This window comes from Ornithorhynchus anatinus, chromosome X5, assembly GCF_004115215.2.
Source record: "Ornithorhynchus anatinus isolate Pmale09 chromosome X5, mOrnAna1.pri.v4, whole genome shotgun sequence".
NCBI lineage: Eukaryota > Metazoa > Chordata > Mammalia > Monotremata > Ornithorhynchidae > Ornithorhynchus > Ornithorhynchus anatinus.
In genome coordinates, this window is record NC_041753.1 from 1,144,515 (window position 1) to 1,204,069 (window position 59,555).

At 64.2% G+C, this 59,555-nt stretch overlaps 5 protein-coding genes and 1 long non-coding RNA gene across 10 annotated transcripts; 4 read left to right on the forward strand and 2 right to left on the reverse strand.

The window, feature by feature from the left end:
- The first annotated feature begins 1,449 nt into the window (after nt 1–1,449).
- On the forward strand, nt 1,450–27,045 carry NUP210L (nucleoporin 210 like). Of its 2 annotated transcripts, none has more exons than XM_029054801.2 (40): nt 1,450–1,707; nt 3,035–3,171; nt 4,611–4,742; nt 6,617–6,710; nt 6,833–6,983; nt 7,070–7,202; nt 7,551–7,709; nt 7,952–8,020; nt 8,216–8,322; nt 8,612–8,752; nt 9,827–9,964; nt 10,111–10,266; nt 11,432–11,630; nt 12,381–12,526; nt 13,461–13,682; nt 14,092–14,265; nt 14,748–14,940; nt 15,927–16,015; nt 16,203–16,307; nt 16,391–16,489; nt 16,638–16,766; nt 17,239–17,366; nt 17,504–17,636; nt 18,040–18,102; nt 18,190–18,369; nt 18,570–18,650; nt 18,746–18,877; nt 19,634–19,819; nt 20,468–20,559; nt 20,789–20,963; nt 21,301–21,476; nt 21,598–21,815; nt 22,001–22,137; nt 22,734–22,860; nt 24,237–24,386; nt 24,567–24,817; nt 25,134–25,338; nt 25,484–25,588; nt 26,420–26,494; nt 26,855–27,045. In XM_029054801.2, exons 1-40 carry the CDS (start codon nt 1,502–1,504, stop codon nt 26,947–26,949), a joined length of 5,688 nt encoding a protein of 1,895 aa, XP_028910634.1. In that variant the 5' UTR covers nt 1,450–1,501; the 3' UTR covers nt 26,950–27,045. The 2 variants fall into 2 exon arrangements, with proteins under 2 accessions (XP_028910634.1, XP_039766734.1); XM_039910800.1 differs by having other exon boundaries at nt 25,293–25,338.
- Nucleotides 27,046–27,047: 2 nt separating this feature from the next.
- RPS27 (ribosomal protein S27) lies at nt 27,048–28,992 on the reverse strand. The gene is made up of 4 exons (XM_029054821.2): nt 28,912–28,992; nt 28,539–28,647; nt 27,331–27,441; nt 27,048–27,220 (listed from the first exon to the last, which is right to left on the reverse strand). The coding sequence occupies exons 1-4, from the start codon at nt 28,915–28,917 to the stop codon at nt 27,192–27,194; spliced, it is 255 nt and encodes an 84-aa protein (XP_028910654.1). The 5' UTR covers nt 28,918–28,992; the 3' UTR covers nt 27,048–27,191.
- Nucleotides 28,993–33,916: 4,924 nt separating this feature from the next.
- Nucleotides 33,917–37,388, forward strand: RAB13 (RAB13, member RAS oncogene family). The gene is made up of 8 exons (XM_029054819.2): nt 33,917–34,138; nt 34,411–34,471; nt 34,654–34,714; nt 34,906–34,983; nt 35,070–35,159; nt 36,647–36,712; nt 36,980–37,030; nt 37,132–37,388. Exons 1-8 carry the CDS (start codon nt 34,015–34,017, stop codon nt 37,207–37,209), a joined length of 609 nt encoding a protein of 202 aa, XP_028910652.1. The 5' UTR covers nt 33,917–34,014; the 3' UTR covers nt 37,210–37,388.
- Nucleotides 37,389–40,032: 2,644 nt separating this feature from the next.
- Nucleotides 40,033–44,313, forward strand: JTB (jumping translocation breakpoint). The gene is made up of 6 exons (XM_029054820.2): nt 40,033–40,135; nt 40,226–40,366; nt 42,090–42,130; nt 42,893–42,972; nt 43,385–43,464; nt 44,049–44,313. Exons 2-6 carry the CDS (start codon nt 40,257–40,259, stop codon nt 44,203–44,205), a joined length of 468 nt encoding a protein of 155 aa, XP_028910653.1. The 5' UTR covers nt 40,033–40,135; nt 40,226–40,256; the 3' UTR covers nt 44,206–44,313.
- A 1,062-nt stretch (nt 44,314–45,375) lies between these two features.
- On the reverse strand, nt 45,376–48,306 carry LOC114807930. 3 transcript variants are annotated; one of them, XR_003755930.1, is made up of 4 exons: nt 47,527–47,733; nt 46,265–46,365; nt 45,659–45,894; nt 45,376–45,414 (listed from the first exon to the last, which is right to left on the reverse strand). It is a non-coding gene; the product is annotated as an uncharacterized LOC114807930 (long non-coding RNA). The 3 variants fall into 3 exon arrangements; XR_003755929.1 differs by lacking the exon at nt 45,376–45,414 and adding an exon at nt 48,069–48,306 and having other exon boundaries at nt 45,477–45,894; nt 47,527–47,608; XR_003755928.1 differs by lacking the exon at nt 45,376–45,414 and having other exon boundaries at nt 45,477–45,894.
- Nucleotides 48,307–52,483: 4,177 nt separating this feature from the next.
- On the forward strand, nt 52,484–58,840 carry SLC39A1 (solute carrier family 39 member 1). Of its 2 annotated transcripts, none has more exons than XM_029054809.2 (4): nt 52,484–52,561; nt 55,363–55,614; nt 56,104–56,234; nt 57,482–58,840. In XM_029054809.2, exons 1-4 carry the CDS (start codon nt 52,486–52,488, stop codon nt 58,106–58,108), a joined length of 1,086 nt encoding a protein of 361 aa, XP_028910642.1. In that variant the 5' UTR covers nt 52,484–52,485; the 3' UTR covers nt 58,109–58,840. The 2 variants fall into 2 exon arrangements, with proteins under 2 accessions (XP_028910642.1, XP_028910643.1); XM_029054810.2 differs by lacking the exon at nt 52,484–52,561 and adding an exon at nt 54,290–54,345.
- The last annotated feature ends 715 nt before the right edge of the window (nt 58,841–59,555 follow it).

Consider the following 59,555-nt stretch of genomic DNA (forward strand, 5'->3'; position numbering starts at 1 on the left):
TTGCCCCATCTGTAAAATGGGGATTAAGACTGAGCCTCACGTGGGACAACCTGGTAACTACCCCAGCGCTTAGAACAGTGCTCCGCACATAGTAAGCGCTTAGCAAGCACCGACATTATTATTATTATTCTTCCCCAGGGAGGTTGGGGTGTTTCCCCAGGCAGGATTGATTAATTGTGGTATTTGTTATGTGCTAAGCACTGTTCTAAGCGCTGGGGTAGTTACAAGGTAATCAGATTGTCCCACGTGGGGCTGACGGCCTTCATCCCCATTTTATAGATGAGGTAATTGAGGCCCAGGGAAGGGATGTGACTTGCCCAAGGTCACACAGCAGGCAAGCGGCGGAGGTGGGATTAGAACCCGTGACTTTCGCTCTAGCCACCTGGCCATGTTGCTTCATTCATATTTATTGAGCACTTATGGTGGGCGGAACAGTGTACTAAGCACTTGGGAGAGGTCAGTGGAACAATAAGCAGCCATGTTCCCTGTCCAGTAGGAGATTTCAGTGGCAAGAGCCCGGGCTTGGGAGTCAGAGGTCATGGGTTCGAATCCCAGCTCTGCCCCTTGTCAGCTGGGTGACTGTGGGCGAGTCACTTCACTTCTCTGGGCCTCAGTGACCTCATCTGTAAAAGGGGATGAAGACTGTGAGCCTCATGTGGGACGATCTGATTTGCAGGGATCTCCCCCAACGCTTAGAACAGTGCTCTGCACATAGTAAGCGCTTAACAGATACCAACATTATTACAGGGTGGAGGCTGGGGGAGCCTCGGGGGGACGGGCCTCGCCTTAGGGGAGCTGCCTCACAATGGGAGGGGGGGCAACAAAAGGCGCGAATCGGCGCCTCACCGGTCCTCTTTCGGGCTCGGCCGCCCGCCCAATCAGCGCGCGGGGCCTCGGCCCCTCAGACGGCCTCCCTCCCGCTGATTGGCTGTCTGCCCGCGCGGGATCCCTCTCACGACGGCCTCCCTCCCTCTGATTGGCTGTCCGCCCGGGCTTGTGCGCGCGGGACCCCGCTTACGACGGCCTCCCTCGCTCTGATTGGCTGTCCGTCCGGGCTGGGCCCGCGGAGCCCTCTTCGGACGGCGTCCCTCGCTGTGATTGGCTGTCCTCCCGGGCCGTGCGCGCGGAACCCCCATCCCCACCGCCACCCCCGCTTCGGACGGCCTCCCTCCCGCTGATTGGCTGTCCGTCCGGGCCGTGCGCGCGGGACTCCCATCCCCCCACCCCCCTTCGGACGGCCTCCCTCCCTCTGATTGGCTGTCCGCCCGAGCTTGTGCGCGCGGGACCCCTCTTTCGACGGCGTCCCTCGCTCTGATTGGCTGTCCGTCCGGGCTGGGCACGCGGACCCCTCTTGGGACGGCGTCCCTCGCTGTGATTGGCCGTCCGCCCGGGCTGGTGCGCGCGGGGCCTCAGGCGGCCTCCTTGGCTCTGATTGGCCGCCCCCTCGGGCTGCGCGCGGGAGCCGGGTCTCGGGTGAAGACGACCGGTGCCAACGGGCGCCATGATGGCGGGCGAGGCGCGTCGGGGCCCGAGGCGGCCCGGCTCCCCCCGGGGCGACCCCCGCCCGCCGGCGGTGCTGCTGTTGGTCCTGCTGGGGCTGGGGGTCAAAGGGCACAAGCTGAACGTGCCCCAGGTGCTGCTGCCCTTCGGCCGGGAGCCCGGCAGGGTCCCCTTCGTCCTGGAGGCCGAGAGGGGCTGCTACACCTGGTGGGTCCGGGGATGGGGGTCGTCCCCCGCCACCCCGCGCCCGGGCCCCACGCTCCTCCCGGCCTCTCCCCCCTCGACGACCACCCCCCGAAATGCCCCTTCTAATACTAACGTTGGTATTTGTGAAGCGCTTACTCTGTGCCGAGCGCTGTTCTAAGCGCTGGGGGAGATTCAGGGTCATCAGGTCGTCCCACGTGAGGCTCACGGTTAGCAGTGTTGGTATTTGTCGAGCGCTGACGATGTGCCGAGCGCCGTTCTAAGCGCTGGGGGAGATTCAGGGGCATCAGGTGGTCCCACGTGGGGCTCCCCGTCTTCATCCCCATTTTACAGATGAGGTCACTGAGGCCCAGAGAAGTGAAGTGGCTCGCCCACAGTCCCACAGCTGACAAGGGGCAGAGCCAGGATTCGAACCCATGACCTCTGACTCCAAAGCCCGTGCTCTTTCCACTGAGCCACGCTGCTTCAGGTTGTCCCACAGTCCTCATCCCCATTTGACAGATGAGGTAACTGAGGCCCAGAGAAGTGAAGGGACTTGCTCACGGTCACCCAGCTGACAGGTGGCAGAGCCGGGATTCGAACCCACGACCCCTGACTCCCAATCCCAGGCTCTTCCCACTGACCCACGCTGCTTCTCTATTCTTCTGCCCCCCCCCATCACCCCCCAGAGGGTCTGGGGTCGGTCGGAGGTCATGGGTTCGAATCCCGGCTCTGCCACCTGTCAGCTGTGTGACGGTGGGCAAGTCACTTCACTTCTCTGGGCGTCGGTGACCTCGTCTGGAAAATGGGGCTTAACTGTGAGCCTCACGTGGGACGACGTGATGACCCTGTATCTCCCCCAGCGCTTAGAACAGTGCTCTGCACATAGTAAGCGCTTCACAAATACCAACATTATTATTATTATGCCCCCTCCGCCCGGCCCCTCCATGACATCCCCCTCTCAGCGCGTCCTGGACTCCCCCAGTGAGGGAGAAGGGGTTTTCCAAAGGTCACGGTCCCGGTTGGGAGCGGACACGGAGGCCGCCCCCCCGGCCCGGGCGTGGACTTCCTCCGGGCCTCCAGGTTTCCGTGCGTCGAGGCCGGACCTGCTGCCCACCCCCGACCTCCCGGGGGGCCGTCGCGGGAGGAGTCGCCTACGTTCATGCCTTCGGTCGTACTTATCGAGCGCCTACCGGGCGCCCGGCGCTGTACTAAGCGCTTGGGAGAGGACGGAAGCGGGGCATCCCCACCCCTGGGCCCCCCTCACCGCCCCAACGCCGTCCCTCCGCCCCTCCACCCGACCCCGCCGGGCGTCCGGCCCTCACCCCGGGCGATGCGTGTCCCCCCCCAGGCGGTCCACCCACCACGACGTGGTCACCGTCCGGCCCCTGTACTCCAACGGGACCGTCTGCTCGCAGCGGGCCGTGCTCGTCGCCGAGTCCACCCAGCCCACGCGCCTCAGCGGCCTCATCCTCGCCCGTGACGTCGGTAGGGCGGGAGGCCGGGAGGCCCGGCGAGGGGAGAGGCGAGCGGGCCCCGGGTCTGGAATGGGAAGGCTCCGTCCCCGGCCTGCCGTGCGACCTGGGCCGTGACGGTAATAATAGTAGCTAAGTGCTTCGTCTGTGCCAGGCCCTGTACTGAGCTGGTGCGGAGACGAGCGCATCGGGTTAGACGCAGTCCCTGTCCCACCCGGGGCTCACCCCATTTGACAGACGAGGGAACCGAGGCCCAGGGAAGCGAAGTGACTGGGCCAGGCTCACACAGCAGACAGGGGGCAGGGTCAGGATTAGAACCCGGACCCTTCTGAGTCCCGTGCCCTCCGCCGTGCTGCTTCCCCCTCCTGTCAGGAACCTCTCCGGGCCTCACGTGTAAATAATAGTGATAATGTTGGTATTTGTTAAGCGCTTACTATGTGCAGAGCGCCGTTCTAAGCGCTGGAGGGAGATACAGGGTCATCGGGTTGTCCCACGTGAGGCTCACAGTTAATCCCCATTTTCCAGATGAGGTCACTGTGGCACAGAGAAGCGTAGTGCCTTGCCCGCAGTCACACAGCTGCCGAGTGGCCGAGCCGGGATTCGAACCCATGACCTCTGACTCCCGAGCCCGGGCTCTTGCCACTGAGCCACGCTGCAGGGAGGAGCTCAGACTGGGTTCCCGTGGGAGCCGGGGGCTGGGACCCATCTCTTTCTGGGTTTACCACAGTGCTCAGCACAGTGTCCGGCAGGCGGTCGGTGCTGAATGAATGCTGGCACCGTCATTATCTGGGGGCTTTTCTAAGAGGCCGGGTGCCCGGTGCCCCCAGGAAGAGTGGTGCCCCCGGCCAGGCGAGGGGGCGGTTTAGCCGGATCCTCCAAATGTCCAGAAAAAGTCCCGATACTTTTGGGGGACAGAAGGTCCGATAATAACGGTGATAATAATAATAACTGTGGCATTTGTTAAGCGCTTAGTATGTGTCGGGCCGTATACCGAGTGCTGGGGTAGCTACCAGGTAATCAGGTCAGACACAGTCCCTGTCCCACACGGGGCTCAACACCCTACATCCCCATTTTACGGATGAGGCCACCGAGGCCCAAAGAAGTGATTTGCCCGAGGTCACACGGCAGACAAGGGGCGGAATTGGGAGTAGAACCGGGTCTCTGGCTCCCGGGCCTGGGCTCTTTCCGCTAGATCACGAGGCGACTAGAAGCTCCTAGGCGGCCTTGACGGCAAAGAGGGGGGAGGGGGGGAAGAAGGGAGGGAGGAGAGGAGCGGGCTGATGGGTCAGTGGCGTCCTCGGGGAAATCCCTCGATTCCCGCACCCGGTCCCCCCCGCCCGGCTCCGGGGAGCCGCCCTGATCCGGCGGGCGGCACGGAGCGCGTCGCCTCGGCCCCTCCGTCCCCGCTCCCTCCCCACGGGCCCCTGACCGGGCGTCCGGCCCCCCTCCCAGTGACGGACCACGAACTGCGCTGCGACGTCAAGGTGGACGTGATCGCCGGCATCGAGATCGTGTCCCGCACCCGGGAGCTGTACGTCGACGACGCGCCGCTGGAGCTGGCCGTCCGAGCGCTGGATGCCCAAGGTCCGTTCACCGTCCCCTCCCAAGCGCTTAGTACAGTGCCCTTGCGCACGGTAAGCGCCCGATAAGTACGATCGAGTGCAGTGAATGAATGGATGAAGGTCAGCGCCCGGTGGGGCCCCAGGCGGAGGGGCCACGGCAGAGCTCCAGAGGTAATAATGACAACAATAACGATAACGGTATTTTTTAGGTGCTTACCGTGTGCCAGGCACCGTACTGAACCCTGGGGTGGACACAAGCAAATCGGGTTGCACACAGTCCCCGTCCCGCATGGGGCTCACCGTCTTCACCCCCGTGAGGGAACTGAGGCACAGAGAGATGAAGTGACTTGCCCAAGGCCACACAGCAGACAGGTGGCAGGGCCGGGATTAGATGACGATGATGGTATTCGTTAAGCGCTTACTATGTGCCAGGCACTGTTCTAAGCGCCGGGGCGGGGGAGTAAGTAAGGTAATCAGGTTGTCCCTCGTGGGGCGCACGGTCTTAATCCTCATTTTAATAATAATAATCTTGGTATTTGTTGAGCGCTTACTATGTGCAGAGCACTGTTCTAAGCGCTGGGGGATATAAGGTGATCAGGTCGTCCCACATGGGGCTCACAATCAATCCCCATTTTACCGAGGAGGGAACTGAGACCCAGAGAAGCCAAGTGTCTTGCCCAAAGTCACGCAGCTGACAAGCGGCGGGGCCGGGATTAGAACCCGTGACCTTCTGTCTCTTGTGCCCGGGCTCCAGCCACTACGCCACGCTGCTTCCTCCGGCCCGTATTGCTCCCTCCCCGCCCAATCCCTGCCCATGCCACACGCCTCAGGCGGCGGGAGGAAGATGCGTGGACTTTTCCCCTAGGGGGGACGGGGCCCGCAGGCACCCGTGTAATAATAATAATAATAATAATAATGTTGGTATCTGTTAAGCGCTTCCTATGTGCAGAGCACTGTTCTAAGCGCTGGGGGAGATACGGGGTCATCAGGTCGTCCCACGTGAGGGTCACGGTTAATCTCCGTTTTCCAGATGAGGTCACTGAGGGACAGAGAAGTGAAGTGACTCGCCCACAGTCACACAGCTGACAAGGGGCAGAGCCGGGAGTCGAACCCATGACCTCTGACTCCGAAGCCCAGGCCCTTTCCACCGAGCCACGCTGCTTCTCTGTACTCACGGACGCATACGTACACGGATGCACACAGATGCTTTGGGCGAGGCAGGCCGGAAGCCCCGCACGGGGGGGCAGCCCCGGGCCTGGGAGAGGAGGTCCAGTGATAATAATAATAACGATAATAATCGTACTATTTCTTAAGCGCTCACTATGTGCCAGGCACCGTAATAATAATAGAGATGGTATTTGTTCACTGCTACGTGCCAAGCACTGTTCTAGGCACTAGGGTCGATACAGGGTTATCAGGTTGGACCCAGTCCCCGTCCCACCTGGCGCTCCCAGTCTTAATCCCCATTTTACAGATGAGGGAACTGAGGCCCAGAGAAGGGAAGGGACTTCCCCGGGGTCACACAGCAGATGAGTGGCAGAGCCGGGATTCATTCAGTCGTTCGTTCATTCGGTCGTATCGACCGAGCGCTTACCGTGTGCAGAGCACCGTCCTAAGCGCTTGGAAAGTACAATTCGGCAACAGAGAGAGACCATCCCTACCCAACGACGGGCGCACAGTCTAGAAGGGATCAGAACTCAGGTCCTTCCTACTCCCACGCCCAGGCTCCGTCCACTGGGCCGTGCGGCTTCTCGGCGGCAGCGGAGGGCAAGGGGGCCCGGTGCGGGAAGGCGGCACGGGTTGGGGTCCCGAGGGGTCGGGCCGAGGCCAGGGGCCACGGGCGCGGGCCCGGCGGCGGACAGTCGCAGGCTCAGCGCGCCCGGGCTCCGTCTCCAGGAAACACGTTCAGCAGCCTGGCAGGGATGGCGTTCGACTGGAGCCTGGCCCGGGACGACGAGTCGGAGAGCGTGGAGCTAACCAGCAGGATCCGGTACCCGGGGACCCCGGGAGGGGGGCGGCCCCCGGGATGGGCGGGCGGGGGAGCGAGACCCTCATCGGGACCCCCTCCCGTGCGCCCCGGTGACGGCCACGCCACCGCCCCGGTGGCCGCAGGGTCCTGAGGTACTCGGAGGCGGAGTACTCGCCCCCGGACTACATCGCCCAGATGGAGGCGGCCGAGAAGCAGGGCGACAGGATCCTGGTGTCCGGAATCGGCACCGGGGCCGCCGTGCTCAAGGTCCGCGTCCACGAGCCCTTCTACAAGGTGCGGGCGTCCGTCCGTCCTCCCGTCCGGCCGCGCCCGGGGCCCAGGGCCGGCCGGGGGCTGAGCGGGCCCGTGGTCCCCGCCAGAACCTGGCCGCGGCGTCGATCCGTCTGCTGGTGCTGGAGAACGTCTTCCTCATCCCGGCCCACGACGTCTTCCTCCTGGTGGGCGCCTACATCCGCTACCGGGTGGCCAGAGTCGTCCAGGGCAAGCTGACGGGTAGGCGGGGCCGACCCCCGACCCCCAGCGCTCCCCCCCCCCCCGCCCCCGCCCCACTTCACCTGCCCTCCGCTTCCCCGGGCCCGGCCGGCCCCGACCCCGCCGCCCCCCTCCGGCAGACATCCGAGCCCGAGGGTGCCCGGGCTGCGGGCCGATAGCCGCCGTTCCCCCCCGGGGCTCCACCAACCCCTCGGGGAAACCGGGTCCGGGCAGGGGAGCGGGAGATCCGGAAGGCCCGGGCCGGGCCGGCCCCGGGTTTGGAGGTCCCTGGGCCCCGGGGGCGCCCGACCCCCGGCTCCCGGCGGCCGTCCGGCCGAGGCTCGACCTCGGCCTCCGCCGTGCCCGCAGAGGTGGTATTTCCCCTGGAGCACTACGAGCTGGTCCTGCAGAACCACGGAGTGGCGGCCGGCGGGGCCGGGGAAGAGCCGGTGGCCCGGCTGGACGAGCGGAGTGCCACCGTGACGGCCGTCCAGCTGGGCCGGGCCAACCTCATCTTCGTCCACAAAAGTATCCTTCCAGCCGCTCCCGCCCGGCGCCGGGAACCCCCGGGGCCAAGTGCAGGGGGCCGGGAGGAGGTGGGCCTGCGGGGTGGGCGCCGGTCCTCGAGTCTCCTCCCTGAGGCTGCGGGGGAGGCCTGAGGGAGACCGGGGTGGGCGTCCCGGCCACCAGCCGTCTCCCTACCCGCGGGTCCCCCGTCCCTCCCTCCCTCCACCCCTCCGTTTCACCGCTTTCCTTGAGCTTCCCCCGAGACGTCCACATGCGGGCCGTGTCCGGTCTGCCCAACTGCAGCCTGCACGTGGTGGAGGCCGGATTCCTAGGTACCCCGGCCGGGCAGCGGGACGGGCGGCTCTCGGCCTCCGGGCCCGGGGGCGGAGGCGGTAACCGCTCGCTGCCGGAACCGAGGCGGAACGGGGGTGGGGTGTGCGTCCCGAGGTCGGGGCGGGATGGGAATGGGGGCCCGGGGGAGGGGGGCGGCGGCTATCGGCCAGAACGGCCGGGTTCCCGGCCCGCAGGGTTCACCGTCCATCCCGGAGACCGCTGGAGTCTGGAAGTGGGGCAGACGTATGTTGTGACGGTGGAGGTGTACGATAAGAGCAGCATGAAAGTCTACATGTCCGACGTGAGTGAGCGGAGGGGCCGGACGGGGGTGCGGGGTCCGGCCCGACCCGCAGCCCGCCGGGGGTCCGGCGGGACACGGGGCCGAACCCAAGGGCCCCCGGCCCCTTCTGAGCCGGACCGCTCTCCGGCCGGCCCAGGAAACCGGTCTCTGGGTAGCCCCTCTGGCCCTGTCGGTCGTCGGGGGGTCCCGCCCGGGCGGTCCGGCCCCCGTGAACTGCGCCGTGGGGGCCTCTGCACCCCACCTTCCCGGCCGCACCCCCGAGCCATCCTGTCCCGGCCCTCTTTGTCAGAACCTGCGCGTGGCCCACCGCTTCCCCGAGGTCTTCTTCGAGGAGCTGATGTCCACCGCCAACGGCTCCTTCCACGTGGTCAGGGCCCTGCGGGACGGCGTCACCCTCATCACCGCCTCCCTGACCTCCGTCGACAGCCCGGTAGGCCCCGTCTCCCCCGCGGGCCTCCTCGGCCACCGGCGTCCACTGGGCACCCGGTGCCATCCCGGACACTGGAGAGAGGGCGGCAGACGGCGAGCCAGCGTGCCCCGCCCTCAGGGGGCTTACCCTCAAGCGGGGCCCGGGGGCGGGAGGGCAGGGAGACAGAATCGGGGACCGTGGGAACGGGAAGGAGGGAGAGCGAAGGAACGTCGGGCCGAGGGCGGGAGGGAGCCAAGAGGGCCGAGAGCTGCCGGGTCCGTGACCGGGGCGCGGGCGGTTTGTTGGGGAAGGCCGCCTGGAGGAGGTAGGCCGCCGGGAGCCTCTGCCGCCGGGGTCTGCCAGAGAGTCGGGGAGGGTCTAGAGGGTCCCGCTCGTGGCGACCCGGCGGCCGTGTGGAGAGGAGAGAGGCCGGAGGCCTAATCCGGGGGGGGGGGGGGGGGGCCCAGCGCCCGGCGTTTCCTCCCCCGTGGCCCGGGGCGAGAGCGGCGGCCGCCTGCGCTGATCGGGGCCCTGCCCGGCGTCTGGCCCCGGGTCCCACCGAGAAGCCTCCAATTAGGGGAATCGAGGTCAGCGGAGTGGGCCGCGGGGACCCCGGGCCGCCCGCCCGAGAGCCGGCAGAGCCGGGCCCGGGCGGGCCGAGATCTCTGGAGGCAGGCGGGGAGAAGGGAGGGAGCTGGGGACGGGGAGGTGGGATGGAGGGGTGGGCCAGGGCCGGGGGGCCGGCCAGGAAGGGAGAGATGGGGCTGGGACAAGTGAGATCTGTGGCGGTGTTTTAGGAGGAGCGGGAGAGCTGGGGCGGGCAGACCGGGCCCGTCCCTTCCTTCCTTCCTTCCTTCATTCAGTCGCATTTGTGCGCAGAGCACTGTACCGAGCCCTCGGGAGAGTGCGGTTTAACAATAACCCGACACGTTCCCTGCCCACAACGAGCCCACGGCGATACCAGAGCTAGCGGCGCCGACCGGCTTCCCCCCGTCTGACCGGTGGGCCGGCCGGCGGGTCGGTGGGCCGGCTACCTGCCGAGGGCGGCCGGGCCGGGCCCGTCCCGCTGAGCCTCGGGCCGGACCTCTCCCCCAGGAGGGTGCGGCCAGGTTCTTGGCCGTCCCCATCGGCCACGAGCAGGAGGTGAAGATCTACTTACCCATCAAGCTGTCGCCCGCCTTCCTGGCGTTCCCTCACCACCCGGCCACCGTCGCCTACCGCTATCAAGTGCAGGTACGGGGCCCCGCGCCGCCCTGGGGCGGACGGGCACCTCCCTGCGGGCGCTGGCCGGGGGACGGGCCCGGGAAGGGAGCGGGCGGCGGGCGGCGGGCCCGGAGGCGCCGCTCCCCACGGTCACGGCGCGGCCGCCCTTCCCCCAGGTAGAGGGCGGAAGCGGGAACTTCACGTGGACGTCCTCCAACGACACGGTGGCCACGGTGACCATCAAGGGGATCGTGATGGCCGGGCCGGTCCAGGGGAACAGCAGCGTCCAGGCCCGGGACTTCCAGAACCCCTTCCGCTACGGGGAGATCTGGGTCAGACCCCCGCCCGGCCCCCCCGCCGCCTCCGCGCTCCCCCCTCCCTTTCTGTCCCCGGGGGCGACACTGTCCCACTATTCACTGGGTAGTATTTATTGAGCGCTTACTGTGTGCAGGGCACTGTACTATGCGCTCGGAATGGACAGATCGGCAACAGATAGAGACCATCCCGGCCCATCGACGGGCTCACGGTCTAATCGGGGGAGTCGGACGGACAAAAACAAGACAATAATTAGAATCAAGAGACAACTTAATCGCAATAAATAGAATCAAGGCCCAGGTGCCTCCCGGTGCCAGGCTCACCGTCGGGCGGGCGCTGCCTCCGGGGCACGTCCGCCTCCTTGGCCGAGAGCCCACTAGCCAGTCAGACGATCGAACTCATTAATACTAATAATTACAGCGCTTGGTAAGCGCTTACCATGTGCCGGGCACTGTACCAAGCCCCGGCACGTGGTGAGCGCTTAATAAGTACTCTAATCGGGATGAATCAACACGAGCTAATCTGGTTAGACACGGTCCCTGTCCCCCGTGGGGCTCACGCTCTTAACCGCCATTTGCCAGGTGAGGGAACTGAGGCCCAGAGAAGTGAAGTGACCGACCCAAGGTCACATAGCAGACGTAATGACAATGACGGCGTTTGCTAAGCGCTCACTGTGTGCCGAGCACTGTTCTAAGCGCCGGGGCAGGTACGAGGTAATCAGGTTGGCCCACGCGGGGCTCACGGTCTCAATCGCCGTTTTATTCGTTCATTCGTTCCTTCCATCGTATCTACTGAGCGCTTACTGTGTGCAGAGCACCTAGTATTTTACAGGTGAGGTCGCCGAGGCAGAGAGAAGTCAGGCGACCGGCCCAAAGTCCCACAGCCGACGGGTGGCGGGGCGGGGATTAGAATCCACGACCTCGGACTCCCAAGCCCGGGCCCTTTTCACTGAGCCACGCTGGGCACCTACCGTACGCGGATCCCCGTGCCGAGCGGTCGGGAGGGTAGAAGAGAACAGCAGAGACACATTCCCTGCCCACGTGGAGCTCACGGTCTCGCTCGTTGGACGACGAGCCCCGCGTCCTAGCCCCTTCGCCTCCCCCCGCCCCCCCGGCCCTTCCTGCCGGCCCCCTCCCTCCCCTTCCCCCGGCCCGGCCCCGCCCGGCCCACCCCCGCCCGCAGGTACTGGTCCTGCCGCTGAGCAAGCTGGAACTGCGGCCCTTTCACGCCGACGTGGCGGTCGGGCACGTGATCGAGATCCCCGTGGTCATGTACCACACCGACCGCGACAGCCGGGAGAGCCTGGCCTTCACCGACTGCTCCCTGCTGGCCCTGGACGTCACGACGGACAAGCGGGGCGTCTTCGCCGTCCCCCGAGAGGGTAGGGTCTCCGCCGGCCGCGGCTCCGCGCGGGGGACCGGGACGGACCGGGTCCGGGGCGCGGGGGGAGCAGCGGGCCGGAGCGGCCGGGGCCCGGGACTGGAGGCAGAAGGTCACGGGCTCTAATCCCCCTCCGCCACTCGTCTGCTGGGTGACCTCGGCCGGGTCGCCTCACTTCTCTGGGCCTCGGTTCCCTCATCTGGAAAATGGGAACTGAGACCGGGAGCCCCGGACGGGAGAGGGGCTGGGGCCAGCGTGATGCGCCGGTGACCACCCCGGCGCTTAGTACAGTGCCCGGCGCAGAGTAAGCGCTTAACAAATCACCACAGTTGTTATTCTCTAGAGGCGTAAAATGTGGATTAAGACTGCGAGCCTCACGCGGGACAGGGACCGGGGCCCGGCACAGACCGAGTGCTTAACCAAATGCCATAATTATTATCATGGTATTGTTATCACGATTAGGTCACGGCAGCCCCGTTCTAGAGTCGGGGAAATTGGGCCCCGGGGCGAGTCAGGAGGGTGAGCAGAAGCCGGCCCACACCTCTCACCTCCCGGGCCCCCGTCCCCTCAAACGCGGTAGAATAAATCACCCCTGCAGCTGGGCTCACCGTTTACCAGCCCGCGCTTTCAAGCGCGTGGTACAGCGCTCAGTAAGCGCTCGGTGAACGCGACCGAAGGAAGCAAAGCGCCGCGGGAGCCCGGAGGCCCGCGGGCGGCTTGGACCCCCAACCGGCCCTCCACGCCGCTGCAGGAGCCCAGAGGCCCGGTCCCACAGCCTGCTCCAGCGCTCAGATCACGGCCCAGGCCCTGGGCCACGCCCTGGTCACGGTCCGCGTGACCCTGCAGCAGCGGCGCTTCGAGGGCAGTGCCACCTTCGCCGCCTACGAGCCCCTGAAGGTGAGAGGGGATGGGGTCCCCTGGGCCCCAGGCCCCGGGCTGGGCGGCCGGGAAAACGGGGAGCCGGCCCCCGTCCGCCCCCGTAGCGCCCCGTCCCCGTCCCGCCGCGGTCCGCCTCCCCTCCTCGGCCCGCCCGGGCCAACTGCTCGGGCGGAGGGCTGGGAGGGGCGAGGAAGCCCAGCCGCGTGGGCTGTGATCCCGGAAGACTTCCCGGAGCAGGGGGGTCGGGAACGGGGCGGGGCCGGGAGGGGAGTCGGAGGAGGGCCCCGTGCCGCGGAGCGGCCACTGACCCCGGACGGTGCGGGGCGGGGGCGGGCCGAGCGTGAGGAACCGGGCTTGCCTTGCAGCAGGCGAGAGTTAGGTCAGACCCGGGGAAGCACGTGCTCCAGCTGATCGCAGGCGAGAGGGCAAGCGTCCACCCGGGAGGTGGAGGCCGGGTGCCCCCGAGAGGGAGGTTGGGGTGTCCCGGCGGAGCGGCGGCCGGCCCCGGCCGTCGTCACCGAAGGGAGCGGGTCGCCCTCTGGGAAGTGTCGAAACGTTCCGGGAACGGGGGGCACCCGCCCCCGTTCTGGGCGTGTCGGGCAGCGCCCGCTGGTGCCGTTGGCATCAGGAGTCCCCCACGGGCCCGCCGGGTCCCCAGAGGTCCCCGGTGGCTCCGACGCCCCTCCCTCAAGTCTCCCAGCGGCTGACGGGGAGAAAGGGGTAAGCTCGTGGCGGGCAGGGACCGTCTCTACCGACTCTATTGTAGCGTGCTCTCCCAGACGCCTAGGACGGTGCCCCGCACACCGTCGGCGCTCCGTAAACCCAGATGGATCGCCTGGGAGAGAGTGCGTCCCTCCTCCAGTTTCGGAAGGGGCCCCCGGGGGTGAGACGGGCGGTCCCGTCTCTCGGTGCTCCCTTCCCCTCCTCCCGGCCAACCCGGCCGCGTCCCCAGGCGGTGAACCCGGTCGAGGTGGCGCTGGTGGCGTGGCGCTCTTCGAAGGAGGTGGTCTTCGAGGGCGGGCCGGGGCCCTGGGTCCTGGAGCCGTCCCGCTTCTTCCTGGAGCTGAGCGCCGAGCGCCCGGAGTGGATCGGCATGGTGCCCGGCGGCTGGGCGGCCCGGCGGAAGCAGAACCAGTACGCTTACTGGGTCCACTGCCTGCAGCTGGGGGAGCAGGTAGCCCCGGGGGCCGGCTGGCGGGGGGCCGGGGCGAGGCGGGCCGCGGGGGAGTCCGCGCCTTGGGGAGGACGTGGAGGGCCCCTCCGCGCGCCCCCCCGCCCGTCCGCCTCCCCGGCGGTCCACCCACCCACCGGTCCGCCGGGCACGGCCCCGAGGGGACGAGTCCCGCGGAGGGCCCGGAGACCCCCGCGGACGTGGGGCGCTGGTGCCGCCCGCGCTACCCGCCGCCGCCGGGGCTCCGCAGAATCCGGTGGGTGCAGGAAGGGGGCCTGCCGGCCCTCCCCCCGTCCCCCGGCCGGCCATCCCGCCTCTGGCCCGCGGGCGGTCCTCGCCCGCCCCCGCCCCGGAGGTCCCGGCTGAGCGTCCTCCCCGCCCGCCGCCCCCCCCCCCCCATCTCTTTGGGCAGATGCTGATGTTCCGCGTGGGAAACCACCCGGGCGTTCTGAACCCCCACCCGGCCGTGGAGACGGCGCGGGTGGTCTTCGTGTGCGCCCACCCCGCCAGCCTGGCCGTCAGCCCCGTGTACCGGGTGCGGGCTGGAGCCCGGCCCTGCCCCCTGCCGCAGCACAACAAGCAGCTGGTCAGTCCGGGGCACCCTTCCGGGTCCCGCCCCGCCGCCCTCCGCCTCCGTCCCCTTCCCGTCCCCTCTGGCCCCCGGCGCATTCCTCCGGTGAGAAGCAGCGAGGCCTAGCGGCTGGCGCCCGGGCCCGGTAGTCCGGAGGACCTGGGTTCCGGTCCCGGCTCTGCCACGGGTCTGCTGGGTGACCTTGGCCAAGTCACTTCACCTCTCTGGGCCTCGGTTCCCTCCTCTGGAAAACGGGGATAAGAATAGGAGGCCCGTGCGGGGCAGGGACTCCAACCAACCCGATCAGCCTGCCTCGACCCCGGCGCTCAGAGCGGTGCTTGGCACGGGGTCGGTGCCGACCGAGTACCGTGATTATTATTATCGATTATCGTCCCGCGTCGGCGGGGCCCGGCCCGCGGGAGGTGGTGGCGGCGTGGGGGTCAGGGAGGGGCGCCGGGCTCCGGTCCGACGCCGGCCCGCGCTGCGTCCGAGCGCAGGTCCCCGTGTCCAGCCTGCGGGACACCATCCTGGAGCTGACCGTGCTCGACCGACACCGCAGGAAGTTCGACAATTTCAGCTCCCTGCTCGTGGACTGGAGATCTTCCAACCGGACGCTCGCCAGCTTCGATCCCGACGAGCCCATGGACGTGGTGGCCAAGGGGGACGGCACCGGCCAGACCAGGCTGCACGGTGCGCCCGGGGGCTCCCGGCCGCCCCGCCGTCCCCGCCGTCCCCGCCTCGGAGCCGCTCTCCCCTCAGCCACCCGCGGGGCGGATGCCGCGGACCCCGGCCGCTCCGTGGGCGGGGGGGCGTCTAGTATGGTGCCTTCGCAGCTGGGAGGCACCCAGTACAGCGGCCCTTCACCCCGCGGGCACCCAACACGGCGGCCCTCCGCGTGACGGGCACCAACACGTTCCTTCGGTCATATTTATCGAGCGCTTACGGTGCGCGGGACCGTCGCCCAGCACTTGGGAGAGGACAGTGGAACCGTAAAGACACATTCCCGGCCCCCGGTGAACTCAGTCACTTAACCGTATTCATCGAGCGCTCACCGTGTGCAGAGCACTGTGCTAAGCCCTTGGAATGGACGGTTCGGCAGCGGATAGAGACCGTCCCTGCCCGATGACGGGCTCGCGTTCTAGAAGTCACGACGCTTCTCTGGGCCTCAGTTCCCTCGTCTGTCAAATGGGAATGGAGACCGTGAGCCCCACGAGGGACGGGGACTGCGTCCAACCCGATCCGCTCGTGTCCACCCCGGCGCTTGGTACAGCGCCTGGCACCTATTATGCACTTAAAAGAAAACGGGATGATGACGATGACGATGATTGCAGTCCCCTACCCACGACAGGCACCTAATACAGAGCCCCCTATACGCCATAGGCCCCGGTACAAGGCTCAGGGTCCCAGCACATCACCCTGGACGGAGTAGGCGCTCAGTAGATAGCACTGATCGGAGGCCGCCCACCTCGGGGGATGAACAGGCCGGTCAGCCCCCGTCCGCTCCCAAGTCCCGGGCAGCGGTCTGCGCACCGTAAGCGCTCGGTAAACACGACAACGAACGCACGTGTCGGTGCCCGTCACGGCCCTGGCCGGCGGCGAGACCCGCCCTGGCGGCGGGATGGGGCCGGCCACGGGAAACGAGACCCCGTCCGGGTGGTCCACCCCTGTGCCCGCAGGCCTCCGGCTCCTGAGGGTCCACCGGCTCAAGGGGACGCTCTCGGTCAGAGTCGTCCTGCGGGGTTACCGAGAGGACGACGCCATCTCCGTGAGTGTCCGGCCCGCTGGCCCCGGGGAGCCGGGCCGCCCCCCCCGCCCCCCCCGGTCCCCGTGGCCGGCCTGGATCCCGCCCAGCTCAGCCTCGGGGGTCTCCCCCAGTGGCCGGATGGGCAGGGAGGGGCGGCGAGCGCCGGGGTCCGGCGCCTACCCCGCCGACGCCCGCTCCGTCCCCTCAGAGCGTCGCCGACCTGCCCGCCTCCGTGACGGTGGAGCTGCTGCTGGTGGAGGACGTGACCGTCGTCCCCGAGAACGCCATCATCTACAACCACCCGGCCGTCAGAGTGGGTGGGGGCCGGGCTGGGGGCGGAGCGGGGGGCCGGGCCGGGCCGGGCGGACACCCCCTACCTCCCGCCCTGCACCGCAGGAGACGTTTGACCTCGTGGAAGGGTCGGGCTACTTCCTGGTCACCAGCCGCGAGGAGGTCGTGGCCATCACCTACCGGGAGCCCGACAGCTTCATCCAGGTGAGCCCGCGCCGGCCGGAGGCCCGGACCGTCCCCCCGTCGGCCCGGTCCCGCGCCCGCCTCCCAGCCGGCGGATGGCGGGACCTTGCCCGGGGGCCGGGGGCGGTGCCGGGCGAGGCGACCCCGGGGTCACACGGGTCCCCGGCAGGTGGTGCCGATCCAGACCGGCTTGGTGACGCTGGAGGTGTACGACCTGTGTCTGACCTTCCTGGGACCCGCCCGGCTCCAGCTGAGGGTGGCCAACTTGCACGAGCTGGTGGTGGACGTCATCGACAAGGTGAGGAGCCGGCCGCCCCGCGTTGGCTCGGTCGCGCGGCCGGAGATACGGAACGCTTATCGTGTGCAGAGCGCCGTCCCGGGCGCCTGGGAGAGCACGGGGCAACGGTAGACAGACCCATCGCCTGCCCACGAGGAGCTTAGGTCTCGGGGGGGGGGCGGGGGAGGCGGGCCGCAGTCCCGCGGGAGGGACGGGAGCGTCGCCCTCGGCCCCACCTTCCGTCGGGGGCCGACCCCTCGCTTGCAAGAAGGCCCGGAGGACCGTCTGCGGGGAGCGCGTCCCCGGGGGTCACCGAGGCAGGCCGGGGGGCGTCAGGGAAGGATCCCCGGAGGAGGCGGCGGCTCACGTCTGGGAGCCACGTGGTGCCCGGGCGTTGGAAACGGAGGCGGGGCCCGCCCCGCCACCCTTCCCACCTCGCCCCCCGGGGACCCCCTCGCCGCCTCCCCCTGCCCCGTCCCCCCGTGACCCTCAGGTGGAGGTCGGGAAGTCGGTGCCGGTGAGGGTCAGGGTCCTGGGCCGCCCGCAGCAGCCCTTCCGGAAGAAATACTTCCGCCACATGGAGCTCCGGCTGCAGCTGGCCTCGGACATTGCCGCCCTGACGTGAGTGCCGCCTCGGTCCCGCCCCGGGGCCGCGCCCTCCCCCCCCCCCCCCGGCCCGGCCCCCCTCGGCCCCCGCGGGTCCCGAGCCCCGGCAGCCGCCTCCCCGCCCCCACCCCCCGCGCGCCCCTCTGCCGCAGGCCGGTGGAGGAGCAGGACGAGTGGACGGAGTCCCACCTCCTCCGGGCCCTCGCCGTCGGGCAGACCACGCTGGTGGCCGTCGCCAGGGACAAGGAGGGCAGGAAGTTGACATCCGCCCCGCGCCAGATCGAAGTGAGTCGTCTTGCCCGGTCCCCGCCCCCCTCCCCCGGGCCGCTCCCTGCCGTCCGCCGCCACGGCCCAGCGGACGGAGCTCGGGCCCGGGAGCCGGAAGGCCTTGGGTCCTAGTCCCGACTCCGCCACTCGTCCGCCGGCCGACCTGGGGCGGGTCACTTCACCTCCCCGGGCCCCAGTTACCTCATCTGTAAAACGGGGAGCCCGACCGGGAGCCCCCGGGGGCCGGGGGCGGACTGCGTCCGACCCGATCTGCCGGTTTCCGGTCCGGCGCTCGGTACGGTGCCCGGCACCTAGTAAGCCCGTAAGAAATCCAAGATAGCAATAGCGACGACAAATAATGCTAATGATAAATACCAGGATTATTACAGCTATTATTCGTACCCCGCTTCTCTCCCCCCAGGTATTCCCTCCTTTCCGGCTCGTCCCCGAGAAGATCACCCTCGTTCCCACCAACATGGTGCAGGTGAGCCGGGGGGCGCGCCCCGGGGGGTGGCCCGATGCCGTCGGGCCGGGGACCGGAGCCGCTCACGGGGGTCTCCGTGCACGGCAGGTGGTGTGCGAGGGCGGGCCCCAGCCCCAGTCCCTCATCGACTTCACCATCAGCAACAAGACCGTCGCCCTGGTGAACCACAGGGGGCAGGTCACGGCGCGGGCGGCGGGCACCGCCGTGGTCCACGGCACCATCCGGACGGTCAACGAGGACACCGGCCTGGTCACCGTCTTCTCCCAGGTGCCCGCCCCGCCCCTCCAGGAGCCCCTCCGCCGCGCCCACCCTCCCCGGCGAGAACGGGGCTCTCCCGTCGGGAGCCGGCTGCGGAAATCCAGCCCGGTGGCCCCCCGTCCGCAGAGGACAGTGGCCCGGTCGGCGCTGCCCCGGCCCCCCTCACCCCGCCACGCTGTCCTCCCCCGCCGCCCCCACCTCCGCCGCAGGACGAGGTCGAGGTGGAAGTAGTCCAGCTGCGAGCCGTCAGGATCCTGGCGGCCACCACCCGGCTCGTCACCGACACCGAGGTGAGGCCTCCGTCCCCACCCGGCGCGCGGGACCCCCTCCCCGCCACCCCCCACCCCCCCGGCCCCCTCGGCACCCCGCTCCTCCTCGTCCCCAGATGCCGATCTACGTCATGGGGCTGGGCAGCGCCCAGACGCCCTTCTCCTTTGGCAACGCCAACCCCGGGCTCACGTTCCACTGGGCCGTGACCAAGAGGGACGTGCTGGACCTGGAACCCAGGCAGGCAGAGGTGCGCACGCCGTCCCCCACCCCCCGCCGTCCCCGACCCCCGCAGCCCTCCCGCGATCCCACCTCCCCCGGGGCACCACCGGGTCGACCCACTCCCCGAAGACCATCGGTTACCAGTTCCGCGCGTCGGTCGGTCGGTCAGTGGGATTGGTTGAGCGCTTACCTAGTGCAGAGCACTGGACTGAGCGCTTGGGAGAGTCCAGTAGAACAATAGAGGGGCACATTCCCCGCTCCCAACGAGCTGACGGTCTAGAGGGGGAGTCGGAGACGGATAGAAATAAATGAGAGACGTGGACATGAGGAGGGCCGTGGGGCCAGGAGCGGGGATGAAGAAAGGGAGCAGGTCAGGACGAGGGAGAAGGGGAGAGGAGGACTCAGTCAGGGACGGCCTCTTGGAGGAGGTGTGGTTTCTTCCTTTTCGTTCAGTAGTATTTCTTGAGCGCTTACTATGTGCAGAGCGCTGGACTAAGCGCTTGGAATGGACAATTCGGCAACGGAGACATTCCCTGCCCACTGACGGGCTCACGGTCTTCTTTATCCGCCAAGGGAACCCGGCCTCCGAGAGACCCCACCTCTGACCGCCCCCCGCCCCTTGAGGCCCCCCTCAGCTCCGAGGGGCACTAACCCCCGGACGCTCCCGGCTCACCCCCCTCGGGCCGCCCCCGTTGCCCGCCGTCGGCTGGCGTCGGCCGGGTCCCCGGGCTCCGGGGAGGGGCATCACCGGGCCCCCGGGGGCCGCGCCGCGCTCCCCCCCCAGGTGTCGGTGGAGCCGCCGGCCGAGGTGAGCTTCGCCGCCGTCGTGCGGACGCGGGCCTCCGGCCGCACCAGCGTCCGCGTCACCGTGCGCTGCCCCTCCGACCCCGACGCCTCCGCGCCCGCCTGCACCTCCGCCACGCAGCTGGAGGGAGGCCCGCTCGAGTTCTCCGACGAGGTGCAGATCCTGGTACGGCCTCGTTCCTTCCTTCATTCGATCGGATTTACTGAGCGCTTACTGGGTGCAGAGCACTGTACTAAGCGACTGGAAAGTAATATTCGGCAACAGAGAGAGACCATCCCTACCCGACGGACGGGCTCACGGTCTAGAAGGGGGGAGACGGACAAACAAAACAAGTGGTCGGGCATCGGTAGCGACAAAATGAATAGAATTATAAATATAGACACGTTATTAATAATAAAAATAGAGTAGTAAATATGTACAGCTATACAGGACTGCCGTGGGGAGGGGAAGGGGGAAGAGCGGAGAGAGGAGGGGCGATGGGGAGGGGAGGAGGAGCAGAGGGAAAAGCCTGTCTTTGTTCAGGCCGTCGTATTAATTGAGCACGTACTATGTGCGGAGCACTGTACTAAGCGCTTGGGAGCGCACGAGACAACAAGAAACGGACACGTTCGATCTTACGGTCTAGCTTACACCCCCGGACCCTCCCCCTTCGCCCCCTTTGTCCGTTCCCCGTCCCTTCCTCCGCCGCCCCTCCTTGGGGCCCTCCCGGCCCGCCCTCCCCGCCCCCCCCCCCATTCCACTCGCCCAAGCGCCGAGTCCGGCGCTCCGCCCCCAGCGAGCGCTCAGTAAATACGACGGAGTGACTGCCCGCAGGTGTTTGAGAAGCTCCAGCTGCTGTGTCCCGACTGTCCGACCGAGAGGGTCCTCATGTCCATGAACTCACAGTTCCAGCTGCACACCAACAGGTAGGGGGCCGGGGGGGGGGCCACCTCCTCCCCGACCTGAAGGACTTCTGGCCGTCTCTGTCATTTATCGATTTTATCGGGCAGACCGGGACCCGGGACCGGGAACCAGAAGCCAGCGGGCACCCGGATGGGCGACTTGGCCCGTTACCGAATCGGCGTCGCCGGCGCCCGCCGGGAACCCCCGGCCGCTCCCGGCCTCCCCCTCCAACCGTGCCCGCCCTCCCCGTAGGGAAGGAGCCGCCGTCGTGAGCTCCCGCATCCTCAAGTGCTTCCCGAACTCGTCCGTCATCGAGGAGGACGGCCAGGGCCTCCTGCGGGCCGGGGCCGTGGCGGGCTCCGCCGTCCTGGAGGTCACCTCCCGGGAGCCGTTCGGAGTCAACCAGACGGCCATCACCGGGGTCCAGGTGAGGCCGGGGGCCGCCGCCCGCCGGAAGCGCCACGGAACCCAGGGCCAGCCGCACGGGCGGGGGTTGGGTCTGTTTACCGCTGCGCCGTCCTCTCCCGTCGGCTCGGTACGGTGCTCTGCACACAGGAAGGGCTCGGTGGATAGGGGTTGAACGCGTGATGACTGATTCGGGGGTAGTCAAAATCCCCAGCCCCCCCCCGGACGGTGGCGGTGGTGAGAGGGGAGGGCCTCTCCCGCCCTTTCTGCCCCGTGACGCCCGGCCCCTCCATTCCCGGCCGCTGTGCCCCGGCGCCCCGTGCCCCGCGCCCCGTCCTGAAGCCTGGTGTCGCCCGCAGGTGGCCCCGGTGACGTACCTGCAGATCAGCACCGCCCCCCGCCTGTTCACGGCCCCGGGCAAGAGGCTGGCGGCCTTCCCCCTGGGCGCGGCCCTCACCTTCACCGTCCACCTGTACGATAGCGTCGGGGAGCGCTTCCACACGCACAGCGCCCAGCTCCACCTGGCCCTCAACAGGTACCGGGGCCCGCTTCCCGCCCCGTCCCCCCGAGGCCCTCTCCCCCCGGACCCCGGCATCCTGTCCCGGCAGGGGCGGGCACCCGGGCGCCGCCCACCCCGAACCCCGGCCTCCCCTCAGGGATGACCTGCTGCTCATCGGTCCGGGCAACAAGAACCACACGTACGTGGCCCAGGCGGTCAACCGGGGCGTGACGCTGGTGGCCGTGAGGGACCTGCGGCACCCGGGCATGGCCGACTACATCCCCGTGCCCGTGGAGTGCGCCATCGAGCCCGACGCCCGGCTAGCCGTGGTCGGCGACGTCGTCTGCTTCGGCACCCACCTGGTCGGCCAGGGAGGTCCGTCCCGACCCCTGACCCTCCCCGCCGGTCCGGCCGGGGTGGGGCGGAGGGCGGGGGCCGGGGGGCCGGGCAGCGGGGCACGACGAGGTCCCCGTGGGGTGGGCACGGGGCGAGCCGTGGGAGCCGGGCACAGGTTACGGGGCGTAAGTGGGCCCCACCGACCCGGTCCCGCCTCTTTTCAGGCGAGCCCGGGCTCTGGGTGGTCTCCCCGGCCAGCGTCCTCCAGCTGGACGTGCTGAGCGGGGCGGCCGTGGCCCGCAGCCAGGGCACGGCCACCGTCTTCTATGAAATCCCGGGCCTCGTGCGCACCTACCAAGAGGTAGTAACTCTCTCCGCCGCCTTCCCCGGCTGAGCTCCCCGTCTCCCCACCCCGTCCCTCGGCTTGGGACGTACGGCCCCAGGGTGGCAGGGGGACGGCCGGGGGTGACCGGCCGGGCTCTCCGGGCCGGGAGATGCCGAAGCGGTGGGGTCGGAGCCCTTAATCCCAGCTCCACCGCTTGTGGAAGTTGACTTCCCTGGGCCTCAGTTTCCTCATCTGCAAAATGGGCATTAAGAGCGTGAGCCCCAGGTGGTACAGGGACTGGGTCTAACTTGAGTACCTCGTATCGACCCCAGGGCTTAGAACAGTGCTTGGCGCAGAGTAAGCACTTAACGAGTACCATAATCATTATTATATTAATGCCCGTCTCCCCCTCTAGACTGTAAACCCGTGGGCGGGGAATGCGTCTGTTGTATCGCGCTCTCTCGAGCGCTCAGTCCAGTGCTCCGCACACAGTAAGCGCTCAATAGACCCACGACTGCCCGACCGAGGCCCGCGGGCCCGGAGAGGGAGCTGCCGGTCAACGTACCGGGGCCGCTGTCCGGGTCTCCCCCCGGGCCGGATCCCCGGCTTCCGGTTGCCTCCGTCCCCCCCAGGTGACGGTCAACGCGTCCTCGCGGCTCATGCTCAGCTACGACCCCAAGACCTTCCTCACCAACACGCCCAACTCCGGCAACTTCAGGCTCCTCATCAGCACCAGCCGCCTGGGAACCAACCTGAGAGGTGCGGGGCCGGGGGGCGGTGGGCGGGCCGGGTCCTGTCCCAGCGGGGCCGGGGGCCGGGGGGTGGGCCGGGCAGAAGTCTCCCCTCCGCGGATGGACATCGCCGATGCGGACAGCCGCCCGGGGCACCCGCGGCACCTGCCCCCCCCCCCGGGTCTGGTCATCCCAACGCGGGTTAGCGCCGTTCCACCTTCCCTCTGATCTTCTCCCCGGCCACGGCACCCAAAACGGAGGGGGGCCCCGCTCCGTCCTCACTTCCCTCCCCCTCTGCTCAGCGCGGGTCAAAGCTGCCCCTTGGGTGTTGCCCAGGTGGTCCTACCCCAAGGGCTTCGGGTTGAAACTCCTGGCCGACCTCGGGCCTCGTGCCAGCTTTCTCTCTCCCTCTCACTCCCGGCCCCCGGCCGGCTCACCGCCCCCGGGGAGGCAGGGTCTCACGCTCCACTCTCCCGCCTTCGCCGCTCACACCTGCCAAGCCGCAGCACGCCTCCCACCCTCCCACAAACCCGCCCCTCCCCCGGGGCCTTCCCCCGACGAATTCCCGTCTCGTCTCCCCGACTCACCCCCTCCCAAGCGCTTCGGGGAAGCGGCCAGGCGCCGTGGCCAGAACGCGGGCCTGGGAGTCAGACGGTCCCGGGTTCTAATGCCCCCCCCTCGTCCACCGGGTGATCTTGGGCAAGTCACTTCACTTCTTCGGGTCTCAGTTCCCTCGTCTGGAAGATGGCGATTAAGACCGTGAGCCCTTATGTGGGACAGGGACAGTTTCCAACCTGATTTACCTGAATCTACTGTTTACGACAGTCCTTGACACATAGTAAGACCTTGATGAATATCATTATCGTTATTATTATCCTACCCTCCCTCCACCTCCCAGCTGCCCAGACACAAACCGATTTCCACCCTCTGCTCCTCAACTGCTGGTTCCTTCACCTGGCCCTCTTCCCCTCCGCTTCCTCCTCGCCCCCCTGCCGGCAGCTCGCTTCGAGCCCATCCCCTCCGTGATGTTCCGAGCGCTTTGAGGATGGGGATTTGGCTAAACGATGTGACACCCCCAGTTCCCCCAAGGCGCAGCCCCGGCGAACCCCCAGACCCGGGACCAGGCGTCCAGGGGACAGGGCTGACAGAATCATTTCCTTATATAAATGTCCGCCTCTCCCCCCTACACCTTAAGCTCATTGCGGCCAGGGAACGGGTCTATCGTCCTCTCCCAGGCGCTCAGTAGAGTGCTGCGCGCACAGTAAGCGCTCGCCAAGTACAGCAGACTGCTGGGGGCGGCCCGGGCGGGGAGGCGGGTGGGTGGGCTCGCCGCCGCGACCTCCCACCCACCCAGCCGCCTCCCAACCCGCCTCTCCCTCCCGGTTCCGCGGTGTCGTCCGCCAGGGTCCTGCAGCCCCCTCCAGGAGTCCGCCATCAAGACCCTGCTGCTCCCGCAGACCCTCATCCTCTGCCACGTGCAGTTCAGCAACACGCTGATGGACGTCCCGGCCAGCAGAGTCTTCCACGTCCTCACCAACTTCAGCGTCCGGCAAGGTACCGTCCCCCCTCGCCCCCCGGCCGGGGTCCGGAGTGGGCGGCGCCACCGCCAGCCGGGCCCGGACGCCCCCCGAGCCAGCCTCCCCTCCCCCTCGACGGCGGCCCCGCGGCCCTCCGGGAGGAGCGGGCGGCGTCCTTGGCCCACGCGCGGTGCCGCCCCCCTCCCCTCCCCCGCAGGGCTGTACGAGTGCCTGGTGGGCGTCCGGCCGCAGGCGGCGGAGCTGCTGCGGCCGCTGAGCGTGGCGGACACGGCGGTGTACGCCTGGGTCTCGCCGTCCAGCCCGCGCGGGCCCGGCGGCTCCCAGAGGCTCCTGATCCCCTTCGTCCCCGCCTTCTTCGTCAACCGGTCGGAGCTGCTGCTCAGCCGGGCCCACCCCGCCGCCGAGGTCCGGGTCCTGGGCGTCGACAGGGTCCTGGAGAAGCTGGAGGTAACCCCGACCCCCTCCAAGAACTGACCCACGGGCAGGGGGCCGGGGGCGGCCGGAGCCGGAGCCGCGTCCGGTCTCCCTGGACCGGACCGGTGGACGGGAGGTCGGCCGAGAGCGGAGCCGCTCGTCAGACCTCTCCCCGCCCCCGGCTAATCGGGGCTGCCCTAAATCCCTGCCCCCGTCTCCACCGAGGGCCTCCGGGGAGTCGCCCGGGACTAAATCCCCCTCGCGGTCCCGTCGGGTGAGCCCCGGGGGGCGGGGCGGGTGGGGAGACAGGTTCCCCGGGGGCGCCCAGCCGGGAGGTCTGGCCCCGCAGGTGTGGGCCAGCTCGCCGGTGCTGGCGGTCCAGCGGCCGCGCCGCTCTCCGACCGTGCCCGGCCTGGCAATCTACCCCGTCCGCGCGGTCAACCTCACGTCGCTGCGCCGGATGACGGCCCCCGTCTTCATCAACGTCTCCTGCCCGCTCACCCGCCAGCGGGCGGCCGTGCCGGTCCGGGCCGTCGAGGAGGAGCCTGCCGCGGGTGAGGGTCCCCGGGCGCCCCGCTGACCCGACGCCCGGCCTCCGGGCCTCCACGCCCCCCCCCCCCCACCCGACCGGGTCGTCGGGGCCGGGGACCCCCGGGGCGGGGGGGCCGGAGGACCCAGCCGCTCGGCTTCGTGCCGCAGGTCGTTGCGAGGACGCGGGCGTGGTCCGGCAGCTGGTCGGCTCCTACCAGATCCTCCTCTTCACCCTGTTTGCCGTACTGGCCTCCACCGCGGTCATCTTCCTCAGTGAGTGCCGCACCCCACCAGTCCGCTCATTCATTGTCGTATTTATCGGGCGCTTGCTACGTGCAGAGCGCTGTACTAAGTGCTTGGAATGGACAATTAGGCAACAGATATAGAGACTATCCCCGCCTAACAACAGGCTCCGCTCAGGATGAGGCCGGCCGGAGGACCTGCCCCATCTCTCCTCCCTCTACACCCACCTCCCAGGCCCATTCTCCCCTGGCATTTTATGGGCTCAACCCTTGCCCGACCGGCAGCACCCCCTCCGACAGGGATCGTCCGCCTCCTCCTCCCGGGAGGTGTTTCTCTTGAGGCTCCTCCAAGACTGGCAGCCGTTGATCTCACCGGTTGTATTTAGCTCTTGGTGGGCAGGGAACACGTCCGTCGAATCTCCTCTCGTACCACCCGCCCAACACAGTAAATGATGGATATCGACCACCTACCGTACCAGGCCCTTACAGGGCACGGCCGTTCTAAGCTGGTGGCCGCGTACAGCGGACGAGAGACGAGAGGTTTGCCCTCAAGGTTACAGAACTCGGGGAGACGGATTCTGTAGCCTCGGCTACGGGCCTCGAGCAGAAAAAGCCCAGCCTTGGGCTTTTAGACATCCCTCTGCTATCTCACCCCACCCCAGCTTGCACTCCTGGATCCTGTTCCTTCCCCTACTCTTCCTTTCACGTCCAGCAAGCCCCCCCCTTCCTTCAGCGACAAGTAGACACATGGCAGGGGGGGCGTCCAGCATGGCAGTATATATTGGATGCATCTCCCTCCCCCACCTCCCGGGGAGGGCATTAAGCCCTGCCCGGCCGGACAGTCGGTCCTCCCTCCTTACAGCGTACAACGCCTTCCTGAACAGAGTGCAGACGGTGCCCGTGGTGTACGTGCCCACTCCCACCTCCAGCCAGACAGGTGGGTTGAAGGGCCGGCCGGGGGTCGGGGGTGACGAGGTCAGGCCGGGGTCGGGGGGCTCCCCACGCCGGAGCAGCGGCGGGCCCAACGCGGACCCTGGGACCCGCGTTCTAATTTCGGCTCTGTAAAACGTAACACGGGGAATGGGTGTCGTGCGAGACAGAGAACGCGCCCGTCGCGATTTAGCTCGTAGGCAGCCGGCCGCTCCGATTTTTTGAGCGCCGACTGCGTGCGGAGCACTCTGTTAAGCGCTTGGGCAAGCACGAAAGAACGGAATACGCTCCCCGTATAGCGTTTGGCACACGGTAAGGCCTTTACGAATGCCATTAAAAAACCGCATCTCCGACCTCCTCCCCGCAGGCTACCCGTACCCGTCCGGCGGGCCGTACGTGAGCCCCCAGCCGCCCCTGGCCCAGAGCCGGCTGCAGCACTGGCTGTGGAGTGTGCGTCACTGACCTCCTCCTCCCCCTCCGCGGCCCACCTCAATAAACCGGGCCGAGCACCGGGGGGAGGGCGGTCTCCCGCGGCCCCCTCCCCACGGAGACCAACCACATCAGCTTTTATCCAAAATTTATTGACAGCAGGTGGGCAGGGGGGCCCCTCCTCCCCTCCCCCCGGCGACGGCCACGTCGGTCGGCCCAAGGGGAGGGACGCTGCCTTCACCCGCCGCCCAGGGCTCCGGGGGGGGGGAGGGGACTCAGTGCTGCTTTCGCCGGAAGGAGCATCCTGGAATAAAGAAAAGAGCGGGCGGTCAGGGCCGGGTGAGAGGGACAAGGGGGGGAAGGGGACACCGGGGACCCTCTTTGGGCATCGAGGGGGGACAGGGGGCCTCTTACCTTCTGTGAGCCGGGCCTTTCCCCCCGTGGGCTGGCAGAGGACGGTGGAGCAGCCGACGCAGAGGACCACCGTCTGTGCGTGGCTGAAGACGGTGGTGATTTTATAGCATCCTAGGGCGGGCGGAGCGACAGTTAGAAACCCCTCGAGGGGAAGCATCCCCGACCCGAATCCCCAGCACGCCCCGGCCCAACCCGCCACCTCCAAAGCGGGTACCGGGCCCGGCACCGGACCTCCATCCCTCGCTCACGTCCCGGGATCTTCCCGGGACCCAGACGGGAGATGCGTGAAACGGATATGCGGAGAAAGGGGTAGACGGAGAGGGAAGGGTCAGGGGGGTGGGACGGTCCGCGCCGGGCCGCCGGAGGACGTCTAACGAGCGGACCGTGGTCCGCGCGGGGTCACTAGGGGAGTGTAGCCTGTGGGTTGGCCCGTGCCGGGTCCCGGCGGGAGAGTCTAGTCAGTCGGATTTACGGCACGCTTGCTGTGTGCGGAGGAACGCTGTGCTGAGCGCTTCGGAAAGTACGCCGCGACGAAAGAGAAACACGTTCCCTGCCTGCAACAAGCTTAGTCTAGAGAACTAGACTGTAGGGAGTCATGGGGGTGGTCTGTGGGGGCAGTGTGGCTCAGCGGAAAGAGCCCCGGCTTGGGAGTCAGAGGTCGTGGGTTCTAATCCCGCCTCCGCCACTTGTCAGCTATGGGGCTTTGGGCGAGTCACTTCACTGGGCCTCAGCTGGAAAAGGAGGGTGGAGATTGTGAGCCCCAAGTGTGACGACCTCATTACCTTGGAACTACCCTGGTGCTCGCAACAGTGCTTGGCACATAGTAAGTGCTTAGCAAATACCATCACTAATATCACTAGTGGGGGAATCTAGGGTGCGGAAGGGTCAGTGAGGGGTCACTGGGGGGGGGGGAACCAAAGTGTGGGCTAATCCACGGTTCGTTCATTCACTCAAGAGTATTTATTGAGCGCTTACTGTGCGCAGAGCACTGCACTAAGCGCTTGGAATGGACAATTCGGCAACAGACAGCGGCCATCCCTGCCCAGTGAGGGGCTCACGGTTTAAATGGTGGGTCACCGGGGGCTCAGCCCGCCACCCCCGCCGCACTGTCCACTCCAAGCGCTCAGTGCAGCGCCCTGCACCTAATAAGCGCCCCAAAACTACTAGATGACGGGCGGGGCGCAGCCCCCATCTCTCCCCCCGCCCACCTGGGCACTTCACATCCATGAAATAGGAGTTGGGGCTCTGCACCAGCCGCTTCTTCTTGTGTTTCCGCTTCTCCTCCTCGGGGGACGGATGCAGGAGGTCTTTGGCGAGCTAAGGCGGAGAATGGGCGGTTAGCAAGGCCCGTCTCCCGCCCGGCCCGGGGCCCCCCCTCCATCCCCTCCCCCCCCCCCGTCGCCATCTTGGGCCTCGCTCGCGGCCGCGCGGGGTCGGGGGTCGGGTGGGCCTCGCCGGCCGCCGTAGCCGCCCGGGCCCCGCAACGCCCGGCCGCCGGGGGGGAGGACGGCGGGTCCCGGCGAGGCCCCGGGGAGCCCGGCGGCGGAAGGGGCAGCGCGGGCCCCGGCCAGAGCCACTCACAGGCATGTTCGCGCGGGGAGGCCGTCACCGCCGGAAAGGAGCGAAAGCGGAAATCCTGCGCTTTTTAAACGGGCCCCAGAGCGGAAGTGACGCGACGGCCAGCCCGCGCCGCCATCTTAGGGAGGTCGTCCCCCGCTCCCCTCGCGGGGCGGCGGCCATGTTGGGAAGGTCGGGGAGGCCCGTCGGTGGGGTGGTGAGGAGGGGACGGCCATGTTGGGGAGGTCAGAGCGGCACGTGGAGGCGAGGTGGCGGACGGCCATGTCGGGAAGGTCGGGGCGGCACATCTGCGGGGGGGGGGGAGGTGGCGGGCGGCCACGTTGGGGTGGTCACAGCGTCACATGGGAGAGGTGGCGGCAGCCATATTGGGAAGGTCAGAGTGACGTGGGGGGGTGAGGTGGCGGGCGGCCATGTTGGGGAGGTCGGGGTGGCACGTGGGGGGAGTGAGGTGGCGGGCGGCCATATTGGGAAGGTCAGAGCGGCACGTCTGGGGGAGGTTCGGGCGGCCATGTTGGGGAGGTCGGGGCCACCCCCGGGGATGGCGGAGCCGGGGCTTCCCCGGAGGGGAGGAGAAAGGGGAGGAGGCCGGGGACGTCGTGGAAGGCGGCGCTGGCAGGCGGGGGGATGGACGCGTTGGCCTCTGCCCGAAGCCAAACGGCGACAGCGCGCCCATCTCGGTCCTGGGAGCCAGAGGATCTGCGTGCTAATCCCGCCCCCGCCCCTCGTCTGGCCGTCACCTTGGGCGAGCCCCTGCACTTCGGTGCCCTCGTCTGTAAAAGCAGGGATGACCACTGTGAGCCCTAAACGAGACAACCTCATCTCCTTCTGGCTACCCCAGCGCTTAGAACAGCGTCTGACCCATCGTGAGCGCTTAATAATAACGATAATGTTGGTACTTGATAAGCGCTTCCTCTGTGCCGAGCACCGTTCTAAGCGCTGGGGGGAGATCCAGGGTCATCGGGTGGTCCCACGTGGGGCTCGCAGTCTTCATCCCCATTTTCCAGATGGGGTCACTGAGGCCCAGAGAAGTGAAGCCACTCGCCCACAGTCACACAGCTGACAAGGGGCAGAGCCTGGATTCGAACCCATGACCTCGGACTCTCAAGCCCGGGCTCTTTCCACTGAGCCACGCTGCTTCTCGGGGGTAATAAACAATATATCCAAATGAGCACAGTGCTGAGGGGAGGAGCAGAGGGTGGGGTGGGGATGGTATTATAACCATCGTGATAACGATGATGGGATTTGTTAAGCGCTTATTATGTGCCAAGTACTGTTCTAAGCGCTGGGAGGGGATACAAGGAGGACAACCTGGACAACCTAGGTGGACGTCCACAGCCTTAATCCCCGTTTTACAGGTGAGGAAGCTGAGGCCCAGAGAAGAAGAAGAATAAGGTCGGCATTTGTGAAGCGCTTACTATGTGCAGAGCACTGTTCTAAGCGCTGGGGGAGATACAGGGGAATCAGGTGGTCCCACGTGAGGCTCACAGAGTAATAATAATGTTGGTACTTGTTAAGCGCTTACTATGGGCAGAGCACCGTTCTAAGCGCTGGGGGAGATATACAGGGTAATGAGGTTGTCCCACGTGAGGCTCACAGTCTTCATCCCCATTTGACAGATGAGGGAACTGAGGCCCAGACAAGTGAAGTGACTTGCCCAAAGTCACACAGCTGACAATAATAATAATAATAATAATGTTGGTATTTATTAAGCGCTTACTATGTGCCGAGCACTGTTCTAAGCGCTGGGGTAGACACAGGGGAATCAGGTTGTCCCACGTGGGGCTCACAGTCTTCATCCCCATTTTACAGATGAGGGAACTGAGGCACCGAGAAGTGAAGTGACTTGCCCCCAGTCACACAGCTGACAAGTGGCAGAGCCGGGGTTCGAACCCATGACCTCTGACTCCAAAGCCCCGGCTCTTTCCAGTGAGCCACGCTGCTTCTCAAGCAACGGAGCCGGGATTAGAACCCGCGACCTCTGATTCCCAAGCCCGGGCTCTTTCCACTGAGATGTGAATAGATCTATAATTCTATTTATTTATGTTGATGCCACTGATGCCTGTTCCCTTGTTTTGCTGTCGGTCTCCCCCCTTCTAGACTTTTTGGGAGCCCGTTGTGAGCAAGGATTATCTCTCTTTATTGCTGTTGTATTCATCCAATCAATCATATTTATTCATTCAATAGTAATAATGTTGGTATTTGTTAAGCGCTTACTATGTGCAGAGCACTGTTTTAAGCGCTGGGGGAGATACAGGGTCATCAGGTTGTCCCACGGGAGGCTCACAGTCTTAATCCCCATTTTACAGATGAGGTAACTGAGGCACAGAGAAGGGAAGTGACCTGCCCACAGTCACACAGCTGACAAGTGGCAGAGCCGGGAGTCGAACTCATGACCTCTGACTCCGAAGCCCAGGCTCTTTCCACTGAGCCATGCTGCTTCCCATGCTAGTAGTATTTATTGAGCGCTTACTATGTGCAGAGCACTGTACTAAGTGCTTGAAATGTACAATTCAACAACAGATAGAGACAATCCCTTATTGAGCGCTTACTGTGTGCAGAGCACTGTACTAAGCGCTTGGGAAGTGCCTGGGTTCTAATCCCACTGTGCCCCTTACTTGCTGTGTGACCTTGGGCAGGTCACTTCACTCTCTGTCCCTCAGTTCCCTCATCTGTAAAATGGGGATGAAGACTGTGAACCCCATGGGGGACAGGGACTGTGTCCAACCTGATGAGCTTGGATCTACCCCTGCGCTTAGTACAGTGTCTGGCATAGATAAGCGCTTAACAACTACTGAATATATTATTATTATTATTGAGAAGCAGCGTGGCTCAGTGGAAAGAGCCCGGACTTGGGAGTCAGAGGTCATGGGTTCGAATCCCTTCTCTGCCACTTGTCAGCTGTGTGACTGTGGGCGAGTCACTTCACTTCTCTGGGCCTCAGTTCCCTCATCTGTCAAATGGGGATGAAGACTGTGAGCCTCACGTGGGACAACCTCATTACCCTGTATATCTCCCCCAGCGCTTAGAACGGTGCTCTGCCCATAGTAAGCGCTTAACAAGTACCAACATTATTATTATTATCAGTTGTGTGACCTTGGGCAAGTCACTTCACTTCGCTGGGCCTCAGTTCCCTCATCTGCAAAATGGGGATGAAGACCGTGAGCCCCACGGGGGACAACCTGATGACCTTGTATCTCCCCCGGCGCTTAGAGCGGTGCTCTGCACAGAGTAAGCGCTTAACCAATACCAACAGTATTATTATTATTACTACACAGTAAGCGTTCAATAAATAAATTGAATAAATAAATAAATAAATAAATAAATAAATAAATAAATAAATAAATATAGCGTTGTTCAAGCGCTTAGTACCTTGCTCTGCACGTAATAAGCGCTCAATAAATAGTATTGAATGAAAATATCACTCGCGGAGCCTGCGTGTCACAGCCCCTCGTGGCCACTGGGGGGCGGGCTTTGCCACGATTTCCCCCTCTCCCCCGTCCCCAAAGACTCCTGGCTTAAATAAATTCATATTTATTTCTATTAATACCCGTCTCCCCCTCGCAACGGGCTCACAGTCTAAACGGGGGCGGGGACAGACATCAATACAAATAAATAAAATAACAGATACGGAGGTCTAAGTGGTGGGGGGCCGGGAACGGGCCCGGGGGGAAGAGCAAAGGGAGCAAGCCAGGGCCATCCAGAAGGGAGTGGGAGATGAGGAAAGGTAGGGCTTAGTCTGGGAAGGCCTCTTGGAGGAGGTAGGTGGGTCTTTAGTAAGGCTTTAAAAGGGGGGAGAGGAAAAGTGGGGCTCAGCCAGGGAAGGCTTCTTGGAGGAGGCGGGCCTTCAATAAGCCTTTGAAAGGGGGGAGAGGAAAAGTGGGGCTCGGCCAGGGAAGGCCTCTTGGAGGAGGCGGGCCTTCAATAAGCCTTTGAAAGGGAGGGGAGGAAAAGTGGGGCTCAGCCAGGGAAGGCCTCTTGGAGGAGGTGGGTCTTCAGTAAGGCTTTAAAAGAGGGGGAGAGGAAAAGTGGGGCTGAGTCAGGGAAGGCCTCTTGGAGGTGGTGGGTCTTCAGTAAGGCTTTAAAAGGGGAGTCAGGGAAGGCCTCTTGGAAGTGGTGGGTCTTCAGTAAGCCTTTAAAGGGGGGAGAGGAAAAGTGGGGCTGAGTCAGGGAAGGCCTCTTGGAGGTGGTGGGTCTTCAGTAAGGCTTTAAAAGGGGGGTCAGGGAAGGCCTCTTGGAAGTGGTGGGTCTTCAGTAAGCCTTTAAAGGGGGGAGAGGAAAAGTGGGGCTCAGTCAGGGAAGGCCTCTTGGAGGTGGGCCTTCAGTAAGGCTTTGAAAGGGGGAAGAATGGTGGTCTGTGCGATCTGGGGAGGGAGGCCGTTCCAGGCCAGAGGCAGGACGGGGGTCGGGGGTCAGCGGCCCCACAGGCGAGACGGAGAAGGTTGGCATTGGAGGAGTGAAGTGTGCCAGCTGGCCTGGAGGAGGAGAGCAACGAGGTGGCCTGGGAGGGGGCCAAGGGACCCAATCTTTTAGACTGCGAGCCCGTCGTCGGGCAGGGACCGTCTCTATCGGTTGCCGGATTGTACTTTCCAAGCGCTTAGTCCAGTGTTCTGCACACAGGAAGCGCTCGGTCGACACGACTGAATGAACGCCAACGGTGAGGAGCTTTTGTAAGCGCTCAGTAAATACGATAGCCTGAAATACGATCGAATGAACTTGTCCAGCCTGCCAGGCGTCCCCCCCGCCCCGCTCACTCCTGGGGTTCATTCGCTCATTCAACCCTACTTACTGAGCGCTTACGGTGTGCGGAGCACTGTCCTAAGCGCTTGGAAAAGTGCAGTGGGGCACTAAAGAGAGGCGCTCCCGGGCCCCCCGTCCCGTCCCGTCCGTCATCCCGACCCCGGGACCCCCGACCCTGGGCTTCCCAACAGTTGGGTGGGCGGGAGGAGGCCGGTGGGGGAGGGGACAGAGGAGGGGGCGGGTCCCGGCCTCTCCCGGCCTTTCCCGGCCGCTCCCGGAGCTGGAAGGAGGAAATCGGTGGCTGGCCTGGGCCGAGCCCGGCCCGCCCGCTCCGTCCCCCCCCGGTGCCCCCCGGAGCCCCCCGGTGCCATGGCCAAAGCCTACGACCACCTGTTCAAGCTGCTGCTGATCGGAGACTCCGGGGTGGGCAAGACGTGTCTCATCATCCGCTTCGCCGAGGACAACTTCTCCGGAACTTACATCTCCACCATCGGTGGGCTTCCCGCCACGGGACCCTCCCCGCCCCCTCCCCACCCCACCCCCCCCGGGCCCCTGCTTAGGATTTGGGGGGGGTCTGGGGTTCAGCAAGGGGTGGCCCATGGGTGTCCGTCCGTCCCCCCCCCCCGCCTCCCCGGGCCTTGGCGGGCGGGGATGGGCCCTCCCCGATTCCGTTGGATGGTCCTCCTCCGCAGCGCTGGGCACAGTGCTCCGCGCACGTTAGGCACTCAGTGAATCGACCGATTGAGGGGCTTCCCTCCCCTCCAGGCATCGACTTCAAGATCCGCACCGTGGTCGTCGAGGGGAAGAAGATCAAACTGCAAGTCTGGTGAGTGAGACCTGACCCCCCCCCCCCCGACCCCTGACCCCTGACCCCTGACCCCCCCAGCTGGCCCCTTTCCCTCCTCCCGAGTGCTCCCCGTCCCTCCTGCCCCCCGTGCCCCTCCTGCCCCCCGTGCCCCTCCTGCCCGCCTCCAGTGCCCCCCGTCCACCCCCTTCCCCCCGTTCCAGGGACACGGCCGGGCAGGAGCGATTCAAAACCATCACGACGGCTTATTACCGCGGGGCTATGGTATGGGCACCCCCTCGGGGGTGGGCAAGGGGAGGGGGACACCTCCCGGAGGGGGTCGACCGGGTGGGAGGGACCCTGGCGTCCGGCACGAAGGGGGGCGGGGGCCAATTCTGGGGGAGGGGGACACCCCCTGCGTGGGAGGGGGGGCTCCTCCTCTTCATCCCCCCCTTTCCCTCCCCCACCCTCCCCAGGGCATCATCCTGGTGTACGACATCACCGACGAGAAGTCCTTCGAAAACATCCAGAATTGGATGAAGACCATCAAGGAGGTGGGGAGGGGGGCCGGGGAGGGGGAGTCTCCCCCACCGTCTCCCCCAACCCGGCCCACATCCTCCCCCACCCTCACTGTGCGCAGAACGCCTCGGCCGGGGTGGAGCGGCTGCTCCTGGGGAACAAGTGTGACATGGAGGCCAAGAGGAAGGTGCAGCAGGAACGGGCCCAGAAGGTAATAATAGCAGTCAGCATCGTCGTCGTCAAAATAATTATGGTGTTTCATTCAACGGTATTTATTGAGCGCTTACTATGTGCGGAGCACTGTACTAAGCACGTGGAATGGACAATTGGGCAAAAGATAGAGACCATCCCTGCCCCTCGACGGGCTCACAGTCTAATGGGGGGAGACGGACGGACAAAAACAAGACGACTTAATCACGATAAATAGAATCAAGGGGATGGACACCTCATTAATAAAATAAGTGCTTACTGTGTGCCAAGCACTGCTTTAAGCGCTGGGGTAGATACCCGATAATCAGGTTGTCCCACGGGGGGCTCGCGCTTTTTAACACTTTTGAGGACAGAGCGTGGTTCCGTGGTAAGAGCCCAGGCTTGGGAGCCAGAGGTCACGGATTCTAATCCCGGAGCCTCCACTTGTCACCTGTGTGGCTTTGGACAAATCACTTCACTTCTCTGGGCCTCAGTGATCTCGTCTGTCAAATGGGGATGAAGACCGTGAGCCCCACGGGGGACAACCTCATTACCCTGTATCTACCCCAGGGCTCAGAACAGTGCTTGGCACATAGTAAGCGCTTAACAAATACCATTATTATTATTATTACTAATAACCCCCATTTTACAGATGAGGTCAGTGAGACCCAGAGAAGTGAAGTGACTTGCCCTAGGTCACCCAGCAGGCAAGTGGCGGAGGCGGGATTAGGCGGGAGGAGGCTGGAGGCAAGGAGGTCAGCGAGGAGGCCGTAAATTCACTGTGGGCAGGGAATGTGTCTACCGACCTCTGTTGTATTGTCCTAGTGTACTCTCCCAAGCGCTTAGTACAATGCTCTGCACACAGTAAGCCCTCACTAAGTCCGATCCGAATGAAAGTGGTTGGATTAATGTGGGAGCAGTTTGGATGGAGAGGAAGGGGAGGATTTTAGAGGTGTCGCAAAGGTGGAACTGCCAGGATTTGGGGGCTGACTGAATCTGGAGGTCGAAAGAGGGAGTCGATCGTCCAGTCAGTCGTGCTTACTGTGTGCAGAACACTGTATTAAGCGCTTGGGAGAGGACAACAGACATATTCCCTGCCCACAACGAGCTTACAGTTTAGAGAGGGAGACAGGCATTAATAGAAATAAAGAAATGAGAGCGATGGACATAAGCGGTGTGGGGCCGGGAGGGGGATGAATACAGGGAGCGAGTCGGGGCGACGCGGAAGGGAGTGGGAGAAGGGAAAAGGAGGGCTCAGGCAGGGAAGGCCTCTTGGAGGGTCAGTGGGTCCGTCAGTCCATGAGTGGCCTTTTCGGAGGGCAGAGCCTGGTCCAAGCCCTGGGGCGAGGCTGAGGGACGGGCAGGGGAGCCGACGACGGAGGGGCGGTAGGCCTGCCCTGCCAACACGGGGCCGTCAGCGAGTGTGGGCGGATGGGCCCCCCCCCGCCCCCGCTTCCCCTCCCTCACGCCCCCCTCTCCCTCCCCGCCCCCTCTCCCCACCCCCCACAGCTGGCCCAGGAGTACGGGGTCCGGTTCTTCGAGACCAGCGCCAAATCCAGCCTCAACGTGGACGAGGTGGGTGAGCGGGCCCAGTGGCGGGGAGGGGGATGGGGGGCACAGGAAGGGCACGGTGCCTGCCCTCTGACCCCCCCTCCTCTGCTCCGACCCCCCCCACCTATCCTCTCTGCCTCGGCCCTGACCCCCCGCCCTTGCCTTTCTCCCCGGTCCACTCTGCTCCGACCCCCTCTCCGTCCCCTTCCTCCCCCTATTCCGACTCTGTGAGCGTTCAGTAAATACAACCGACCGACCGACCGACTGCCCTTCCCCACCCTCCCGCCCCAGGCCTTCAACTCCCTGGCCCGAGACATCCTGCTGAAGACCACTCGGAAATCCGTGAGTGCCCCGGTCCCGTTCCCCCGCCGTAGTCCCCCGCGGCTGGCTCTCCACCTCCCCTCACCCGGGTCTCGTCCCCCCCTCCCCGCCTCCCACTCCAGGGCCTCGGCTCGGGGGGACAACCCGTCGACCCGCCCAACGGCCAGAAGAAAAGCAGCGGCAAGTGCAGCCTCGGCTAGGGACCGGACCCCCGCCCCTCCGTCCGTTCCCTCCGCCTGCTGCCCCTCTGTCCGGCCGGCCGACCCCCCGCCGCTCCTCTGTCCGTCCTTCCCCCCGCCCAGCCCTGCCCAACCTCAGCGGAGCCAAGGGGGAGTCCGGGTCGGTGGGGAGTCGGGAGGGAGAGGAAGGGAAGGCGGGAAAGGGGAGAGGAGAGGGGAAGGAAGGAGGATGAGTGGAGGAGAAGTGCGGTGGGGGAGAAGACGGGGGCGAGGAGCTTTGGGAGGACGATAGAGGTGGAGCGGGGGAAGAGGGTGAAGGAGGTGGAGAAGGGTGGGGGGAGACGAGGTGGGGAGGAGAAGAGTTAGAGTGGGGGAAGAAGGGAAGAGGAGGGGGAGAGGAATAGGGAGAAGGAGGGGGAGAGGAGAGCGGAAGATGGGGCGACTGTGGTGAGCAGAAAAGACGGCAGGAGCAGAGAGTAAGAGCAAGAAGCTGCAGGGACATCCGAAGCGAAGAAGATGGACCCCCTCTCCCACAAAAAACCCACAGCTTCCTTCCTCCCGGCACCCCCCCATCCCGAATCCCGATACCCAAACTTGTAACTGGAGGGGAAAACGTGTAAATAGATCTACTGGTTTGTTGGCCGGGGGCCGGAGCTGAGGCCGACTCAGTATTAAAGACTCCCGTTTGCACACCTGGCCCTGTGTCCATCAATCGGTGGTATTTATTGAGCGCTCACTGTGTGCGGAGCACCGTGCTAAGCGCTCGGGAGAGGACCACGCAACAGTCGGTCAACACGTTCCCTCCCGGCCCACAATAATTGATAACTGTGGTATTGGTTAATCACTTACTATGGGCCGGGCGTCGTTTATAACCGCTGGGGTAGATACGAGCTAATCAGATTGGACGCAGTCCCTGTCCCATATTCAGGCGCGCGGTCTTCATCCCCATTTTACAGATGAGGGAACTGAGGCCCCGTGAAGTGAAGCGACTTGCCCAAGGTCACCCGGCAGACAGGTGGCGGAGGCGAGATTAGAACGCAGGCCCTTCTGACACCCGGGCTGTAGCCGCTAGGCTACACTGCTTCCCCAAACAAGCTTAATCTGGTGTTCATCCTTTCCTTGCCTGCCCTCACCTCCTCCCCCAAATCCTGCCCCCTCCCCACGTCACAGACGATGGAGTTCTCCCCCGATTAGACCGTAAGCCCGTCAAACGGCAGGGACTGTCTCTATCTGTTGCCGACTTGTTCATCCCAAGCGCTTAGTACAGTGCTCTGCACATAGTAAGCGCTCAATAAATACTATTGAATGAATGAATGAATGAATGAGTTCCTGGGAAAATCTGTTTCTGCCCCCGGCTCCAGCCCGCTGGCCTGATCTTTCTCACCCCTGCACCCCCAAACTGCGACCCTATGAGAAGCAGCGTGGCCTAGTGGCTAGAGCCCGGGGCCTGCGAGTCAGAAGGACCTGGGTTCTAATGCCGGCTCCGTCATTTGTCTGTTGTGTGACCTAGGGCAGGTCACTTCACTTCTCTGGGCTTCAGTCTGTTCTCCAGAGATTGTGAGCCCATCGTGGGACCTGATAAACTCCCTACCTACCCTGGTGCTTACAATAATGCTTGGCATGTAGTAAGTGCTTAGAACAGTGCCTGGCACCTAGTAAGCGCTTGATAAATACCACTATTATTAATAGTAATAATAATGTTGGTATTTGTTAAGCGCTTGCTATGTGCAGAGCACTGTTCTGAGCGCTGGGATAGATACAGAGTAATCGGGTTGTCCCACGTGAGGCTCCCAGTCTTCATCCCCATTTGACAGATGAGGTCACTGAGGCACAGAGAAGTGAAGTGACTTGCTCAGAGTCACACAGCTGACAAGTGGCGGAGCCGGGATTTGAACCCATGACCTCTGACTCCCAAGCCCATGCTCTTTCCACTGAGCCACGCTGCTCCTCTAGTAGTAGTAACATCCTTTCCCCCCGTCCTACATGTAAGCCCCTTGTGGGGCCTGATTAACTTGACTAACCCCAGCACTTAGAATAATGCTTGGCGCATAGGGAAGCAGCGTGGCCTAGTGGATGGAGCCCGGGCCCGGGAGTCAGAAGGTCCTGGGTGCTAATCCCTGCTCCGCCGCATGTCTGCTGGGTGACCTTGGGCAAGTCACTTCTCTGTGCCTCAGTTCCCTCATCTGTAAAATGGGGATGAAGGCCGTGAGCCTGAATGTGGGACAGGGCCTGCGTCCAACCTGATTCGTCCGTATCTACCCCCGTGCTTAGAACAGTGGTTGCCACACAGCTTAAATACCATAATACAATAATAACCATAAGTGGTGAGTGCTCAGCACTTGGAACGGTGATTGGCACATCGTAAGCGCTTAGCAAATGCCGTCGTCATTATTATCATCATTATTATTATCATTAACAGATACCACAATAATAATCAGTATCCTCCTAATGCCCCGTCCTGGTGTCCATCATCCCACTCCAGCCAATGGGTGGGAAGGATTAGCATCGTCTCCCCCGATTAGACTGTGAGCCCATCAATGGGCAGGGATCGTCTCTATCTGTTGCCGAATTGTCCATTCCAAGCGCTTAGTACAATGCTCTGCCTATAGTAAGCGCTCAATAAATACTATTGAATGAATGAATGAATGAATGAATGAATGAATGAATGAATGAATGAATGAATGAAAGGATTCCTCGGGGCGGGGGAGCCGGGCCCGAGCCCTGGTGACGTGGAGGCCGCGGCGCCTGCGCCCAGGGGGCCACCGGAAAGGACTACAACCCCCAGCATGCAATGGGGGACGGACCGGAAATCCCCGGCGGCCCGCGCACTACACATCCCAGCATGCACTGGGGCCACCCTCGCCCTCATTGGCCGCCGCCTCGGTGGGCGGGGCTCGACCACAACCGCCCGCGGCCTAAGATGGCGGCGCTGGGGGCGGAAGCGGAGGTGAGGAGAGGGACGGGCCTCGGCGGAGGGGGGCGGGGGGCGACGACGACGACGACAGGGGGATTGATTGTCGTCCGTCTGTCGCGACAGGTGGCGGTGTGAACGGGGACTCCGTCCCCCGATGCGGAGGGAGCCGGGGAGAGAGCGGGGGAGGCGGCGGGCGGCCCCCGGGCTCCCGCGAGATCTCCTCCTCCTCGCCGGCCTGCTCTGCGCCTGCGCCCTGAAGCTCGGGTGAGAACTCATTCATTCATTCATTCATTCATTCATTCACTCATTCCTTCAGTAGTCTTTATTGTGTGTGCAGAGCACTGTTCTAAGCGCTGGGGGAGATACGGGGGAATGAGGTGGTCCCACGTGAGGCTCCCAGTCTTCATCCCCATTTTCCAGATGAGGTCACTGAGGCCCAGGGAAGGGAAGTGACTCGCCCACAGTCACCCAGCTGACAAGCGGCAGAGCCGGGATTCGAACCCATGACCTCTGACTCCCAAGCCCGGGCTCTTTCCACTGAGCCACGCTGCTTCTCTAGACAGCGTGTCCATATAGAGACACCCATATATAAACATATACACACAAGCACATACGCACACATATACACACATCTCTCTATACATATATGTACACACACACACATATAAACATATACATACACACACATATATATACACAAACACATACACACACACGCACATATATACACACATCTCTCTCTCTACATATATGTACAAGCAGCGTGGCGCAGTGGAAAGAGCACGGGCTTTGGAGTCAGGGCTCATGAGTTCGAATCCCAGCTCTGCCACTTGTCGGCTGGGTGACTGTGGGCAAGTCACTTAACTTCTCTGTGCCTCAGTTCCCTCATCTGTCAAATGGGGATTAAGACTGTGAGCCCAACTTGGGACAACCTGATTCCCCTGTGTCTACCCTGCGCTTAGAACAGTGCTCTGCACATAGTAAGCGCTTAACAAATACCAACAAATACCAACATTATACACACACACACACACGTGTATACTTATTAGCCAACATATATATATACAAGCACACATGCACATATATATACATGTACATTTATTATTTATTCACTTATTTATAGTGTCTGCCTCCCCCTCTAGACTGTCAGCTCCCTGCGCTCAGGAATTGTCTCTTTTATTACTGCATTGGAATTTCCCAAGCGCTTAGTCCAGTGCTCTGCACCCAGTAAGCCCCCACTAAATAAGGTTGAATGAATGAAAGCTCGCTGTAGGCAGGAATGTGTCTGTTCTTTCCTTCAGTCGTATTTATGGAGTGCTTACTAGGTGTGGAGCGCTGGACTAAGCGCTTTGTCTGTTGTTATATTGCCCTCTTCCAAAAGCTTAGTAGTTTTGTACACAGCGAGCGCTCAGTAAATACAATTGAATGAATGAATGAATGAAAGATCGTGGTGGGCAGGAATTTCTGTTGTTATATTGCCCTCTCCCAAATGCTTAGTACAGTGTTTTGCACAGAGTAAGTGCTCGATAAATACAGTAGAATGAGTGAATGAAAGCTCATTGTGGGCAGGAATGTGTCTGTTATGTTGTCCTCTCCCAAACACTTAGTATGGTGTTTTGCACATGGTAAGCGCTCAATAAGTACCGTTGAATGAATGAAAGCTCGTGGGCAGGGATGTGTTGTTATAGTGTCCTCCCCCAAACGCTTACTACAGTGCTCTGCACACAGTAAGCACTCAATAAATATGATTGAATTAACGAAAGCTTGTTGTGGGCAGGAATGTGTCTGTTGTTATATTGCCCTCCCCCAGATGCTTAGTACAGTGCTCTGAACACAGTAAGCGCTCAATAAATATGATTGAATGAATGAAAGCTCGTTGTGGGAAGGAATGTGTCTTGTTATATTGCCCTCTTCCAGTTAGTGCAGTGTTTTGCACACAGTAAGTGTCCAATAAATACGATTGAATGAATGACCCCTCCTCTCACAGTTCTACAGAAGCCCCAGTCAAGGACCTGGAGAAGCCGGCAGGTGAGTAATAATAATAATAATAATAACCGTGGTATTTAATTCATTCATTCATTCAATAGTATTTATTGAGCGCTTACTATATGCAGAGCACTGTACTAAACGCTTGGAATGAACAAGTCGGCAACAGATAGAGACGGTCCCTGCCGTTTGACGGGCTTACGGTCTAATCGGGGGAGACGGACAGACGAGAACAAGGGCGATAAATAGAGTCAAGGGGGAGAACATCTCGTAACAAGGGCGACTAAATAGAATCAAGGCGATGAACAATTCATTAACAAAATAAATAGGGTAAAGAAAATATATACAGTTGAGCAGACGAGTACAGTGCTGAGGGGATTTAAGTGATTATTATGTACCGAGCACCGTTCTAAGCACTGGGGTCGTTACAAGATGATTAGGTTAGACACGGTTAGACCTGGGGCTCACGGTCTCAATCTCCCTTTTACAGATGAGGGAACTGAGGCCCGGGGAACTGAGGCCCAGAGAAGTGAAGCGACTTGCCCAGGGTCACCCAGCAGACAAGTGGTGGAGTTGGGATTAGAACCCAGGTCCTTCTGCCTCCCAGGCCCGAGCTCTAGCCAATAGGCCGTGCTGCTTCTCAGAGGGCTGGGTTCTGGGGGAAGGAGGCACGCGGGGAGACCGCCGACGCGGGGGGCTGCAGTCGGAGGGAGCGAGGTTAGACTGGAGTGAGGGAGGGAGGACCCGCCGGGGGCCGCGGGCGTGTGTGGACGCCCCGTTCCCGGCCGCTGCTCTGCCTTCCAGCCACAGACGCGCCCCCGTGCTGGCTGGTGGAAGAGTTTGTGGTGGTCGAGCCATGTGGCGAGTGCACGAGCTTCAAGGCGGTGAGTCCCACCCCTCCAGACTCCGGGCGGCACCCCCCGACCCGGCCCGGAGGAGGAGACGCGGTCCCTGCCCTCACAGGGCTGCCTCTCCGGGACGGCTCACAGCGCGCGCGCGCACTGTGCCGACCACGGGGATAGGAGAAGGGGAGGACGGGGGGCGGTGGACACCCCATCCCCGCCTCTGAGCCCCTGCCAGTTCGAGGGGTGCAGAGACGGGACACACACCATGCCGTGGGGGCTAAGTAAGAGCACACGTACTGTGCTGACTGCTGAGATGGCACAAGGTGGGGGGGACACCATCCCCGCCTCTGAGCGCCTGCCAGTTTGGGGGTGCAGAGACGGGGACCCTCCCCCCGCCACCCAACAAATGCACCCCCAACTGTCCCCCGCACCCGGTTCGTTGCCCGAGCAGAAGATGGTGCCTGAATGCAGCACAACGGGCTTCGTGGAGAAGATCAGCTGCACCGCCAGCAAGAAGGAGAGATTGAAGAGGTGAGAGGGCAGGGCCGGCCGGCGCCGCGGCGCTTGGGCCCGGCTTCGGCCCCTGCCCGTCGTGGCTCCTCGGGGAGGCGGGGATCCGGCCGAGGGGAGGGAGCGAAGCCAGAAATAAGGGGGACCCCTCGGGCCGGGGTATCCGCAGGGAGGGGGAGATAGGGCCTGCTGTGGGACCCCCAGCGTAATAATAACAGCGATGCCACTCATTAAATGCTCACTATGGGCCAAGCACTGTTCTAAGCGCTGGGTCGATACCAGCTAATCAGGCTGGACGCAGGTCCCGTCCCTCCCCGGGCTCGGAGGATGGGACCGAGGGCCAGAGAAGTGAAGCGACTTGCCCAGGGCCCCTCAGCAGCCAGGCGGCGGAGCCGGGATTAGAACCCAGGTCCTTCTGACGCCCAAGCCCGGGCTGTCTCCCCTAGGTCACGCTGCTTGTCAAGTCAGCCCTTCCGGTGGGGGCGGTTGGGGTTTCAGCAGGGCAACGCGGGGGGCTGGTGGGGAGGGAGGGTGTGCTGTGGGTCCTGGGGTAAGCGGCTCGACCTCTCTGTTCTCCTGTGTTTCCTCGCCCGCCCCCCCCCCAGCTGCCGGTCAGCGCACATGGAGCACCGGGCCTTCTGGCGCTTCGAGGCGGCCGCCCTGGGCCTGGCCGCCGTCTTTGCCGGCCTCGTCCTCTGCCGCCAGCGCCTGCTGGACCGCCGGGCTCTGGAGAAGGTCCGCAAGCAGATCGAGTCCATCTGAGGGGGGTGGGCGCTGGCCCCCCGTCCCCCTCCCCCCGACACACGCGCGCCCCCCGCACCCCGTCCCCGCGGAGCCATTAAAGAGACCAAGCGGTCGCCCGAGCCAGACGCCCATGCTGAGTTCTCGGACGCACGTCCGGGGGCCGGGATCCGGGCCGGGTTTAGTGTCCCGGACGGCCGGGTCACGTCTCGTCGACGTGCGGCACGGCCTCGCCCGCCCCCTCCCCCCGTGGCGGAGCCGTTGGGGGGCGGCGCCTCCCCGGGCTGGGCGGGGGGCGGCTGGGGAGACCCAGGCGGCGGCCGCCGTCTGCGTGAGGATGTGTCAGGACACCACTGGATGGGGCAGAGAGGGGCGAGGGGGAGCTCGGGAGGTAGCGACCCCTCCCATCTCGGCCCGGCGTCGTCCCCCCGCCCGACCTCCGGCGGGCTTGTAGGCGTCGGGCCGGGCCTGAGATCCAGCCGGCGGCCCCCCGCCGAAGGGGCTGTAGCTCGGGAGGATGAGGAGAGCCAGGAAGTCATTCTCCACCCACATACAGTCATTCAGTAGTATTTATTGAGCGCTTACTATGTGCAGAGCACTGGACTAAGCGCTCGGAATGGACAGATCGGCAACAGAGAGAGACGGTCCCTGCCCTTTGACGGGCTCACGGTCTAATCGGGGGAGACGGGCAGACGAGAACGATGGCAATAGAGTCAAGGGGAAGAACATCTCATTAAAACAATGGCAAATAAATAGAATCGGGGTGATGTACATCTCATTTAACTAAATAAATAGGGTGATGAAGATATATACAGTTGAGCGGACGAGTACGGTGCCGAGGGGAAGGGAGAGGGGGGAGAAGGGGGTTTAGCTGTGGAGAGGTGAAGGGGGGGTAGAGGGACAAGGGGGAAACTCTGTCTGGGAAGGCTTCTCGGAGGAGGTGAGCTTTAAGTAGGGATTTGAAGAGGGGAAGAGAATTAGATTGTCGGAGGTGAGGAGGGAGGGCGTTGCGGGACCACCGCGGGAGGACGGGGCCCGGGGGCGGACGGCGGGATAGGCGAGACCGAGGACGGTGAGGAGGTGGGTGGCGGAGGAGTGGGGTGGGCGGGAGAAAGAGAAGGGAGGAGAGGTAGGAAGGGGCGAGGGGATGGAGAGTTTTTGTTTGGAGTGGAGGTCGATAGGCAACCACTGGAGGTGTTTAAGAAGGGGAGTGACAGGCCCAGAACGTTCCTGCGGGAAGATGAGCCGGGCAGCGGAGTGAACAATAGACCGGAGCGGGGCGAGAGAGGAGGAAGGGACGTCAGAGAGAAGGCTGACACAGTAGCCTAGCCGGGATATTACGAGCCACCCCACGCCACCCCGGCCCCTCCAGAAAGTTCTCCACCCACCCACCCACACGAAACCACGTCCCTGGGGGCAGTGGTCCTCGCCCCATGCACAGTGCCGGGGGGCCGGGGCCCGCGCAGGGGCCTACCAGGACACAGGTGCTGGTCTGAGCGGCCTTGTGGGACATCTGCGTCACCGGGGCCTGGAGCTGCTGCGGCTGAGCCACCAGGGAGCTGGGGAAGAGGGAGAGGGCCGCCGGGGTCCCCTGCCGACCCGGCTGCCCGGCCCCGCCTCTGCCCCGGCCCCCTCCCGCACACGTCGTGCTTCTCCAGCTCCCGCAGCTTCTTCTGCAACTCCTGGTTCTGGACGGAGCAGGTGGCCACCCTGAGGGCAAGACAGTCGGTCAGTCCTAACTATCGCGCGCTTTCGGTGCCCGCGGCGCCGGCCCGAGCGGGCGGGAGAGTGCGGTACGGCAACGGAGCGGACACGTTCCCAGCCCGGAGGGTGCCCGCCCGGCCCCCGCTCCTCCCCGTGGGCCCGGAGAAGCACGTGTACAGGGTGAGGGGTACTGACGCGCTGATTACACGGTATCATCCGTGTACACGGGCCGCGCCCGGCTCTGTCACGGGAGGGTAGGCCAGGGGGCCAACAAGGCCCTCTCGGGGCTGGTCGGGTGTGCAGAAGGGTGGATGCGGCGGGGGCCGCCGGCGCAGGGGTGTTTGTGTACGTGTGTCCCGTGGGTGCCGTCGTGTACCTGCTCTCCAGCCCGTCGACGTATTCTTTCTTGCGCCTCCGGCTGTCCTGGGCCGACTACCTGTTCCGGATTTTCCCGCGGCCCTTCTTCAGCGACCGCTCCTGGGCGGGGGGAGCAGGGGGACCCGCTGACTCCTTTCCCACCCCCCTCCGTCGATCCGATTCACTGAGCGTATAATAAGAATTATGGTACTCGTCAAGCGTTTACTAGGTGCCAAGCACTGTTCTCCGCACCGGGGCGGGTAGGAGTTAGGTTCCTGCCCTGCATGGGGATCACTCTCATCCCCGGTTTTTACAGATCAGGAAACTGAGGCATAGAGTTGGTAGGTTCCCTGCCCCTAAGGAGCCGATAGTCCAGAGGGGGGAGGCAGAAGCTCGTTGAAGGCCGGGAATGCGTCTGTTCATTGTCGTATCGTCCTCTCCCAAGCGCTTAGTACGGTGCTCTGCACACAGTAAGCGCTCAAATATGAATGAATGCTCGTAAGCAGGTAATGGGTCTGCTCATTCTGTTGTACTCATTCATTCAGTCGTATTTAATGAGCACTTACTGTGTGCAAAGCCCTACGCTAAGGGCTTGGGAGAGTAATAATTGTGCTATGTGTTAGGCGCTTACTCTGTGTCAGGCACTGTCCCAAGCGCTGGGGTAGATAGAGGCAAATCAGGGTGGACGCAGTCCCCGTCCCACGAGCGACTCGCGGTCTCGATCCCCGTTCTCCAGATGAGGGAACTGAGGCCCAGAGAAGGAAGTGACTTGGCCAAGGCCACGCAGCAGACAGGTGGCGGAGCCGGGATGAGAACGTGACCTGAGTCCCGGGCCCGGGCTCTACCCACTAGGCCACGCCGCTTCTCTGTGTTACCCGTTCCCCGCCCACCGGGAGCTTAGAGAAGCAGCGTGGCTCAGTGGAAAGAGCATGGGCTTTGGAGTCAGAGGTCATGAGTTCGAATCCCCGCTCTGCCACTGGTCAGCTGTGTGACTGTGGGCGAGTCACTTCACTTCTCTGGGCCTCAGTTCCCTCATCTGTAAAATGGGGATTAAGACCGCGAGCCCCACGTGGGACAACCCGATTCCCCCGTGTCTCCCCCAGCGCTTAGAACGGTGCTCTGCACCTAGTAAGCGCTTAACAGGTACCAACATTATTATTATTATTATTACACCGAGTACAGCGCTTGGCCCAGAGGAAGCGCTCAATAAATACGATCGACGGGCGAGTACGAGGTATAAATCGAGGCTCCGTGGGGTCCGGCCCCCGGATCGGGGCTTACCTTGGTGAGGGGCAGCTGGTGAGGCAGGGTGACCCCCCTCCTGCCCGAGCAGCCGTTTCTCTTCATCCGTCACGAGCAGTGGCTGGGCACGGAGAGGGCACCGTCACGGCCGCCCGGGACCCCTGCCCGCCGACCCTCCCCCTTCCCCGTCTTTGGGGTCGCCGGGGTCTCCGCGGGGGCTTCGCGCCCGCTGCGGGGGGCGGGGGCGGGCCTCGGGGAATCAGCAGCGGGGGGCTCCACTCGTCTGGGGGGAGAATGAGGATAGTCAGGCCCCCTTCCCTTCCCCCTAGCCCCCTTCCCTAAATAAGCGGCGTGGCTTAGCGGAAAGAGCCCAGGCCTGGGAGTCGGAGGTCATGGGTTCTAATCCCTGCTCTGCCCCTCGTCAGCTGTGTGACTTTGAGTAGGTCATTTCACTTCTCCGTGCCTCAGTTCCCTCATCTGTCAAAGGGGGATGAAGACCGCGAGCCCCACGTGGGACAACACGACGACCTTGGCTCTCCCCCAGCGCTTAGAACGGTGCTCGGCCGGGAGGAAGCGCTTACCCAAATACCGTCGTCATACCTGGATCCGCTCCGGCGCTCACCAAATACCCTCGTTTATCACTGTTACCCGGGCTCTACACCGGCGCTCAGTACGGCGCCCGGCCCTTAGCTAGCGGCTATGGGATCCGCTGGCTATCATTACAGTTCCCTTCTGAACCGTGATAGTAATGTGGAGAAGCAGTGTGGCTCAGTGGAAAGAGTCCGGGCTTGGGAGCCGGAGGTCATGGGTTCAAACCCCCGCTCAGCTGCTTGTCAGCTGGGTGACTTTGGGCGAGTCGCTTCACTTCCCTCATCTGCCAAATGGGGATGAAGACTGGGAGCCCCACGTGGGACCACCTCATCACCTTGGATCCTCTCCAGCGCTTAGAACAGTGCTGGGCACCTAGTGAGCGCTTAACAGACGCCCTCGTTAATGAGTTCCGGGTGGGGGTGGTCCCCGGGGGCGGCCACTGACCCAGGTGGAGAGGAGGCCCGGGGAGAGGGGTGGGGGGCCCGCCCCGCTGCCGTCCCCTATGAGGAAGGGGGCGGCCGGAGGGTCGGGGGGCCCCCACCTCCATCCTGGGGAGACGGGGCGGGGGCCTCAACTACACCATCCCTCCCCGGGACGGGACGACACCCTCTTCCCCCCCCCGCGCACACACCTGTCCCCCCCCCACCTGGGCGCACACACACCTCTGTACCCCCTCTCTCCTGGGCGCGCGCACCTGTCCGTCACTCCTCCCCTGGGCGCGCGCACCTGTCCCCCCAATCACCTGGGCGCGCGCACCTGTCCCCCTCCCCCCCACCCGGGGGCACGCACTTGTACCCCCCCCTCCCACACACACACCTGGGTGCACACTCTTGTACCCTAAGCCCGTCAAACGGCAGGGACCGTCTCTATCTGTTGCCGACCTGTTCATCCCAAGCGCTTAGTCCAGTGCTCTGCACATAGTAAGCGCTCAATAAATACTATGGAATGAATGAATACCCCCTCCCACGTGGGCGCACGCACCTGTCCCCCTTCCCCCCCCGGGCGCACACTCCCGCACCCCCCCCGCCCCCCCCCCCGGTCACACACACACACACCTGTACCTCCTCTTCACCTGGGCCCAAACACCTGCACTGCCTCACCTGGGCGCACGCACACCCTTATCCCCCTTGCACCTGGGCGCGCTCACACCTGCCCCCCCTTCACCTGGGCTCCTCCCCCCGACCCCCCCCCCCCACCCCGCGCCCTCTCTCCCCTCCGGGATCTCCGCATCCCGCACCGACCCCGCTCAAGCGGCCCGCCCGGCAGGCGCCTTAAAGGGGGAGAGGCCGGCAGGTGTCGCCCCTTTAAGGGTGGGCGGGCGGCGTCCCCTCGCCCGACCGAAGGGCCATTGTGACGTCACGGGCGGGGGCGCTCCTCTCTCCCCATTGGCGGCCTCCGCCGGCCCTCCGACCAATGGGGCGCGGGGGGGGGGACGATTTGTCAGGTCGGGATTGGCCGGCTCGTCGCTCTCCTCTCTCCCGCCGGCCAACCCGGGGGCGGGGACTCGGTCCCGGGAGGGGGGAGGGGGAAAGTGCGGGGGCTCGGCCCACGTGACCCGGGGGCGGGAAGGGGCGCGCGCGCTCGCCCGCGCGCTCGAGCCACGTGACCCGGGCGGGCCCCACGCGGCGAGCGGTGCAGTTAAGCCGCCGGGCCGAGGACCGATGAATATTCATGAGGTCGCTCCCGCCCCTCATCTCTCCTCCCCCCAAACGTCCCCCCCCCCCCCCCCCCCCGCCGCGGGTTGTTTTTCGTTTTTGCTTTTCATGGCGTTTAATAATATAATAATCATCGTAATGGCATTTGTTAAGCGCTTACTATGTGCTGAGCGCTGGGGGAGATAATCAGGTGGTCCCACGTGGGGCTCACATTTTTTAATCCCCATTTTAAATAATATAATAATGTCGGTATTTGTTAAGCGCTTACTCTGTGCAGAGCACTGTGCTAAACGCTGGGGGAGACACAGGGGAATCAGGTTGCCCCACGTGAGGCTCCCGGTCTTCATCCCCATTTGACAGATGAGGGAACTGAGGCCCGGAGAAGTGAAGCAGCGTGGCTCAGTGGAAAGAGCACGGGCATTGGAGTCAGGGCTCATGAGTTCGAATCCCAGCTCTGCCACTTGTCGGCTGTGTGACTGTGGGCAAGTCACTTAACTTCTCTGTGCCTCAGTTCCCTCATCTGTCAAATGGGGATTAAGTCTGTGAGCCCCACGTGGGACAACCTGATTCCCCTATGTCTACCCCAGCGCTTAGAACAGTGCTCGGCACATAGGAAGCGCTTAACAAATACCAACATTATTATTGACTTGCCCACAGTCACACAGCTGGCAAGTGGGCGAGCCGGGATTCGAACCCATGACCGCTGACTCCAAAGCCCGGGCTCTTTCCACTGAGCCACGCTGCGTCTCTCCAGTCCTGTGACCGGGCGGGAATGATGTGTCTGCATTTCCATGGTTTGCTCATGTGAATCTGATGTGTTCCAGCCCCCGGCTCTGGAACTTTAAGCCTCCTTATCTGTCCATTGCTGACCTCTCCTCCCTGCAGATTGGAAGTTACACCTCACCTCACGGCAGGTTCCAGGTCTCCCCGTCTTTTATCCCTCCTTTGACTAACACTTTTTTTAATGGTATTTGTCCAGCACTTTGTGCCAGGCACTGTACTAAGCGCTGGGGTTGTCACAAGCCCGTCGGTTTGGACACTGTCCCAGGCCCGCGTGGGTTTCATTCATTCAGTCGTATTTATCGAGCGCTTACCGTGTGCAGAGCACTGTACTAAGCACTTGGGAGAGTCCAATACAACAATAAACGGAGACATTCCCTGCTCACGACGAGTTTATAGTCTGGGGGTTCACAGCCTTAATCCCCATTTTACCGACGAGGGAACTGGTGCACAGAGAACAATAATAATAATGACAAATAAGAAGAATTCTGGTATTTGTTCAGCGCTCACTATGTGCCAGGCACTGTACTAAGCGCTAAGGGTAGATGCAAGCTAATCGGGTCGGACATCGTCCCTGTCCCACATGGAGTTTGCAGTCTTACATCCCCATTTTACAGATGAGGGAACTGGGCACAGAGAAGTGAAGGGACTTTCCCCAGGTCACACAGCAGGCAAGTGGCAGAGTCGGAACTAGAACCCAGGGACCGGGATTCCCAAACCCAGTGCTCTTCCCCTTTTGGGCAGGCTGCTTCTCATATCTTGAGTCCCTACTAGTGCTCAGTCCAGTGCCTGGCACGTAGTAAGGGCTTAACGAAGACCATTAAAACCAAAAAACAAGCCAAAACCCCGGGGACAGACCGCAGGGGTCATCCCCTCCGTCCCCCTGACTCCGTCAGCCAAGGGTATTTATTGAGCGCTTACTGTGTGCAGAGCACTGGACTGAGCGCTTGGGAGAGGACAATACAACATGCCCGTTTACTCGTTTTGATGCGTATCTATCTATAATTCTATTTATTTCTATTGATGCCTATTCTTTTGCCGCCTGTCTCCCCGCTTCTAGACTGTGAGCCCGGTCTCTCTTTGTGGCTGAATTGTACTTTTCAAGCGCTTAGTACAGTGCTCTGCCCACAGGAAGGGCTCAATAAATCCGACTGGATGAATGGCTGAACAATCAACAGACACATTCCCCGCCCACCACGAGCTGACAGTCCAGTCTGTCCACGCTTCTCTGCCGGGTGACCTTGGGCGGGTCACTTTTCTGTGCCTCAGTTCCCTCATCTGCAAAACGGGGATCGAGACGGTGAACCCCACGTGGGTGAGGGACCCTGTCCGACCCCATTTGCTCGCCTCCACCCCAACGCTTAGTACGGAGCCTGACACGCAGAAAGCGCTTAACCAATATTCATTCATTCGATAGTATTTATTGAGCGCTGACTAGGTGCAGAACATTGTACTAAGCGCTTGGAATGGACAATTCGGCAACAGACAGAGACGATCCCTGCCCCTGGACGGGTTTACAGTCTAATCGACGGGCTTACAGTCCAATACCACAATTATTATTATTATTATTATTAAGGCCTATTTAGCGAGCGCTTGGGTGTTTTGCTGTCTGTCTCCCCCTTTTAGAGGGCGAGCCCGTTGTCGGGCAGGGACGGTCCCCTATCTGTGGCCGAGTTGTACCTTCCGGGCGCTTAGTAGACGGTGCTCTGCACACAGTAAGCGCTCAATAAATAGAAAGCACGGCACGACCACAAACAGTGACTTTCCCTGCCCTCAAGGGAGCTGATGGACAGTCTAATGGATTCCCTCTTTGGTGATGGAATCGTCGTCTCCCAGCCTTGGCGGGGTGGAGAAGCCTCTTCAGGCCCGAGGAGGGGAAAGGTGGGTGGGGGGAGAAGAGGTGTAAAACCTTATCAGCCCGGAATGATTGATTTAGCAATGATTGGGTATTTACTGTGTCTCCCGGCCAGGGATGGGCGGCTATAAAAGGTCCCGGCCCCTCCGTCCCTTCCACCTTGGGTCCGAGATGAGGCTGAGCTCCGCTTCAGGTAAGGGGCCTTCAGGGCCTACTTTTATAATCCCATTTATTGATATTAACGCCCTTGCCTCCTTTTGCTGTCTTCCCCCCCTCTTCCAGACTCTGAGCCCTCTGTGGGCAGGGATCGCCTCCCTTTTGGCCAGATTGTACGTCCCGAGCGCTTAGTACAGTGCTCTGCACCCAGTAAGCGCGCAATAAATACGATGGAAGGAAGGAAAGAACGAATGAAAGGTCAGGGGGCTTCGAGGAAGGAAAGGGGGGCGGAGAGACCCCCGAGGTTGAGCCCGTCGTTGGGCAGGGGTGGTCTCTATCTGTTGCCTAATTGTACTTTCTCAAGTGCTTAGTACAGTGCTCTGCACCCAGGAAGCGCTCAATAAATACGATGGAAGGAAAGAACGAATGAAAGGTCAGGGGGCTTCGAGGAAGGAAAGGGGGGCGGAGAGACCCCCGAGGTTGAGCCCGTCGTTGAGGCAGGGGTGGTCTCTATCTGTTGCCTAATTGTACTTTCCCAAGCGCTTAGTACAGTGCCCTGCCGGAAGCGCTCGACAAATACGATGGAATGAACGCATTTGGGGAGGAGAAGAAATGTGGGACAATCCCTCCTTGCCCGTCAACTCGTTGTGGGGCTATCGACTGTTGTCTTGGACACCCCCGAGCGCCGAGTACAGCGCCGGGCACCCGGGGAGCGCTCCAACAGTAGTCACGATGGAACGAACTTGTGGACGTGGCCCCCTCCCCCGCCTCGCCCTCGTTGTCGGCTGGGAATGTCGCAGGGTGTTGTTGTGCTGTCCCCTCCCCCTTAATTCAGTGGAAAGAGCACGGGCTTTGGAGTCAGAGGTCATGGGTTCGAATCCCGGCTCGGCCACTTGTCAGCTGTATGACTTTGGGCAGGTCACTTCACTTCTCGGTGCCTCAGATACCTCATCTGTCAAATGGGGATGAAGACTGGGAGCCCCACGTGGGACAACCTGATTCCCCTGTGTCTCCCCCAGCGCTTAGAACAGTGCTCGGCACCTAGGAAGCGCTTCACAAATACCAACATCATTATTATTATTATCGTACTTATTGGGCGCTCCCTGGGTGCCGAGCACTGGACTAAGCGCTCGGAACGTCCAACCCGCCGACAGATAGAGACGATCCCTGCCGGTCTAGGAGGGGGAGAGCGCTTAGTACAGCGCTGAGCACAAACGCTCAGTCCAGTGTCCGCGCCGGCCTCTGTCCCCTCCCTCCGGGGCGGGGGGAAATTTATTATGGTTTTTTTTTTTTTAGGGATATTTGTTAACGATAATCATAATGGTCTCTATCTGTTACCGATCTGTCCATTCCAAGCGCTTAGTCCAGTGCTCCGCACATAGTAAGCGCTCAATAAATACTAGTGAATGAATGAATAATGGTGGGTATTTGTTGAGCGCTTACTACGTGCCCGTCCCCCGGGGGGGGGAGGCTTCTCGGAGGAGGTGGGTTTGGGCGGACGGTGCTCTCCACCCACTAAGCGCTCAGTAAATACGGTGGAAGGAAGGATGGGTTGAATGAATGAATGATGGCTGGGCGGGTGAATGAATGTCCGAGCGGGCGGGGTCGCCCCTCCCCCCGCCCGGGCCTGGGGAGGCCTCCTCGGCTCCGGCCTCGCCCCCCACCCCCCCATTGGCCCCCGGGCACGTCACTCAGACCCGGCCCCGCCCCCCGGCGCTCCCATTGGCCCGCGGGGCCCGGGGGGCGGGGCAAGGGGGAGGGGGAGGGGGCGGGGGATTCCCTGGCCGCAGGCCGGGCCGGACCATGGAGCCGCCGCCCGAGGTGAGACCACCCCCCCCTCCGTGTACATGTACATGTGTGTGTGTGCACATGTATGTGCGTGTGCATGTACGGGTGCGGACCTGTGTGATGGGGAAGGGGGGGGACTCCCGTTCCCCCACACCCCCGCCAGGACCCCCCCCCCTCGCCCTCCCAGCCCGGGACCCCCCGGGTTGCCCCCCACCCCACCCCCGCCCCGGCCCTCTGATCCTAAACCATTCCCCCCGGCCCGGCCGGACGCTTGGATCCTTCCCCTCTCCAGACTCAGTTTACCCCCCCCCCCCCCCAAGACCCCTCCCTTCCCAATCCCCGCCCGGGACCCCCGGATTTCCTCCCCCCCCCCCGGCCCGCTGACCCTAACGCCCCCCACCTCGGACCAGCCGGCCGGACGCCTGGGGCCTTCCTCTCCAGACTCAGTTTCCCCCTCCCCCAATCCCAGCCCGGGACCCCCAGATTTCCCCCCACCCCCACCGTCGGATCCCGCCCCCCGGCCCGGCCGGCCGGACGCCCGGGGCCCTCCCCTTCCAGACTCAGTGTCCCCGGCCTCGCCCCCGGGGAAGGGGGGCCCGGCCTGGGTCACGGGGAAGGGGGTGGGCGGCCCCGGGGTAGGCCGAAGTCCGCGTTCCGGGAACGGGGAGGGAAGGACCGACGGAGGGAGGGAGGGAGGGAGGGTGAGTCACCGGGGCCTGGGCCTCCGGAAGCGTCCCGGACCGGGCCGGGGCCGGGGACCGGGCCGGGGCCGGGGACCGGGCCGAGGGGGGTCCCCTCGGCTGACCCCCCTTGGCTGCCTCCTCCTCCTCCTACTAGACCGTGAGCCCGTCAGTGGGCAGGGCCGGTCTCTATCTGCTGCCCGATTGTCCATTCCAAGCGCTTAGCACAGTGCTCCGCACCTAGGAAGCGCTCAGTAAATACTAGTGAGTGAATGCCCACCCCCTTCGCCCCTGCCGCCTTCCCTCCCCCAGGCGGACACCGACCTTCTCCGGGGGCGGGGGGTTGGGGGGGGTTCTCTCCCGCCCCCAGGTCTGAGATTCGGCCCCTGGGCGGAAGAGGCGAGCCCGGCCCCCCCTGCCAGCATGGTGCCCTGGGGCGAGCCCGAGCGGCTGGTCTGGAGGCCCGAGGCGGGGCCCGCCGCCCCCGCCGCCCTGCCCGCGCTGCCCGCCGGCCTGGAGGTGAAGCTGGGCGCCCTGGCGCTGCTGCTCGTCGTCACCCTGCTCTGCAGCCTGGTGCCCATCTGTGTGCTGCGGCGAGCCGGTGCCCACCTGGAGGCCTCGGGTGAGGGGGCCGCCCGCTCGGGGACGAGGGGGTGGACGGCGGTGGGCAGAGGCCCGTGCCGGGGGGTGGGGAGCGCCCGCCCGGGGCTTTGGCCGAGGCGGGCAGGGGCCCAGGCCCGGGGAAGGCGGTGCCCGCCCTCGGCGGGCAGGGGGAGCGGGCCCGGGGCCCGGGCCGGGGGATGAGCCGTGCCCTCTCTTGGCCTCGGTGGGCAGGGGAAGAGGGGCGGGAGGCCATGCCGGGGATGAGGGGTGCCCGCTCTTGGTCTTGGAGATCGGGGCCCGTGCCCGGGGGGGAAGGGGGAACGGGGCGGGGGCCCGTGCCCGGGGGATTGGAGAGCTGCTCGGGACCTTGGGCGCAGTGAGCGGGGGGAGTCCGGAGCAACGGCTCGTGCCGGGGGCAGAGGACGTGCTGGGGTCGGGGGGGAGAGGGGACGCGTCCGGGGACCTCACCCGCTCCTCCCCTCTCCTCCCGCCCCCCCCGGCCTTTCAGCCTCCCGCCGCCAAGCCCTGAGCCTGGTGAGCTGCTTCGCCGGGGGCGTCTTCCTGGCCACCTGCCTGCTGGACCTGCTGCCCGACTACCTGGCCGGCATAGATGAGGCACTGAGCGCCCTGCGGGTCACGGTGAGGGGGGCGACGGGCGGGGGCGGGAGCCGGGGGCCGGGGCCAGGCGGGGTGGTCCGGGGCCGAGAGTCCCGGCAGTGCCAGCGCCTGAGGCTTTAATGGGCGCCTGCCGAGGGCCACGCCCCACGGCCTAGCGGCTGGAGCCCCGGCCTGGGAGTCAGAAGGCCCTGGGTTCTAATTCCGCCTCCCCCGCTTGTCTGCGGGGTGACCTTGGGCAAGTCGCTTCGCTGCTCCGGGCCCCACTTCCCTCATCCGGAAAAGGGGAATTAAGGGTGTGAGCCCCAGGTGGGACGGGGACCGTATCCGACCTGATTGACTTGTGTCTACCCCAGCGCTTCGTACAGTGCCCGGCGCATGGGACGCGGGCTCAACAGATACCTCAGTTATTATAACTATGACTGCAGGGAGCCCTGGCCTCAGGGGGCTGACCCTCCGGTGAGGGGTGGGCAGACCGACAGAACGGGCGAGCGGGGGGCAGGAAAGGGGGTGGGGGTGACCGATTAGAGGGGCGGCAGAGCGAGGTGGGGGTTGCCGGGTCCGGGACGGGACATTTGGTCTGGGAAGGCTTCCTGGAGGAGGCGGGCCGTCGGGAGGCTTTGACCCCGGGGCCCGCCGCGGGTCTGGGGGAGGGTCTCGAGACCGGCCGTCAGGAATCAGCGCCCGTGGCGGAGCCGGGGGAAGGAGGGCGGTGGGGGTAGGTGGTGCGGTTTTTCCCCACACCCGTCCCCTGCCAGTCCGACCCCGCCCCCCTCCCCTGTCCCCTCAGCGGCGTGGTGGGACTCAGAATGTCATGGGTTCTAATCCCGGCTCCGCCACTCGTCCGCTGCGGGACCCCGGACGAGTCACTTGGCTTCTCCGGGCCTCGGTTCCCTCATCCGGGAAGTGGGGATCGAGACCGTGAGCCCCACGTGGGCCGGGGACTACGTCCCACCCGATCCGCTCACATCCACCCCAGCGCTCAGCAGTGATAATCACGACGTGGAAGCGCCCACCGTGTGCCGGGCACCGTCCTCGGCGCCGGGGTCGACCCGAGGAGATGGTGTCGGACGCGCTCCCTGTCCCACGCCGGGCTCCCACTTCTCGATGCCCATTTCACAAACGGGGGAACGGAGGCCCAGAGAAGTGAAGCGACTTGCCCAAGGCCACGCGGCTTGGGCCAGGCACGGAGTGAGCGCGTAACGGATCCCCTGACGACGACGACGATCCCCCCCCCCCCGCCCCCCCCCCGCCTGTCTTCCGCTCCCCAGCTGCAGTTCCCCCTGCAAGAGTTCATCCTGGCCATGGGCTTCTTCCTGGTGCTGGTCATGGAGCAGATCGTGCTGGCCTACAAGGAGCAGAGCCCGGCCCCTCCCCGCGAGGAGACCCGGGCCCTGCTGGGGGCCGGGGGCGGCCCCGCGGCGCCCCCGGCCGTGGGCGCGGCCCCGTCGGCCCTGCGGTCCGGCGTGCTGGTCTTCGCCCTGTCGCTGCACTCGGTCTTCGAGGGCCTGGCGGTGGGGCTGCAGCGGGAGCGGGCCCGGGCCCTCGAGTTGTGCCTGGCCCTGCTGCTGCACAAGGGGGTCCTGGCGGTCAGCTTGTCCCTCCGCCTCCTGCAGAGCCGCCTGAGGGCCCGCGCCGTGGCCGCCTGCGGCCTCCTCTTCTCCTGCATGACCCCGCTGGGCATCGGGCTGGGCGCCGCGCTGGCCGCCTCGGCCGGGCCCCTGCACCAGCTGGCCCAGGCGGTGCTGGAGGGCATGGCGGCCGGCACCTTCCTCTACATCACCTTCCTGGAGATCCTGCCCCAGGAGCTGGCCGCCCCCGAGCAGCGCGTCCTCAAGGTCATCCTGCTGCTGGCCGGCTTCGCCCTGCTCACCGGCCTCCTCTTCGTCCGCGCCTGACCGCCGCCCGCGGGCCCGGGACGACGGACGCTAGAGGGGGGCGGACGGGGGGGAGGCGGGGCGGCCGGCTGCCCGGGCGGGCGAGCGGGAGGGGGTGTAGGTTCGTGTGCGTGCGTGCGTGTGTGTGTGTGTGTTTGTGTTTTTAGGGTCCACCCCCTCCCCGTGCCCCCTTCAAATTCCAGTGGGGATCGGAGCGATCCTGTTGAAGGGGCAGCTCCAGAGGGGGCGGGCATCGGGAAGGGCGGAGACGACACTACCCTCCGGAGAAGTGGAGCCCCCCCCGGCCGTGCCGGCGGGCCCCGGCGGGGGGCACCCCGGGGGTCGGACCCCCGCCGCTTTTCCCGACCTCTGTGCCGCCCACCCCTCCGTCTCCCGCCCTAGCGGAGGCGCCCCTTTAAAAGTGCCAATCGCGGGAAGGGCGGCGCTGCCCTGTTGCCCATCTCCAAGGGAGGAGGAGGAGGAGGAGGAGGAGGAAGGGTGGGGGAGGAGACTCAAGGTGCCGAGGTATGTGCCCCCCACCCTCGTGCCCCCCCGTCCTCCCCACCGCCTCACCCGCACCGCCCGTGGGCCCGGACCCCCCGGGACCTCAGCTACCCAAGTGTTTTGTACCGGGTTTGGGGAGGGGCGTTTTTTTAAGGGAGCGGGTTCAAGCTCTGCAGAGTCTATTTTTCTCAACTGACAGTATTGGGGATCACCCTCTCCCCCAATAAAGCATCTTGTTATAAACCCCGGCACCATTTTCATCCTTCTTGGAGGGGGTGGGAGGAGGGGCGGGGGAGGAAGGGGCTTTGTCTTGTGTCCGCTCCGGGGACCCCCCCCCCCCCTCCTATCTACCCCCACTTCCATTCCAGCCCGGCGTAGAGGAGAGAGCACGGGCCTAGGGGTCAGGGGACTTGGGTTTAAGCCTCGGACCGTCGGCTCCGCGTCTCTGGGACTCCATAAAACGGGGATTAAGACCGTGAGCCCCACGTGGGACGGGGGCAGCGTCCCACCAGATTCGCTTGCATCCGCCTCGGCGCTTAGCGCGGGGTCTGGCACGTAGTAAGCGCTTAACGAATACCGACATCGGTATTACTACGGCGCAGCGGATAGAGCGCGGGCCTGGCTGTCGGGAGATCGTGAGTTCTAATCCGCCGCGTGTCAATCAATCAGTCGTATTTAATGAGCGCTTGCTGTACGCGGAGCACTGTACTAAGCGCTTGGGAGAGTTCACACCATGTGAAAGTCAACAGAATCATTCCCTGCCCACAACGATTTTACGGTTTTGCACAGCCAACGGACTGGTTTTACCGAGTCTGTTGTGTGACCCTGGGCAAATCGCTCCACTTCTCTGGTTCCTCAGCCCGCCGTAGCGGAGAGGACCCGCGCCTGGGAGTCATCAGGTCGTGGGTTCTAATCCCGGTTCTGCTACTTGTCTGCTGTGTGACCTTGGCCAAGTCACTTGACT

Bases quoted from the DNA above. Each gene is read 5' to 3' on its own strand.
- NUP210L (XM_029054801.2), top strand. From the start codon at position 1,502: ATGATGGCGGGCGAGGCGCGTCGGGGCCCGAGGCGGCCCGGCTCCCCC. The intron at 18,370-18,569 runs GTGCCCGCCCCG...CCTCCGCCGCAG, and splicing joins TGGTCACCGTCTTCTCCCAG to GACGAGGTCGAGGTGGAAGT. The intron at 19,820-20,467 runs GTACGGCCTCGT...GACTGCCCGCAG, and splicing joins CCGACGAGGTGCAGATCCTG to GTGTTTGAGAAGCTCCAGCT.
- RPS27 (XM_029054821.2), bottom strand. The intron at 27,442-28,538 runs GTGGGCGGGGGG...CGCCCGCCCTAG, and splicing joins CATGGATGTGAAGTGCCCAG to GATGCTATAAAATCACCACC. The intron at 27,221-27,330 runs GTAAGAGGCCCC...TCTTTATTCCAG, and splicing joins AAAGGCCCGGCTCACAGAAG to GATGCTCCTTCCGGCGAAAG.
- RAB13 (XM_029054819.2), top strand. From the start codon at position 34,015: ATGGCCAAAGCCTACGACCACCTGTTCAAGCTGCTGCTGATCGGAGAC. The intron at 34,984-35,069 runs GTGGGGAGGGGG...CACTGTGCGCAG, and splicing joins GGATGAAGACCATCAAGGAG to AACGCCTCGGCCGGGGTGGA. The intron at 37,031-37,131 runs GTGAGTGCCCCG...CTCCCACTCCAG, and splicing joins TGAAGACCACTCGGAAATCC to GGCCTCGGCTCGGGGGGACA.
- JTB (XM_029054820.2), top strand. From the start codon at position 40,257: ATGCGGAGGGAGCCGGGGAGAGAGCGGGGGAGGCGGCGGGCGGCCCCC. The intron at 42,131-42,892 runs GTGAGTAATAAT...TCTGCCTTCCAG, and splicing joins GGACCTGGAGAAGCCGGCAG to CCACAGACGCGCCCCCGTGC. The intron at 42,973-43,384 runs GTGAGTCCCACC...TTGCCCGAGCAG, and splicing joins AGTGCACGAGCTTCAAGGCG to AAGATGGTGCCTGAATGCAG.
- SLC39A1 (XM_029054809.2), top strand. From the start codon at position 52,486: ATGGGCGGCTATAAAAGGTCCCGGCCCCTCCGTCCCTTCCACCTTGGG. The intron at 55,615-56,103 runs GTGAGGGGGCCG...CCGGCCTTTCAG, and splicing joins TGCCCACCTGGAGGCCTCGG to CCTCCCGCCGCCAAGCCCTG. The intron at 56,235-57,481 runs GTGAGGGGGGCG...TCCGCTCCCCAG, and splicing joins TGAGCGCCCTGCGGGTCACG to CTGCAGTTCCCCCTGCAAGA.